The 59,299-nt window shown below is 33.0% G+C and overlaps 3 protein-coding genes across 3 annotated transcripts; 1 reads left to right on the forward strand and 2 right to left on the reverse strand.

Annotated features, from left to right (window-relative positions):
- Window positions 1-7,432: 7,432 nt before the first annotated feature.
- Window positions 7,433-10,723, reverse strand: LOC132721815 (glutaredoxin-related protein 5, mitochondrial-like). The gene is made up of 2 exons (XM_060706186.1): window positions 10,366-10,723; window positions 7,433-9,593 (listed from the first exon to the last, which is right to left on the reverse strand). The coding sequence occupies exons 1-2, from the start codon at window positions 10,628-10,630 to the stop codon at window positions 9,403-9,405; spliced, it is 456 nt and encodes a 151-aa protein (XP_060562169.1). The 5' UTR covers window positions 10,631-10,723; the 3' UTR covers window positions 7,433-9,402.
- On the forward strand, window positions 10,708-39,322 carry LOC132721814 (uncharacterized). Its single transcript, XM_060706185.1, has 22 exons — window positions 10,708-10,927; window positions 12,180-12,262; window positions 13,275-13,429; window positions 13,570-13,700; window positions 14,775-14,910; window positions 16,231-16,373; window positions 17,527-17,645; window positions 18,698-18,863; window positions 19,677-19,861; window positions 20,271-20,387; window positions 21,038-21,109; window positions 21,540-21,590; window positions 22,443-22,507; window positions 23,402-23,548; window positions 24,556-24,760; window positions 26,928-26,974; window positions 27,428-27,656; window positions 28,203-28,338; window positions 29,571-29,677; window positions 30,087-30,211; window positions 30,710-30,826; window positions 31,109-39,322. The coding sequence occupies exons 1-22, from the start codon at window positions 10,849-10,851 to the stop codon at window positions 31,260-31,262; spliced, it is 2,769 nt and encodes a 922-aa protein (XP_060562168.1). The 5' UTR covers window positions 10,708-10,848; the 3' UTR covers window positions 31,263-39,322.
- A 5,474-nt stretch (window positions 39,323-44,796) lies between these two features.
- LOC132721817 (uncharacterized) lies at window positions 44,797-53,668 on the reverse strand. The gene is made up of 7 exons (XM_060706187.1): window positions 53,584-53,668; window positions 53,297-53,392; window positions 51,718-51,850; window positions 50,434-51,278; window positions 48,387-48,677; window positions 46,530-46,768; window positions 44,797-45,804 (listed from the first exon to the last, which is right to left on the reverse strand). The coding sequence occupies exons 2-7, from the start codon at window positions 53,378-53,380 to the stop codon at window positions 45,426-45,428; spliced, it is 1,971 nt and encodes a 656-aa protein (XP_060562170.1). The 5' UTR covers window positions 53,381-53,392; window positions 53,584-53,668; the 3' UTR covers window positions 44,797-45,425.
- Window positions 53,669-59,299: the final 5,631 nt, after the last annotated feature.

A 59,299-nucleotide genomic window follows, 5' to 3' on the forward strand; every position in this document is an offset into this window, starting at 1 on the left:
CAGTATTATTCTACTGTTACATTGTTGAAATATTTTATACTGCACAAAAAAAATGCTTTTTTATTATTTTATTGTTATTATGATATGTATCTTCCTCCACCTGCTTTGTCAGTTGGGAGATGTTTAGGAAGAAATTTTTTTAACCATATTTTCTTATATCTGTTCCTTTTCTGAAAGTTTTTATTATTTTAAATATGCTAGCAGTCATTGTTTTATTTGTTTTAGTGGGAAATCATGAATCTTGGCCTGTTTTTAATGGAGAATAGTTATACAAACATAGCTGCATGTAGTAATAAATGTGCTGCATATGACTTGAAGATACGAACATTATCATATATAATATATTTCACAGTATTTTAATGCAAATTTTTTAACACATTTTGAATACCATGTAAATTCATTGATTACAGTTTTTGTAGAACTGTGATGTAAACATGCCAGCATCTCCATTTAGATGTAACGGGGAATGAAAATTGACCCGCGTCACAACAAAACCAACAAAGTGGGTTTGCTACCAGCATGGATCCAGACCAGCCTGTGCATCCACGCAGTCAGATCAGGATCCCTGCTGTTCGCTATCAGTTTCCCTACTTGTAATAGAGTTGGTAAGCGAACAGCATGGATCCTGATCAGACTGCGCGGAGTCGCAGGCTGGTCTGGATCCATGCTGGTCGCAAACCCACTATGTTGGTTTTGTCATGACCCGGCTCAAATATTGTTTCAATATTTTTGTACCATTTAATGTAGTTCTCAAACAATGACTTCTCTTGAAATTTAACTCCTTTTTTCCAGCTAAATAAATTTAACTCTGCAAAATTATTTAAATATGGAAAGAATTTAAAACATTTTTTAACGCATATTGACCTAAGAGTCGAACAAGAAATTGATTTTCAATTTAATTTTGAGTATATTTATTTCTTCTATATATTTCCATTATAAGTTGATCTGTGTAAGAATCACAAATGTTATGTTTTAGGTATTTGCACACAAGTAGAGCCCATTTAAAAAAGTAATCTGATAAATTATGTTTGGTTAAATGTGATATGGGTCTTGCATACATAGTGCATTATTATTGAAAACTTAAGTTGTATACAATTGTTCAACTATTCTAAATTGAAAATGGGCCAGGTTTCTTATAAGATATCCAGTTGTTCTAGAATGTTTTTATAAGCTTTTTACTTTTTTATTCACAAATGTGCTCTCTAAGTAAGAGAAATTGCTTGTTATCTTTTATTGTGTTCATCTTAAATATGTGTTCACTTTTGTTTTGTGTTTTTTTACCGGTGCTGTAAAATTTTATTTCTTAAAGGAAATAAGAGCTATTGCTACTGTAATGTTGTCATTGCTGTTTATGCTGCTGTCAGAAAACTTAAACTTTGGTCATATTGTTTTATTTGAATTATTCTTTTATAACCTTGACCTTAAATTGACCTTAAAAAAATAAGGTCAAAATTTAAAAATTTTCTTAAATTGTAAAAATTTTTTTATTACAGATTTTATTTATCTTGGACAAAAGAAAAATTTTGAAACTAAAGATTGTTTTTATTCTGAAATGACCTTGACCTTTTAAATTACCTTAAACCCTTTTAAAAAAAATTTAGAATTCTTAAATTGCAATTTTTTTTTAATTTATTTAGGATTTTTCATTTAAAAAAACTTTTTATTAAAAAACTGGAATGTTTTATTAAATTTAATGTACCAAAAACCATCAAAAAATTTAAATATTAATTGTTTCAAGAAGTTAATTTTTAGGGGTTTATTACTGGCAAATTCGTTTTTAAAAGTGTTTTTGCCCCAAGAAAAAAATATGGAAAAAGTTTAGTGTGTCCTGCCTGGTAAAGTGGCTTTGGGTTTTTCTTATAAAATTTTAAAGCATTTTAATTGCCTTATACCTTACAAATTTTCACCAAAAATGAAAAAAAAAAAAAAGAAAAAAGTTAAAAAAACATTCTTAAAACCCTAATTAGTTTTGCTTTTAATATATTGGTTGTAAAATTAAAAAAATGAAGTGTTTAATTTTTTGATTAAAATTATTTTTATTGTCATGTGGAAAACAAAATTCAGTTTTTTAGGAAAAGAAAAATTCAAATTTGTTTTTAAAAGTGAAAAAGATATACTAATAATGTCCATGTTGGGCTTAAAAATTTAATTTTTAAAAATAAATCAATAATTCTAAAAATGTGGTGTTTAATAACCTTTTTTTTAAAAAAAAAATATTTTCAAAAATACAAGATGCCCCCAAAACCCGGCATAAACCAAAAACCCGACGGTTAAATTAAAAAAAGATGGTACATAAAACATGACTGTTTACATGACACCATACATACAGCAAGACTAGATCCATTCTGCATAAAAAGATTCTTGATCCATTTAATTAGACAAGACTTATTTGTATACCAAAACTCATTAATCTACGTTAGATACATTGTCGGATACCCACAGACGAACCATTAACATCAGATTGCATGTTATGTTACATGTTAATCAACCGTGGATATGCGACAATGCGTCCACATAATTTTATAAACATCAATAGAAAAATAAAACTTTAAATATTTAGTATGAAGTATTGTTTTCAGAACAAGATCCTTATGAGCGATTTGACGTAAATTATGTAATTCATTGTGAGAGAAACTAAAATTTTTTACTCGTACAACGGTAGCCAGGTTGTTGAAAGACTTGTACACCATAATTGTTGTGTGGTATTTCACCCCTAAAATTGAATTCTAGCCAATTTAGTTCATTAAAAAAAATCTGGTGTAAGTGAACGTATCTGCCTGTTAAATATTATTTGTGCAGCTGGTATGAGTTTGTGCCCTTTCACACATCAATCACTGGAAGGATGTACGCGTTGTTATATAAAAAAAATACTTCAAGAGTAAGGTAGAATAGATATGTTTGAAGATAATGCCAGGTTAATATATTATCAACATAAATGCCCAATAACTTTTTAACGGTAACATTACTAGGGATGTATTATTTTTTCACCTACTATTGAAGAACCAATTATGCATTTTGTTTTTATTGGGTGCAAGGACATGTTATAGATATATCAATCATTTATGTAAGTTAGTTTATTCTGTAAATTATTTTCTACAATAGTCAACGTACAACGGATTGGTAGAGTCATCTGCATACAATTAAGTCTATATTAAGACAGAGACTTATAATTATACACTATTTAAATGTAGCTCTGCGATAAAGATCATTACAAAGTATAGATATATCATTTATAAAAAAGATAAAAAAAAAATAGTAAGGGCTAATGAATGGATCCATTTTGCATAAGACTGGCCACATCGAATGAAATTGAATGATCATAAGACTTGCTTGATAGAATAAACTACATATAACAAGACTGAATCCACCTTACATAAAACAGAACAAAACTGGATATATATTGCCTATGGACCTATACACATGACAAGAATTCAATCATGTGACTGTTTTACATATAATTATATCCAAATTACTACAGCACAAGGTCACGTGACACTTGTAATATCCAGTAGGTCAAACTTAAGCTTGTGCAACGAACACTCGAAATATTAATTATTACCATATACATTAGTAATATTTAAGTATTATTAGTATTATATACATTAGTAAACATAAGGGTGGGCAAAAATGAGTTATCTCGGGAGGGCACATGAGCCCATCACAGTGACCTTGTGCCTCGGAACTTACAGGTAAGACTCGTTTAATTTTTCCAATTAATTAATGAGCAAAGAAGAGGTATTGGTGTGTGATGTTTTAACTACTGACCTATGCTATCTTAATTTATAACAGTGGACAGATCTCCTGTATTTTGTATGACTGTTGTCGATGCATTGAACTGTTGTCTGGTCTTTAACCTATATGTAGAGAGACTAAGCTTGATTTACTTGTCTTTGCTGACGTACTGGCAAAGTGTATTAGCACGAGATTATCAGGCTTTAATTTTCTGATTGATGTTTGGACGATGATTTCGTGCCGTTATTGCCCAGTTTTATGAGTCGGACGATATTTTCTTTGCACACAAGATCTATATTATCTTTAATACGCTTTCAGGATTCTTCGTAAGATGTTGGTGATTTATGCTTATATATAAAGATTTTCATTAGTTATGATGAGTTTACAAAAATTGGGTTTAATTAGGAATTGTACAATATTATACTTAGATACTTATTGCCTTATGCGCGGTTTTGTAATTTTCCGTTCGTAATATCGAAAGCATTCGTGATATCGTGACTTCGTAACACGAGATCTCAAGACATAATATGTTTGAGTGAATGCTAAAATATTCATTTCCCTTAAGTATCAAAAATATTATCGTGAGATCTACATACTTGATGGGTACTAGATCTAGTTTAAAGAATGAAGTAGGCACATATGCTATTATATAGCGCTTGCTATTTAGTCTACATGTATCTAAACGTTTCAACTTTTTAAATTCTTGTAGAATTATTCATCACGTACATGTATAAGCATTGCCGCCTAAATTTCACAGACTAGAGTAGACAAACTGAAATAAAACAACTTTTTGAAGCGAATTTTATTTCCGCATATCAATTTTAAGATTACTTATGTAAATGTTACCATGGTAATATCATATTTCATAAAATGCATAAATAATACGAACATGTACTGCATAAAACAGGGTCTTTCTATATGAAAGACCCTGCATAAATGATATTTAAATAAAATTTATTCTAAGTAAAAGTTGTTCTTGCACTTCAAATGAAAAAATAATGTCATTCTGCATGCAGCTTTAAATCTTTTCTGTTTTTTTTAGCTTTCTTTATAACATCTCTGTGTCGAGAATTTTAATTTTCAGTTTAAGAACTTTGTTTTTCTTCTCTGAGATATCCTCGGATACGGCTCCTTTTTCTTTCTCGTCAGACGAAACAGTTTCTTCAGATAACACTATTTCATCTAGTTTCTCTTCTGTAACTGCTTGTAAAGTTGTCGATTCGAAACCTGGTTCTGATTTGGAAAATACTGCGTTTGCATTTAGTTTTGGTTTAATATTATCGTCTACTTTTGCCGTCTGCATTTTTGTCGTGTCCAATGGTAGGTGTGCTAAACGTGCAGGTACACGGCGCATCAGTTCATTAGTAAGGCCAATATTGTCATTTATTGTATTCCTAGATATAATACCAATGTTTCTCAGATCTCCGATAATTTCTTCCTGTGCAGTTTTAGTCTTATTACTCTTAAGAAGACCCTTTTCCTCAAGTTCGAGCCTCACTTGCTTCTTATCTTTGCCAAGTTTCCACGGATGTACAGGACCGACCGGTCGTAACTCGCCATCCGCACGCTTATACAACGGATTATCTGGCTTAACACTTTTAAGAAGAGGATTTTCTAGCATCGAAGTCAATGTTGATACACTCTGAACATCGTCGCCGTCTGTTGTAGTGGTAGATTTTGGAGACACTTGTGTGGTCAGCGAAAGAGATTTAGAATGTTTGCACTCGCCTGTATGGTTCACACCTGTGAATACAGCGTCCCATGAACTGCTGTCGTTACTTAACGCTAATCTGTCAGATTTCTCCCGTTTCCTCTCTTTTGTGCTTTTCTCCAGATCGTCGTCTGATACATTATTCAGTTTTTCGTATTTGACGTATTCACCTTTGTCCGCATCATTTACTTTCACCTTGCATTTACTTCCAATAATACCCATTTCTTCAAACTTAACTTTTGACGGTACCAAAATGGAAACAATGACGTCTTGTTTGTACGTTGAACATGTCGTCACTTCCGGACGGTTTGGACGTCAATTGACGTGACACCAAGGAAACGACAAGTTTGGTTAAATAAATGGCGCTAAAATAATATAAAATTTACTGAAAAATCTCCGTAACCCAAAGGAAAGCAATATTTCATATTTAAAATGGGATCTGGTGTTTCGACAGGTAGAGCTCAAAATGCGTGCGTTTTGCCGTGCCTGGGAGAAAAAAGGGCTTGTCCATCACCAGAATTCGTCAACACCACTAAAAGGATGTCTCTATACCCGTACAGAGGTCCAGGCGAAACGCACCACATTTCTTCCTCAGAATTTCCATTTTATAAACCTAAAGTAGTAACTGTGCGGCCGAGACAAACGGATACAGTAAACTTCCAACCAATCAACGTGATGCGAAATGAGGACATCAACAATGTTCATAGCAATCAATTCCTCATGTATAACGAACGATTTCCAGTCTTTGATTCAGACAAAAATAACATTTTTGAGCCAAGGGGACAGAAGCCTTGTACAAGTGTCAACGACCGAAGATGGTCAGCGAGTCTTCAGGCAAAAATAAATATTCCTATCCAAAATGGAAATGTTATAATTCATAAAACCGTAGCCCAGTTGAGAGAGTCGAACCAGAGCTATCCTAACGGTCGAAGTTATTCCTATACTCGGGATGTGCAGCCGGACTTTCGACAGTCTACTGTCAATAACGGGAACAGACCGCCAACTCCGACACAAGACTGGCAACCTACCAGGCATACGTCGGATTATCTTGTAGCATCGTCCTTATTAGCAATGGAGCAACATCGTGGCCGTCGGATAAACTACAGATAAACTATTTCATTTTACGTCTTATATTTTTTCAGTAATAATTATTAGTTTGAAATGTTATAAAAGCAGACAATAAACTGAAATTTAAGTATTTTTGTTGTTTTATCTATCTTTTTTACAACAGGTTAAGATTACGAAGTTGACACCATTTATCTGTTATCCACATGTTTTCTTTTCGCGCCAAAATGGAGTGGGCCACAGGCCCACAGTGCGTAAAAATGACTTGCAGGCGTAAAATTGGCGGGACGTTCATAAAGATAGGACACCAAGTACCTTCTATACATAAAGACTTTAGTTACAAAATTCAATTTTTACTGGAGTATATGCCTTAATTTTTTTGTATGAAAAAAGAGAACTTTTTTACACAATGTTTTTAATCTTGGACAAAAAGTATTGTAAGTCCCAGCTTTAATGCATAAAAATAAAATAAAATTAGTTAATAAAAATACCAAATATTCCAAATAGGTCTGATGGTAAAACCACTATGAAAGTAGTGACCTGTCATGAAAACGATTTTGATTCGTGAAAATGATTAGTTTTACTGGGAGAACTTCACTTATGCCAACTGGTATATTATATATACATTGTAATATCAAATGTGCCAATTTCACATATCATTTGCGCAACGAATGAACTTTAGACCTAAGTAACCTAAGTCTAAGTAACCTAAGTTGACAATTTTCAACTTTTAGTACCATACACTACAATAAAAAATCAATGTAAATGCTTTTTGTGTTTCTGGTTTACTCAAATTTAAATCATCATTTACAGTGATATTAACTTTTCAAATATCACATAAACTAAAATGGTAAATAAAGGAATTATTAACCATAGTGACTGAAATACAAAACTAAAAAAAAAAAACAAAAAAAAAACATGACAGATGTTTTTATGAAACATTTTATTTTGAAATAAAACATTGTTTTACATGAATGATTACTAAAATTAAAAAAATATTTAAAAAAAGAGTAAAAGATTAAACCGTTAGTCAGCATTTAATGTAAACCACCCTTAAAGTGAATTGGTCTCAAATGGGAGGTCTATAATACCATAAATAATTGTGTTGATCAATAGTACATATGAGCAGCGTCACGACAAAACCAACATAGTGCGTTTGCGACCAGCATGGATCCAGACCAGCCTGCGCATCTGCGCAGTCTGATCAGGATCCATGCTGTTCCCTATCAGTTTCTCTACTTGTAATAAGGTTTGTAAGCGAACAGCATTGATCCTGATCAGACTGCGCGCATGCGCAGGCTGGTCTGGATCCATGCTGGTCTCAAACGCATTATGTTGGTTTTGCCATGACCCGGCTCATATATTTAGCATCACACATGACAACAAACGATAGTTAAGTTACATATGAATGTTATTTTAAGCATGAGATGGATGGTCCAATATTACATATCCGATAATATATAGCAGATGATAAAGTGTTCTAGAACAAAATATTATTATTCAATTACTAAATCACTAAAAATTAATTGACATTTTTTTTCCAAGAAACATTTTATTACAGTATCAAAATAATACACTCCTAATTTCCTACTGTTGTTTTAAAACAATATATGAAATACTTGTGGAAAAAGTACCCATTGAAGACAAATCCACTTTAAGTTTTAGTATATATCTGTATATATTCTGCTACATAAACTGCTTGTACATGTACTTTATTAAAGCAGCACACCCACAGATTTACAATTTTACAAAAAATTTTATGCAAAGTAGTTCTAATAAGTTCATGGATCTTGACATTACATTCATCTGTAATAAAAGCCTCTGATAAGTTAAAAGGTTGTCAAATGTACATATCAAGTGGTTTTAGCCACACATTATCCAAAGAAACTACTAATCTATAACTTAAAATATGCTGGAATTCTCTTACTCCATTAGTACTAGGGTGATAAAACTAGTTACAATCAGTCACAACTTGCACAAAACATTAAAAGTTTCAACTTGCATTGTCAGTACATTTATACATTAATGAATATACATATTATATATATTACTTTGCTGCTTTAAGAAATAACCTAGAAAGCATACATTTGTGACCTGTTTTTTATGCACAATTTAACATTACTTTATTTTATTCAAGGCACAAGGCCTTTTCTAGCTTTAGGAATGGGGCCTTATTTCTGGAGCAAAATTGAAAATGCTCTGCAGCCTCTTGCAAATAGTACTTCAGGGTCTTTCAAATAGTTCTATACCCTGCTTTATTCAAACTTGGTATATATATAACTTATATCTAGAAGGGCAAACAATGATAACCTTATTCTATAAAAGACAAAGCATTCACTTCAGGTTTCTGACTTCTTTATTAAAGAAATACTACACTGTATTTGGTAATCAACAATAAATACTTAGTAATTGGAATTCAGAGGAATCATGATAAAATCCTGGTTACATTCATGATTGCAGATACATTGTATCTATCAATTTATTTTCGTCAAACATGGCACACCAATATTTAGATCCACGATTAAATTAATTAGAAAAACATTTAAGATATATGTGAGAGCTAAACCAAAACAACGGATTCTACTGTGATGACTGTCTACTGTTTCAAAACTCATTATAATAGCTTATCAATTTTTGTCACTTATAAATGATTCAAATGTATTTAGTCAATATCAGGTTGTATTCATTATTTTCATACATATATTAAGCATGTTGGGTGAGTCCTTTCAGATATATATTCCACTGTAGACTGATGTTATATTGATGATCATAATGCACACTTAAGATTATGTTACAATTCATCAACTTATCATTTGAACTGTAACAATCACATCTCCACCTCACACAACTTCTTCCCATGCAAGCAAAAATACTTAACAACAATATATTATTCACTATTTATCTTTATCCTCTTGATTCTCTTTTTCTATCTTATCTAAAAGTACAGATCTTATTCCAACTTTTTGTAGTTCATCAATAAGTTCTCCATTTTTATGCATTTCTAACATAACATCACACCCGCCTATAAACTCTCCGCCAATAAAAACTTGTGGAATTGTTGGCCAATTACTGTAATCCTTCACACCTGAAATATTAACAAACAACAATTAATGCTATTTTTTTCTACATCCTCAGAGTGAATATTTTGAATGGAATGGCATTATCGATGCATGGATATCATACTTTTCTTCTACAGCTGAAATATTCTTTTTCAAAAGAATCTAGTTGAACTATTTTGATACCTATGAATGCATTTGTAACAACTAACCCCTAGCAAAAACAGTTAGCTTCTTAAAAATCAAGAATTTTTAAAAAAGAAATATTTTGAAAAAATTGAAGCTTCAACTGCACACCATTTGTGACATTATTTTTCCAAATATACATATAATACAGGGCTGGGCATACATGCATTACAGATAAATCTAGAAAAATTAAATGTTCTACAGGGCCGGCAAAATCTCAGAAAATTGTACTTGTCCATGGACAAGTAACTTACAAAATTTACTTGACCGTACTCAATGTTCACTTGTCCGTATTTATATTTAATATTTACTGCAAATGTCAATAAAGAAGAGCAATATGATCAAGAACTTGTTTTCAATTTTATTAAACATTCTGTGCCATATGTTTAATAATATACTATATTATGATTATAATATAGTTTATATTTTTTAGAGTCACTCATCTTAAAGAACAAGTAGTTTCTAAATCCAATGTGCAGGCAACATTTTTCTATTTTTTGCATAAGATTAAAAAAAATGTATAGGCCTATTTTCAAAATTCCAGTGCCCTTGATGTCACTAGGAAGTTCATAGCTGATGAAATTATATAAATAACTTAAGGAGTATACTGCGCACCTTGTCTTAAACTTTCATCCTCTAACACGTTATAATCTGCAAAGTTTTGCACACCATGGAAGTTGAGTATTTGTACAACAGCATTGCTAAACCCACATCTAGGCTGGTCTGCTGTGCCCTTCATAAAAACAACAACTTTTTTGTCCTTTACCAAACCATCTATATAGTCTTTACTGCCAGTGTCAACGCTATATCTGGCTACAAATGCTTGAAATAACTTCCTATTATTCTGCAAGAAAAGTCTTGACGTAGCAAGACGGTTCATTTTCGAAAATTTGTTATAAAACACTAAACAATTATTTTTTTATTTACAACATGAGTTTCCGGTGGTCCGTGAGAAATTTCATGCGTGACAATCGGTAAGAGTTTCAACTTCCGTAAACATGTCAACTTAAATCCTTCTAAAATTTAATGCGGTATACGCCCATACGTGTTTTCAAAAGAATTGTACACAGTTTTCTATAAAAATTTAACAACTTGGAAATGGCTGAGCAATTAGAAGTAGCTGTCAAGACGGGTAGATCTGATGTGGTGAAAAGTTTTGTGTCCACGTTGCAGGAATGTAGGCTAAGTTTCACTTTTAACGTTTCATTGATCACTTAATTGCTATCATTTTATGTACAACTGCAAATTGCTTTGCCTCTCACCAACATGTCAGTAATAAGTTTTCATTGTCCTTTTCATTGTCCATTTATGCACAAGTTAATTGTAACCAAGGTCCATCCGCCCCAAGGCAGGGTATACATGTCAGATTAAGTATGGCAAATGTGATAATTTTTACCTGTTGTCTGTTTACATACTGCTAGATCAATGTGATAGATTTGTTTTTAGCACAGGGCGCACGTTTTCTCACCCTTTGACATTCGGTGCCCTGCATTGGACCTTACATTAAACTCACATTGCTCTGCAACCCTGAGAAATGTGGTTCAGTTTCAAAATTGCAGAGGAGTAGGTCACTGTTCACTATCTAGGGAGAAGATGTGGAAGCAGCTGGATAGCTTAGTTGGTAGTGCTGCAGAGTGGAATTCCTAGGTCCGAAGTTTGAGTCCTGGTCAGGCTGCACATTTTTCTCACCCTGTCACATTCGGTGTCCAACATCCATGGGAATATGACTGCATATACATGTCCATGTAGCAGAGTTTAACATTGCTCTGTAATCAAGACAAGAGAAATGTAAGGGCAAATTTCAATGAAGTAGGCAGTATTTCATGGCTTATAACTGTTCACTATTTAGGGTAGAAAATGTGCAGCTTGACAAGAACTCGAACCCAGCACCCTCGGAATACCGAAATTCCACAGCACGGGTTACAGAGCAGGGTAATTTAAAGACTGAGCAATAATGCAGGTATGATCCCATTTTGGGCATTAAATATCACAGTGTGAGAAAAATGTGCAACCTGACTTGACTCAAACCGGGGACCATCAAAATACAGCTCAGAGCTATCCAGCTGCTTACACATCACTTTTCTCAAGTAGTGGACTGTTCAGGACAGTTCTAAACTGTAACCTACTCCCCTGCTATATATAAATTTCAACCTTGAATTTTTCAGGATTACAGAGCAATGTGAATTAAAAGTGTTGCAAAAAAATTTCTATCTTATGATTGATTATAAATGAATTACAATTTACATCTGATCTATATTGTCTGTAGAAATTATGTAGATACTGAGATAATAAGTGAAAAATATTTTAGTTGTTACTTTTTATGTAAAATTTTTCATATTGTTATCAATATCAAATGTGAAGTCATACTGCATACCAGTGAAAATAAAATCACTATGTTACGTATAATCAATGTTATTTATTCTTAACAGCTAAAGAACATCCTGAATTGTTGAACCAAGTCTTGAAAGAGCCATGCTATGATGGGGAAACTCTACTCCATCTTTCATCAAAGGTAAGGGCAAGTTCATTTCCATAAAGTTTCCTTTTTTATTCCGTACCAGATTATTTAGAATTTAAACTAAATTGAGCCGCGCGATGACAAAACCAACATAATGGGTTTGCGACCAGCATGGATCCAGACCAGCCTGCCCATCCCCGCAGTTTGATCAGGATCCATGCTGTTCGCTTACAAACTCTATAATAAGTAGAGAAACTGATAGCAAACAGCATGGATCCTGATCAGACTGTTTGGATGCGCAGGCTGGTCTGGATCCATGCTGGTCGCAAACCCATTATGTTGGTTTTGTCATGGCGCGGCTCAAATTCAGTTAAGAATATATCTTACTTCTCATATTTTAAATCAACCAATCAATTGCATTTGATTGGAGTTATTAGATTGCATTTTATTTGAAAGTCCTTATCATTGAGCAAATTCTTAAATTTTGTTGTACAAATGTATAAGAAAAAAGAACAAAGTTATTTAAAACTCTTTAATGTTTTTTATCTTCCTATTTTGAAATGTATTTTTTGTTATCTGATTGCAACACAAATCATGTGAGTACACCGTCATATTTGGTGCTTTAACTGAGGTATACTATAGTATAAATGTATATCATTTAACCACTTCTTTTAGGAAACATTTTCCAATATTTTTTTTTGAAAGCATAGATTTTTGCTTTGATCTGATTTTATTGTGCATTTTAGTTGAGATAGAATCCTCTAAGGCATTTTAGACCCTTATATGTTAGGAAGCTATCCAGCTAGGTCATGGAAGTTTGGTGGTTCCTTTATGGAAGTTTGGTGGTTTCTTTATTCAAGATTGGTGGTTCCTCTCAGGTGCTAGCTTGTGCATGAAAGGGCACCTGATGTCTTACTCCACCAGTAAACTTGGAAAGTCATCATATGACCTTTACATTGTTGGTGTGATTTACAAGCCAACAAAACAAAACACTTGAGCATCAATCAATCAATCAACCAATCAATCAATCAATCAATCAATCAATCAATTGTTTCTTTGTCTACAGGAGGATCAGTTTGACATTGTCAGGTTACTGATATCAGCTGGAGCAGATACAACTGTGTTGAATAAAGATGGAAAATTTGCGTACAGTGTATCAGCCTCGGAGAAAACAAAGTCCGCATACAGGGAATGTCTTCTACAGGCAGCATCTCAATCAAAGTAAGTGCATTTTTGGGGATATTAAAATCAGGAAATACTGAAATAGAACTTGCTATTAGCTTGTCTGTTCCGAAGAAAAAGTCAAGCTATTATGATCGTTGCAACATCATCATCATCGTCAATGTCTTCCTTTATTTCAGCATTGATCAAGTGGAGCAGTTGATTAAAGGCGGAGTCAGTCTGAACTTTACAGATTCAAAAGAGAGTTTAAACTCGCCACTTCACTGGGCAGCTAGCTTCGCTGATGTTAAAACAGTAGAATGTCTCTGTAGTAAGTAAATTGATTTCAAAATTTAATAGTGAAACTATGACTGAGGTCAAGTGCAGTTGATTTTAGCTCTTCACATTATATATAGCTCAACTTTTTTTATCTGTGATGTTTAGCACATGTGCAAGTAAAGTACATCCTCCGCAGAGCAACTCACTTTGAGAGACAAATATTTTGTTCATAGCTGAGGGGTGTTGCTCTAGAAAGGTTAAATTTAATTTGTGAAGTCCTACTTTGGAATGTATTAAGGTAGTCTTACTGTAAAGCTTTCCCGACAAAAAAAATTTAACATTGGCCAATATCGTAATAAATCGGTCATTTCCAGAATGTTATATTTCACAATCTTCGGTATTCAATAAGTTTTAATGGTTTATAACCGGAATTTAGTACAAAGCGATAAAGGATGAGTGATTGTAAACAATCTAATGCCCAAGATTTTTAGTAAATAAAATTCAGGAAAACCATAAAGGTATGATATTGGCCGATGTTTGAGTTTTATTGGCGGGAAAGCATTACAGTAATACTACCTTAAAACTATTGTTGCAGAGAGGTTCTTGCTCTACAGAGGGACGTTCTGCTGAGGTTGCACTATATATATATATATATATATATATTTATATATAATTTTATTAATTTTTTTCCTAAATTAAAATGAATCAGAATTCAGATTAAGATTTTTTTCTTTGAACAGATGAAAGAAATATCATGCAGAGTTTTTGTGTAGATAAAAAGAAGTTGAAAGAAGACAGTAATAGACTTGGTCCTACACCCTCTTCACCCTACCCCCCTACTATTTTAAATTTTTGTAAATGGACTTGCCTTGCTTTGAATTTGCAAATCAGACCTTAGGACAATAACTGGTTAACTCCCATTAAATTTAGAATTATTTAACAGTTACTGCACCATGGTGACAAAAAAAATGTCCGTTGTCAACCTTTACCCAGCTGGAACCGAAAGAGATTGAATTTTGATATTGAAATCTGTTTAATACCTAGTGGATATCCATTGTAAAGCTTCAGTTTGTAAAATATAGTTAATATTAAGATGTTAAATTTTACAAAAAAAAAACCTTTTCAGAGCATGGAGCAGATGTACATGCTGTAAATACAGATGGAGGTTCACCTTTACATGATGCTGTTGTTAGGGGAAACCATGAAATAGTTCATTGTCTCCTCCAGTATGGAGCCGACCCTGCTCTACAGATCAGTCATGGGTAGGCATTGCTATGTATTCAAAGCATCAATATTTATGGGAAAGTTTCAATGAATGAGTACACTTGTGGGATAAGATTGATAAAGGTCATTACCTCTAAGGATGGCAGTACACAATCATAATGTTTATCTGAGAAAGGTAATGTTTACCAAGGCTTGAACAAAGGTAAACATTAACCTCCAAGGCAAATGAAACAGGCAAAGTCATGTACTTTCAATGAAGCGTTAACTTACTTAACCTGTAGATTTTGTCATCTTTTAATATCATATCTTAGGTGAAATGTCATGTCTACATTGTTCTCAATTGTGTTGTGGCTTACAAGTGGACCATTTTAGGTCTTTAGTTTAGGTCTTGGACATTGCCCAAATTTACACGATTCTGAAATATTCAGAGGGGTTTGCGGTAGGTTTTAGTGAAAGGTTTTACAATAATAAGTTTGTAAGAAGAGCTGCAGCCATTTTCACAAAAAAACTTGATAAATTTTTATCGTAAGAGAAATCTTACGATAAATCTCCTTTTCACAAAATATCTTAAGAAAATCTTAAGTGTAAAATCTGTAGTAACTTTGCGATAGGTGTTACCCATTCGTAAGTGTAATTTTTTCTCTCTTACGAGTAATAATATCATGAATCTTTTATCTAAACAGAACAAAAACAAAAAAAAATTTAAGGACAAATATGTATTAAGCAAACAATATGTTATAAACAACACAAATTAAGTAAAAATAAATATATTTCAACATAAACATTTCTGACGTCATGACTTGATGACTTGGTGGAGAGGGTTAATTATAACGAATAGTTTGAATGTGAACTATACTGTTGACAGTATAGATTGAAAACTAATAATTTGTTCAATTTTGCGGGTTCGATTTCATTCCCAGCATGTACTAGTGGCACCTTTTTATTTATTTATACCTTAGCAATAACGTAGCAGACAGTTTATGAATTACTTAGGCCCATATATTATTATTTTCGAATAAGATAGAAAATATATCAGTTTGAATCATTTTTTTCTTCTCATTGTAACTTGATTGTGTTTAATACTTATTTCAAGCTCTTTATTACTTGATTTTAAAACCTGAATCAAATATAGAGCATGCACATCAATACCAAATGAACGTTGCTAGGGATGTTTTTATCGTAAAAATTATCGTAAGTGAAATTTTTATTTTAAGATAAAATTTTAACTTACACGTGGTTTTGTAAAAATGACTTAAGATTTAACTTAGGATTGTCGTAAGATAAATCGTAAGATTTTTTGTGAAAATGTCTGCTCATCTTTAACACATGTTTTTACTGTATTTACTGCTTATTTAAAGGAAATCTGCAGGAAAGACTTGTTTCGAGTTAGCTGAAGGTAAACCTGAAGTTTTGAAAGTTCTCAACAATCCCCCAGCTGTGATACAAGTTGATACTGTACAGTTAGAGACACAGGCAAGCACAGACAGCCTGGTTGTTGGAGGTAGGAAGGGTCTTATTCTATTATAAATGAAAGATTGACTTAGTATTCATTTAGCTTTGAAAGTCCAACGAAACTTGCTGATTGACATGATTGAGTCTCTAAGTCTTTTTAATGACTGTCAAACTTGTTAAATCTATAATGTAGCTGGTTTGTTTAGATGTTTTTTTATTTAAAGGCACAATAAGCCTCAGAAATGAATATTTTTCTACTTTCTCTTTCTGTAGAAAGTACAAACATATGTTTTACTATGTTGTAACAATGGATTAAGAACATGTAAGATGCTAATAACAGATGTAAACAGCAATGACTATGAAATAATTTATGATAAAGAAACCAAAATGTAAACAAAGTAGTTATTTTGACTTCCATTACAGAAGAGGAGTGTGGTCTAGTGTCTAGGTGTGTGCTCTCAACCTGAGATCATGGGTTTTGAACCTCTCGAGGTCACGGACCAATGTTTTCTTCAATGACACATATGGTTGGCTTCCAGGAAGCCGGACTCAAAAGTAGAGGTGAGGGGGGGTGGGGGGTGGGATTGGGATTTATTTTTTTTGTTGACTAGCGGGATTTCTTTATTTTATGCAGATCTTTTTACCTTTTTATTTTTAACAATAAATTCCTGATTCTGCATTTCCTTTTTTATAATATAGTAGTTTTTTCCACTTCTAGTCATTAATCTTTGATATTTTTTTACAGTTTATTTTTTCTATATTTATTAAATTTATTGGTTACTTTTATTATTTTTTTATATTCCCTCAATTGTTTCCGATAGGCATTTGTAATAGAGTTATGTTTTTCTTTTGTCTAGTGAGTGATTCTTTTAATAATTTCTTTTTTTTTTTCTTTTTGTTGATTATTGTTTTTAATCTTCATTTTATGGTTTATATTCTTTCTAATTTCATATTAGATTGTTATTCCATTAAAAATGTGTAACATCTTTTAACATTAACAGAAATATACTTTTTTATCGAGCTTAAAAGGTTTGAAAAAATAGCGTTTTGGAAAATAGAAATATTGGCATTTTTTAGGCTTATGGGCCTTTAAAGTTGATAAGAAATATTTTATTATTTTCCTTACTTTAAACTTTTATTTAAGTATTTTATCTTTTACTATTATTGTAATTAAAAAAAGAAAAATGATATTTTGATTTCAGACCAGAACCATTTGAAACTGTCCTTACCTAATGGTAGTGTACGTGTAGCCAACCATGTGACGTCCCCCACCCCCAGTGATGGTCCAGCTACTCCCCAGCTCATGTCACCAGTGTTCAAGGTCAGTTGACATGAAACACATTTCATACCTTCTCTCAGAATCCAATTTGTTGTTGTTATACTTTTTATTCCTTAATGAATTCTAATGGGTTACATCTTTCTGGTCATGTTTCAAGTATTCCAACTTTGTTAAAGATACCAAACCCTAATTAGCATGTATGCTGGCATCCATATTTGTATTTTCTCAAATAATGACATCAAGATGGTAAACACCATCTCATGTGACAATAATGTACTAAAAATAGATATTACAAAATATGACAAAAGAAGGCAAGGGCTGTTTCGGCATTATTATAATATGTATTGACCAAGATGTCAATATTTTACAATTTACTACAATTTGTTACCCTTAAGGTAGAAATGTTCTGGCATCATAACTGTTTAAGGAAAGCACTAGCTTGATGGATATAGTTTTTGTCAAGATGCTTACATTAATGTTTTCGCACCATAAATGACTTGTAAGTCAAAGTGAGTACAAATTGTATTAAGTCTTTATATTTCTTTAGTTGAACCGCTCCTAAGCTAGATAATGATTGTAAAGTACAAACAAAGTACCAGGTGAATGATGGAAGTAATAAAAAAATAAATTATTATTTCTCACCAAAACAATAAACAGGATTAGGGAAAAAACATTGTTTACAAAAACTATTGTGGGATATATATTCAAAGATAAGTTTTAATATATTGACATAGGATAAATAGATCAAAAACCAACACAATTTATTAAAACATGATTTGCTTTAATTAGCTTCATCAGTTGATAAATAACAAAGGAAATGACGTAAACGTACCAAACAGATGTCTACGTTAATAGACGCCACATTTGGCGCGTAACAGGAACGTTATAATATTATAATAAAATAAATCATCTATTACTGTTTTACACAATGAAATATGTGCATGTGTATATATAGACATAACTTTTTAAATAGCATATATATTATTTCGAAAAGATTAACATGAAGTAACTGGATCAAAAGGTACAAACATTTTCACAGAGAAACTTTATTGAAATATAGCATTTATAGTATTATGATCATATATTGTATTTAGAGGTCACCTGTGTTAGATGTTTCAATGAAGCCTCCACAAGTTGTAACGGAGGAGAAGTTAAGCCGTCTTTGGCCCCAGCCACAGAGTATAGAACAGCAAGAGGGGTATCCCTTTCATATCAGAAAACCTACTTTACCTGTCATGATCAGTGTTGCTACAGGGGCTGGTATGTACAGAAATAATGTTTTATTTACTCTGTCCTTCATTTAAAACAAGAAAGTTTTACTATTTCAACTATTATATTAACTTAAGTGTATCCATAGAAACTCAGTGTTTATTGCATAGAAAATTGATGTAAGGTTTGTAGATTAAAAAAAAAAAATATTTTTTTTTTTATTGTTTTATTGATATTCTGGTAAAAGCTATAGAGCAATAGAAAGATAAAGTTTTAGCCCCAACTGAATTTGCACTGTTTCCCAAGAAAAAAGAAACATTCCAGTTTTTGTCAAAAATGAAATCATTCAGTATATTTAGCTAATAGCAAAACGTCAACCTATTTCCATTCTAACCAGCAATTATATTTACTTTACAAGTTTTTGAAGTAGAAAACTTTCAACCATTATAAGGTTTTGTTTTTTTCTTCAATTTTTAAGAATTGTATATGTCACGGTTCAGAACTGTTCACTATTAAGGGGAGAAGATGTGTAAGCGGCCGGATAGCTCAGTCAGTAGAGCCGCGGAACGGTATTCCGAAGGTCCCGGGTTCGAGTCCTGGTCAGGCTGCACATTTTTCTCACCCTGTGACATATTAAAAAGTATCTTTCACTGTGTTGCTTAGAAATAGCCATAGACAAGAGCTGTCACAAGGTAGCAGTTTTGACTACTCTCATTTCTTGAACGCAAATCAAGCACAATGCAGTAATTTTCAAAATTTAATATTCTTGGAATAATTCAACAAAATATTCCATTCTAGAGTTATTGGCCTTAATCACTGACTTGCAGTTATGAGAATTTATAGGACCCTACTTTTTTCTTGCAGCTTTAAGAGATATTAGAAAAGTTTGGATGTTACAGAAGTCAAAGTTTGAAGATATGAACTTAAAGCTAGCTTTAGAACCTTTCACGCCTCTCAGTGACATGGATGATCCTCATATTGTGTGCTGTGTCAGTCAGAGGCTTTGTCCTGGAACTGGGTCATATAAACTTACTATAATGCAAAATCAGGTGAATATTATTGAATTATAACAGATAAGCATGTTGTAAATACAAATCCAGTGTAAAGTAATCAAATACTTGCGTGTCATTTAATCTATAATAAATATTTATGCTATTTAATCTATTTGTTTGATATTTAACAAAGAAAACTTGAAGGCAAAGAAAGAACACTTTATTTTATGATTTTTATGATTTTATGTTTTTAGAAACAAAATTTTGTCAGGTTTATCTTTATATGGTCATTTGAAGGTGAATTTACCCTGTTTAAGTCATGCCATTAATAAATTAAAGGCTGTTCAGTATCAATATAATAAATTTTTGCAGCCAATAAGATTAGGTTTGGTCATTCTGCATATATGTGCAAGCTGGTCAACAAATTTCCATCTGTGATTGATATGTCATTTGTTGTAATTTACAGATTAAAGTGTTATCCAACAATTGTTCCAGTCTTCACTATGCAATATCCACTCTGGTACAGTTGTTCAGGATGTACAGAGATGAAAAGAAAAATGAAATACAGTTACCACAGCTCAGGGTAGGTTTTGTAGTACATTCATACATGCCATAACGTCCCGGAAGTCTGGGACCATCCCAGAAGTCCGGGACCATTCGAGAAATCAGGTGACTGTCTCAGAGGCATCACGTAGATGATATAAAAAAATTAGTATGTTCCACTGTCTACATTTACCCAGCATCCTCTACTGCCAGCAACAGTCACTTTTGCCAAGAATAGCGGTCAAGGTCACTATTTTGAATTTTGAGTGTGTATATGTTTTTCTTTAAAATCATACAAATGAATTTTTGGGAAGTATTATACCACTTTATTTGGAGAGAAGTGCATGACAGCAAGTCTTTATCAGTGAAATAGCAACCCAGTAAGTGGCTTGCACACAGATTTATTTTGTAAAGTGTTTGGAATTGTGAAATTGTACTCAGGTGCACCATTAAAGAGGAAATAAGGTTGCTAAAAAGATACAAGTTTAATTCAAGCTTCCAAAATGCTATCATTTTTATTTCTTTTTTTTTTTTTAATTTTTGGTATCCTGTTACAGTTTCAAAAAAGTCCTCATTGGCAATATAGTTAAACTATATTTACTCCTTTTGCTCGTGTTAAATAAAAAGGTTCAAAAAGGTTGGTAAGCAAACAGCATGGATCCTGATCATTGGTTGATTATTCTGTTACAGATAGACGATTGGCCAGATTTGCCATATAGAGGTGTACTCTTTGACATATCACAAGGGAGAGTTCCAAATATGGTAAACAATGTGTTTATATCTAGTTAATGACAGCAAGCAAGCTGGAGAATCTAAATTCAGCTATGAAAGATTTGTGGTTCTTATTAGCTGCTATCAAAGTGCTCGAAATTAAGCACATGATGGCAACAATTTAATAAGAAACAAAATTGCAATGCTACAGTGAGTGTTAGGGTCAGTTTGATTTTAAAACCACTGTACTTTTAAGATGATTCTGTTTGTCTTAATCTTTAGGTATTGTACTTTGTTGAAATACCATGATATTAAGGCTTATGATTCTGTTCTATAGGTTTTCTTCATATACCTTATTATAGATTTTAAAGCAAATTCTTTGAACTTGAAAGATGGCATGTTTCCCTAGCTCTGCTAAAAACTGTTATATTTCAGTTTCCCATTTGTTATAACAGTGTTTCATTTCTTTTTTCGTTTTCAGGAAACTTTTAAAGAAACAGTTTTATCATTGTCATCACTTAAAGTTAATCAGGTAGGATGTTTTGGTATTTTTGATCTTCCTCATTCTTGTATCCATGTCCTCTTTCTTTTTTTTTTTTGCATTTGTCCACACATTTAATATGATAGAGAAACCATCAGATGTGTTATCAAGAGGCAACTGTTTTGATCTATGGGCAATGCAAATTTTTCTAAAATTTATGTCAGACATTGAGTCTTATGGTCAATTGTCTTTTGCGACTCATTTAGAATTCATATGAGCCGCATCACGATAAAACCAACATAGTAAGTTTGCGACCAGCATGGATCCAGACCAGCCTGTGCATCCGGGCAGTCTGATCAGTCTGCGCAGATGCGCAGGCTGATCTGGATCCATGCTGGTCGCAAACCCATTATGTTGGTTTTGTCATGACGCGTCTCATATGGGATTAGTATTCAGTCACTTGCTGAGAAGTTGGTATTTACTGGTAAGATATCCAGGAAAGCCAGTTAGGTGGATCAGCTGCCAGGATATGATCAAAAATGTAATAAAACTTGCGTAAAAATCAAACAATCACTATTTTTTTGTTTTTCATCTTCATTTCTTTCAAACACAATTAGTCATGCTTTCTTTACCTCCCTCTTTTCTTATTAGCTTTTCTATTATCTATCTTTTCTTTTCTCATAATTCCTTACAGTCACTCTTTCCTCTTACTTCCTTCTCTCTCACTTTCCTGGCTGTCCATCTCTGGCAAGAATAAGGGTATTATATTGATTTAATCATGAGTCATATGTAATTCAAATTGATAATTCCATTCATAAACAAACAATCAAGGCTAATACAATTGATCAGAATGACAAAATAAATAAATATACAATGTTTTTTGTTGTTTGTTTTATATTCCAGATCTATTTATATACAAGATTTAGAAATTTGGAACAAATTGCCTGGCAAGTCTATTATGGAATGGAGTAAGTCTGTTTATGTAATAGTGACCTTTAAACCACATTTAAATATTTTCTAATTCAGACTTATTAAAGCAACAAGTCTCCAGATTCATTCTGATTTTTAATTAAAATTATGAAAGTGTTTTAAATGGTAAAACAATTGTCAACTGAATAAAGTGATTTAAGATATGAGGCACTATAAATCCAGGTACATGTAATGTACTTTAAATGCTGTTAAAATATGCAAAATAAGTTATTACTCTGACAATAACAGAGTAGAGGTATAGTGGCGCAGAAATACTCAATTTAGTAACATTTCACATTTAGCTTGCAAAACCATTATGGGAGTAGTGTAAAATAATGTTTAGTCCGTCTGACTAGCTCAATCAGATCAGTAATCCAGGTGTCACTGGTACGATCCTCGAGTGAGGCAAAATGTCTCTGTGACAATTAATCCTAGTAATTGAGTATAATGGTCATTTGTCTCTTAACACTTATTCAGAAATCATGTTGGATTATTAGTAGGTCACTTTTTTGGGTTAGTTGTCTAGGAAAGCAGGTTAGGTGAATCAATGGCAAAGAAATGGTCAAAAAATATTATAAAATCAGTGTAAAAAAAAACAGAAAAGAAATCAAATACTATACATACTCCTGACATATTTTTCTGACTCCTAAGTTTGAATTATTTTTAAACTGCTGTTGCACATCTGGAGCTGTGCAGCTTTTACAATGTACATAACATATATTGATGTAAAATTGACTGCTGTTTACCACTGTTTTTATTATATAAACAAGTAACACAAGTAAAAAATAAGACAATAATAAGACACTTGACAAAAAGAAAATGTCAGTCAATTTTGTAGCCAGTTATATATTATTTAAGTTTATTTCAATAAATTTAATACAATATTTTTTCAGAGAGATAACAGAACTGGACGAGTTTTGCCATGATTATGGTATAGAATTGATCCCTGTGTTAGAGGTGGCCCCTACAGTACAGTATGATGACCTTCAACAGATGTACCCTGTCTTCCAAGATTTCCTCACCTGTTTTAGCTTTAATCAGTAAGTCACTGTTGTACGATGTAATACTATATTTGATGTTGCAATATACATTTAAAGATCCTGTAACACAAATTTTTTATGGTTTTATATCATATATATGATGCTCAAATTAAGATTTATCAATTTTGTAAGTTCCAAAAAGCATCATTTTATATAAAGATGTTACCGAATTTAACATTTCATGTAAATGAAGGGAGGTAATTAGAAATTTATTTTCTATAAAGTCTAAGTCAAATTTTTCAATAAGAAATGAATGCATATATTTTAATGATTACATATAATGTGCACAAACATTTGCAGTACATATTTTACATATTCTTCGATGTTTGAAAATTGTTTTATAAGCATAATAATATACAGGATTTTTAATTGTCATTGTTGCTTTTCAGTATAAGTTAAGGAAATAAGGGAAAAGGGATATTTGAGATGGTGTGTACATTATGAGTAATTATTCTGTGATGTTATAAACATGGTAGAAAAAATGTTTATTTTATTATTGATTTAGCAGTTATTTTACTCATTCATTCATTACATCTTACTTTGACTCTAATGTTTACTTTTAATTTGCATAGCGGGCACATGACCTATTTTGAATTTAGATTTAGTATAGGCCACTTTTGCATAGTTGGATATAATTTTTATGTTTTGATAGTTTATATGGATTGTAATTGCAAATTTTTACTATGAATGTTTGCTGCTTTCATAATTTCACACTATAATGATAAGAAAAATAAAACTCATCTCAAAATATTTAATGTCATAATGTATTTTTGCAACAGTAACATTTGAAAAGTTTTGCATCAATCACATGTACAGTGAAACCATTAAACAAAGGCCATTCAGCGGACATACTAGACATGCCCTTTAAAGACAAGTGGTCTTAAATTTTAGGTTACCCTGTTCGATTCAATCAATGAAGGGTTGCTCAAGGGTGGTCTTTATTTACAGGGTAGTCTTTAATTAGAGTTGGTCTTAAGCACAGGTTTGATTGTATATCTGCCTTTCAGGTTTGTAAGTGTAGGTCCGAGACTGAGTAGTTTTCTGTTAGACGTAGATGAGGACAATGAACTGAATGTTACAGACTGTGCGACCATGTTACCTGTACGCTCACATCAGACAATCCAGCTGTGTGGCTACCCTCTACATGACCTCAACCCCAACACACTGTCTCAGCTTCCTCCGCATCTTGTGTTTAATGAATATGGAGTGCAGGTAAGTTTCTTAGATAAGCTGTAGATTGTACAAGCTCTAGTCTTTGTTATAGAGAGGCTAGTATATGAAATCTTAAAGGGACTCCGGACTCCACTGAGGTTTTTGATGGAATGGTATTGAAAATAATTTTTCCAGATTAATTTTCCGTTTGATGTAGGTATAGACCAATAACTTTTGTGCAAATTTTCAGATCATTCAATCACTCTGTTTTTCCAAAATAAATATTCTTCATTGACCTAAAGTGAAAAGCCTTGTTATGGGCTAACAATGGTACAAAAATACAATTTTCAATTTATTTCTGAGTATAAGTCTTTATTAATTTTGCATATTTTTCTATTTTATGTGCCTCAGCTGATTTCGATAAGAAATTAAAATGTTAAGTTTTTAAGCTTTTGAACCTCAGTTGAGTTCCTTTAAATTAAAGAATATCAACTTTCTTGACTTTTGAAAGTGATATGTTTGAATACAGTTAAAGATTGTTCAAAATTCAAATACATTGTATAATAATTATAATCTTGCCTGTTATATTTACATAATATGGAGAGCTTTTTACTGACTTAGACGTTTGCATCAGCACCCTATATATTGTATATTAGGTTTTTTTAGTCCCCTACCGGTTTAACCGGAGGGGACTTTAGGTTTACCCTCCGTCCGTCTGTCTGTCCGTCTGTCTGTCAGTCCGTCCACAAAACTGGATCCCGCGATAACGCAAAAAGTACTGAAAATATTTTTATGAAACTTGATATATGGATAGATGGCAGTATGGAGATTATGCACGTCTTTTTTTTTTCTTCCTATGTTGAAAATTCTGGTTGCTATGGCAACAAATAGTCTGAAAATATGGCAAATTTAACACATAAACTGGATCCAGTGATAACTCAAAAAGTACTGAAAATTTTTTTATGAAACTTGAAATATGGGTATGAAATAAGATTATGCACATCTTTTTTTTTTTTTTCCTATGTTGAAAATTCTGGTTGCTATGGCAACAAATAGCCTGAATTTCAAGATTTCTGATTTAAATTTTTCAGCTTTTTCACTATAAGTTCTTTATTTCTCAAGGTGTTTACTTCAAACTTAAAATATAAGTTTCTGGCCATCAACCACATCATATGTGACAAGGTTTACAACTCTAGCACAAAAATTATCAGTATTACCTCCCTTGAACTTAGAATTTTTATGAAAAAAAATGTTGTCTTTTTTAAATAACTTCATTATTTCCTAATGTATCTACTTCAAACTTCATATATATGTTTCTTATTATCACTCAACATTTTTGAGAAGGTTAAATACTCTAGCAAGACTTTTTCCAGAATTATCTCCCCCTTGAACTTAGATTTTTTTTCGAGAAATTGGTATTTTTCACTCCAACTTCTTCATTCCTTCATAGGATTTACTTTAAAATCCCACATCATAATAATATGACAAGGTTGTATAAACAGAATTTCCTTACTAGGCAGGGAAACTTAACACATTACTGTGATATATGACTTAGAACTCAAAAGATTTAATTCATTCATGTCATTCATCCACTGGTAAAATTGAATGGCCAATGGCCCATCAGAATGCTGCTGGGGTTCTAACCGGTAGGGGACTTATGGATTGCTTGCAATACTATGATAATTGCTTGTTTGTATCAGCACATTATACCCTTCTGAAACTTGAAATACATTGTACTTGTAACTGATTGTCATTGATAAGATTTCATTGGCAAGATTTTATAACTCCCCTATGAATTTTTTTCATAGTTATGGCTCTTTTTCGACTTGAAAGTTTTTTGAGATCTGTTGAAATTCCAATTTATCAAGTAGAGTAGCAACTTAAGCACTTGTTCTAAACTACGACACATGACTGCTTACAAATAGACGAGATTTTAAAAACCTATCAACAAAGGCCATTTCTTCATTTATGAATAAATATAGTCTTTAAAATGAGATTTTTCTGAAGCAAGATTTAATATGTTATTCAAAAGGTGATGCGATACTTTTTAAATTTTAATACTTGTATATATTTAAAATGTAACAAAGAAAAGCACATGTTTATATATTTGCTTACTTACAATTTCATCATTAAAATTGTAATTTTCATTTGCGGTTATTAATGCAATTGTTTGCCAAAAATATCAATCAAGATAACTCTACAGTTTTCAATTTGTGTATGATTTCAGGCCACTCATAATTTTACAGAAATATGCAAGCCATTATCAAAACAAGGGTAAGAAACTTTGTTATATTATACTATGTTTTGCCTTGATATTGATTACTAGATTTGTGGGAACTTTATTTTTGATGTGCCTGTCTTTCTTCACAACCTTATAAGCTAACACAACAAATGAAACTTATAGGACTTCTTTCTTTTCTAAGAGATTTAGTGGGGAGGGGCTCAATGGCTGAGTGATTATGGCTGCTGATTTTGAACTACTGCCAGTACAAATCCCATCAGGGACTTTAGATTCTTGCATCTAGATAGCTAATGGAAATTCAGTGGTTCTACTCAGGTTTCTGCTTGTGCTTGATATAATGAAAACCTGTGACACTCAAGTAAAGAAGTAACATATGTCTGTATTAGTATTATGTATTATATATTGTTGTGTACTAATTTGTTTTGAATGAAAGGAACAAAAACATCAAAATTGATAATTTTATAACTTACATCTATTTTGAACAGGATGAATTACCTTGTATGTCCAGGTACGTCCGCTTGGAATAGTTTGGCAGGTTGTCCCGAGGCTGCTTTAACCAATGTTTATAATGCAGTAAAATGTGCAATATCTGATGGTGCCATGGGAACAATTGTGTGTAACTGGTCTGGCAAGGGGCACATAACTCATCTACCTTTCTGCTGGCCTGGATTCCTGATGGGGGCAGGGCTAAGCTGGAATGCTGATTGTCATTGGGTAAGTTGAAAAAAACAACACCAAAAACTAAAATACCACTGACTGACAGCTTCTGTTTATTTTTAGAACCTTAAGACAAATTACATGTAGGTTGTCATAGAATTAAATTAATTTTATAATTGTTGTGCATTTTTAAACAAGTCATGATCTTTCTTTTTTAAATTTGAAGGTTACTTTTAAATGGTTATTTAATGTAGCATAGCGTCAGTAGTTGTGATAAAAGCCCATCTAAACCCAGTGGACTTTAAAATTTTGGCTTTATTACGCAGTATGGAGAAGTGAAAATGTTAAATTCTGGGGCTTAATGGCCCTGCACTGTAAGTTGGAAACATTCCTCTCTATTAAAGTGCCAAACTAAAACATTGACCTAGCAATGCAAGAACAGACTTGGCTTTATTTCTTCTGTTAACTCTTGCACTGTCAAAGGGTAGTGGGGTAATGGTTTCAGTGGATTGATGCATACATTTTGAAAAAAATATGTGAACACATACTGCAATATTACAAATGTGACCCATTTTGTTCAATATTTTATATGTTTCATTACAGGAATTCTGTTTAGGCAATTTAGAAGAGTTACTAAATCTACATATATTCCGAGCTGAGAAAGGTGTTATAGGTCATGCTATAGTAGAATTAGGAAGAGCTGAAACTTACTTACTTAGATGTGCTAGATGTCAGACAGGTAATCTACTTTTAATAAAATAATAAAGTTTTACAATAATTTTAGGGGTGTCACGTTTAAACGGGTACAGTCTTTTTTTAGCTAAAAAAAGGGTTAGGAAATTCAATAACCGGTAACCGAGGTGACTAGACAGACCTATAAAAATTGTTAAAAAAGGAAAACTTCACTTTTTTCTTTATGATTTGTTTAAACCGTTGATAAGTTTGCTTTAAGAAAAAAGTAAAAAAGGTCACCCGGCGATGGCTCTTGTTTATAACAAGATATAACATGTGTTTGTATTTCAGTTGTACTCAACAACGTATTTTCCTGATCTAATCAAGTATGGTATGACCCTAATGAAAATAATAACTCCATATCCGGACATGTATTGTAATCATTTTGAATACAACAAAATACAAATAAAATTTTATATTTTCTCATAAAGAAACAAAGATAATGTTGAAAATCTAAGGACAGTCAGTTAAACTTATAAAACGGTTATTAGGTCGCCGTTTAAACGGTTAACATTAAATAATTGACACCCCTAACTAATTGAACCCTTCACTTGCTTGATTTGTGAAACAAATTTCGCTATGTTTTGAACTTTGATCAGTCCATTTGACAGGATTTTAATATCAGAATACAAAAAAATGAGTTATCATCAGTATAGATCCTAGTCAGACTGCACCTAAGATTAGGCAGTCCTGGTCCTTTACTGCAGCCAGAGGCTTATAATCACTTTTGGTTGTAGCAGATAAAGGGTGAATTTGAATGTAGTACATATTCAATTTTAATGATAAAAAAGCATGAATTATTGGAAAACAATCATAGGTTAAGGACTTCTTATGCTGTGATTTGGAATAGTTATAGAACTATCGGTACCAATTCTAAAATAATAAATGGGATAGCACTTATGTCAAAAATAGTGTTTTTTTTTTCATATTTAAGAACATGCAGTAACCACTTGACCCTCACCCCTATAGGTTTGAATCCCCCCAGAGATTTTGGAGTCTTTTATGTGAGGAAGCTATCCGGTTAGCTTAAGGAATGCCAGTGGTTCTACTGATGTGCTAGGAGGGGTATCTGAGGTCTTTCTCCACCAGTAAAGCTGGAAAGATGCCATATGGCCTGTACAGTGTTGGTGTGACGTAAAATCCAATGAATAAAAAAAAAAGAACAAATATTCTATAAATATCAGAATAATAGATTTATATGGAATCGTATAAATTTCTAAATGTTTTCTTTTTAACTAGGTGATGATTGTTCAGACTTGCCATCAGACAATGGTTCCATGTTATATCAGTTTCTAATCCAACCAGACAACTCGCCTATAGAAAATCTCACACCAGAAATACTTCAGGTAATGTCAACATGGTGGTGGTGGTTTTGTTAGTTTTCAGTCCGGAACATGGCAGTAAGCCACATTGAATTTACCAGAGCACAGTTCAGCCAATGCATCGTTCTTTGGCAAGCTTTGAAGCAGTTTACCAATACTAGTTGCCTTCACTTTCGCAAGGAACTGATAACTTCTTTACATGCAAGAGCAGAGGTACAGTGCAAATGGCCATAGAAAGGATTTCATGATCAATCACAACAAAAGTGACCTGCACTGTCTGGGAATCGAACCAGAATCACCCTATTCACAGTATAACGCTCTAGCCATTGAGCTAACCAAATGGTGCGTAATATCTATATGTGTTATACATGTTTATTTATAGTCTCCTCCATGTATATTTAGTATATTGTTTTATGTAATTTTGTTTCAACAGAGGGTGACCCGTCATGTAAGAAAGTGCCAAAATGAGTTGAAGGCAGCAGAGTTGAAGTGTACACAAGGATCTAGTATTGTGACAGAATTACAACTTACTTGTGATCTAATGCTGTTATCTGTGAAGTGAGTACTGATAATTATATGTCTTACTGTGATTTGGAAGAAGAAACTAGGAAGTAGAAAATAAAGTAAACTTTTGTAGTAGAAAAAAAGAGTAAATTATGAAGTAGAAAATAGGGTAAAATATTAAAGTGACATGCCTATCCAAGGGTATATATAGTGAGTGAAAAGGTGAAAGTTGAAATAGGTTTACATTTTGCCTTAAATCCTTTCAATTTTATAATCTACTTCCATGAATGATAAATTACTCACGTGACCAAAGGAAATTTCTGTATATATCCATCTGAATTTACCTGTCATGTTCAATTGATAAAAAAGAGTGAGGTAGGTGAGGGGCAGTTGTTTTGAAGTCTGCCACCTTAACCCCTCGGCTACTGAGGTTCCTTCATCCTACAGGTGTGTTTGCCTTATAAAGTATAATATGTTAATAAAGATAATTCTATGAAAGTAATTTTCAAGCTCAGATGAGACGTTGAACTTGTCTTCTTGTTTCTGTTACAGAATTGGTAGAGCTCTGGTTGTATCTGGTAGAAATCCAAGTTCCCAGGCTGGTTGTAGTGTGGTTAATCTCGGTATAAGTAATTTACCACCTACTGTAAAAACAGATCTGGCTAACAGGTATCAACTTGCAATGTTTTCATTTAGCTGTCGCCTTTTTCTACATTTTTATCAAGAGACTTTAACAATAAACTTTCCTTTAACGATTATCATGTGTACCCTAATACATAATGTCAGGATTTTGTGATTTGATCATTTTTGGACAGAATTATACCCTATTGTGTTTTTAGCATTCATAATATGACAGAAAACCCTGGTTTTGTGAACAATTCATGAGATTTGTTTCTTATTTTATAAGTACATGTAAAATCATATATAAATATTAAGATCTTGTTTTTTCAGACTTCTAGAGTTACTTGAAATGTACGAATCTCTATGGAAACAAAGATATCTGGAACATGGACTTAACTTTTCTGTAGCAACTTTAAAGAATATTTTAAAACAATTTATACCAGACACTAAAACTCAGGGAGGTACAGACAGTGAAAGTTCTTAATGATGAAATATATAGCAATTTAATTTTTGAGAAAGATTTATGTATTTTATCGTTAAAGATACACACTTATTATGGATTGTATCGTGGGAATTTTGTGGATTTTATACCACAGTTGTGGGAATGCATGTTTTGAAGTTGTGTGGATTTTATTGTGGAAGTTGTGTGGATTTTACTGTGAAAATGATAAAGATATTATTATGGAAGTTGTGTGACATTTACTTGTGTAGAAGTTATTTCAGTTTTGGATACACCTCACAAGCATTTGAATCTCTTGCTATAGACCAAAAAATCAACAAAAAGTGTGAAGTTCTGCTGATATATAGAACAGTTAGAGTTCTGCTCATGTTACAGGACTTTGTGAAGCCCAGCTAATGTGGAGAGCATTTTCAGAATAAACTCCAATAGAACTAAGGTTGTTTAAATGGGTTAGAATATAATATTAAAGCAGAACTACATGTACAAAATAAACATGAATTCAAAAAGGTTGTTAAATTCAATTTTATTGTTATTTAGATATCTCATTTTGTAAAACACTTGTTTTATGTGGGTTTTTCCTTTTTAGCTCACCTGTCACAAAGTGACAGGGTGAGCTTTTGTGATCGCTTTTCGTCCGGCGTCCGTCCGTCGTTCGTCCGTCCGTAAACTTTTTACTTTAAATGACATCTCCTCATAAACCACTAAGCCAATTTCATCCAAACTTCACAGGAATGTTCCTTTGGTGGTCACCTTTAAAAATTGTTCAAAGAATTTAATTCCATGCAGAACTCTGGTTGCCATGGCAACCGAAAGAAAAAACTTTAAATATCTTCTTTTAAAAAACCATAAGAGCTAGAGCTAAGATATTTGGCATGAAACATCTTCTAGTGAGTGTCTACCAAGTTTGTTCAAATAAAAGCCCTGGGGTCAAAATTGGCCCCACCCTGGGGGGTCATTGATTTTCCCTATATGCATATAGTAAAAACTTAAAAAATCTTCTTTTAAAGAACCCAAAGAGCTAGAGCTAAGATATTTAGCATGAAACATGTTCTAATGGGTGTCTACCAAGTTTGTTGAAATAAAAGCCCTGGGGTCAAAATTGGCCCCGCCCCGGGGGGTCATTGATTTTTTCCTATATGCATATAGTAAAAACTTAAAAATTCTTCTTTTAAAGAACTCAAAGAGCTATGGCTAAGATATTGAGCATCAAACATGTTCTAATAGGTGTCTACCAAGTTTGTTCAAATAAAAGCCCTGGGGTCAAAATTGGCACCGCCCCGGGGTTCATTGATTTTCCTTATATGTGTATAGCAAAAACTTAAAAAATCTTCTTTAAAAAAACCCAAATAGCTAGAGTTAAGATATTAAGCATGAAACATCTTTTAGTGAGTGTCTACAAAGTTTGTTCAAATAAAAGACCTGGGGTCAAAATTGGCCCCGCCCCGGGGGTCATTGAATTTCTTTATATGTGTATAGCAAAAACTTAAAATCTTCTTTGAAAAAACCCAAATAGCTAGAGTTTAGATATTAAGCATGAAACATCTTCTAGTAAGTGTCTACAAAGTTTGTTCAAATAAAAGCCCTGGGGTCAAAACTGGCCCGGCCCCAGGGGTGTCATTGTTTTTAACTATATGTGTATAGTAAAAACTTAAAAAAAATCTTCTTTTAAAAAGCCCAATGAGCTAGAGCTTAGATGTTTAGCATGAAACATCTTCTTATGGGTGTCTACCAAGTTTGTTCAAATAAAAGCCCTGGGGTCAAAACTGGCCCGGCCCCAGGGGTGTCATTGTTTTTAACTATATGTGTATAGTAAAAACTTAAAAAAAATCTTCTTTTAAAAAGCCCAATGAGCTAGAGCTTAGATGTTTAGCATGAAACATCTTCTTATGGGTGTCTACCAAGTTTGTGCAAATAAAAGCCCTTGGGTTAAATTGGCCCTGCAACGTTGGGGTGGGGGGTTGGAGGTTGGGGGGCCTATATACAGGTGAGCGACCTCAGGGCCATCATGGCCCTCTTGTTAATGGATGTTATATGTTTTAAGTCATATCAGTCAGTAAAATTTATGGTATAAAATAGTCATACCGTAAAACACTGGTGAATTGAATTCCAGGATAGTGAAATCTATACAATTTATATGATCAGGCTCATAAGAAATTTTAAGTTTTATACTATGGAATAAAGAACTTGTGAATGACCGTCATATCTTATATATTGATAATATACTATGCACATTTCAACCAAATCATTATATAATTATAACACCTTTATCATTTATGCCATTATCCCATTATTCCTGTATATTACCATATATAGAATAGAATCTACATAAAATAGAGGGTTAATTCACAGTTTTTATTGCATTAACATCTGCAGAAGCAATTTGGAGAAGTTGGAATATTTTAAGATTGGTGGTTCCACATGGATGAATAGCTCATGTCTGAAATGAGCCGCGCCATGACAAAACCAACGTAATGGGTTTGCGACCAGCATGGATCCAGACCACCCTGCGCAGTCTGATCAGGATCCATGCTGTTCGCTCTCAGTTTCTCTACTTGTTATAGGGTTTGTAAGTGAACAGCATGGATCCTGATCAGACTGCACGGATGCGCAGGTTGGTCTGGATCCATGCTGGCCGCAAATCCATTATGTTGGTTTTGTCATGACGCAGCTCAAGTAATGAAAGGATTGGAACCTCTAGGGGTTTTCTTTCACCATGTAAGCTTATTTTACAGGCTTGTTATTTAAGATTTTGTTTGAATTCAACATTTTTTTATCTTTTTTTTCTGTGATAAATATTAAATGCAGTTATTGTTTTTAAGAGATATTTTTTAACTGATTCTGCTGATTTTGTTTGATTTTTTTCCTGCTTTTGTTATTCTATAAAATTCAAATTGGTGCATTTTGAGGTTGAAATAAGGCTATGGCTTTCCTTATTTATGTGTTAAAAAGTAAAATTTTGTAGTGTTTCATTATCAAGATGATTCAATTTTGGTGTAATATATTTTTCAACAACATGAGATTATGAATATTTCTGTAATTGCTAGCCCCTTACCACCCTAAATATTTTAAATGGACTCATCCGTCTTTTCAGTCTGTACTAAACCATCATTTTTAGGGAAAAGTCCAAAATATGTACTGACTGAACAGCAAACAGTGCAGACCATGATAAGGCGGCATGGAAAGTACAGGCAGATTTTGGTCTGTACTGGACATATGGGTAGATTCAGTTGCTGCCAGCTAAAGGTTCATGTATCTGTGTGAAAATAAAAATAAAACTTTCAATTATGTTGAAATATAGATCATTAAATTTTTGGGTTTATTTTGCTTTGTCATATAAACTGTATAGATTTGCAAAAATATAACACTATATGCATTGTATTTTCACATTCTGTTTTAGAATATTTTAAAGGGTCGTACATGGCTGAGTGGTGAAGGATGTTGACTTCAAACCACTTACCCACTTCTGTGGGTTATCGAATCCCACAAGCACTTTGGATTCTTTCATGTGAGGAAGCTATCCAACTAGCTTACAGAACGTCAGTAGTTCTACTCAGGTGCTCGCTTGTGCCCGATATAATTCACAAAGGGTCAACTCATGAGGTCTTTCTCCAGCAGTAAAGCTGGAAAGTCCCCATATGACCTCTAATGTTTTTAACATTTCTCAGTAACTGCAAGAAGATGCAAAAAGTTGACACAAATATTATTGTTTGTTTCTTCTATAAATGATTTGAACTGTTGCAGTAGTTAGCCATTTTATACTAAATCAAAAATGTTAAAAGTTTTATTTTCTTATTTAGAAAGCCTAGAAAGTCATTTAACCAGAATCTGTTTTTGTGTTTATATAAAATATGGTTTATAGACATGTACATGTAGTAGAAAGTGACCTTATATTGTTTAATGAAAATGCAATGTACATGTTGATTGTTATTGAATGAATTGCCTATTTATTGTACATGATTTCTTTTTTTTGTCATTGCTGAACAACTTTTAGTAGATTATTGTATTACCAAACAAATATAGTGGTATATGATGTAGGAAAGTGGTATTAGGCATACTTATACTTCAAGTACTAGTACTTGATTGGGTGACAATTTAGATATGCAACATAATTTATATCACCAAAATAAGTGTTGTGGGTATTGCTTGTATTATTTATTGAAGGTTTTTATAAGCTTATATAACCAAACCTTAGTATTAGAGTAGCATTTATAAAGACCTTTAACCATTTTTATATGGCCTAGTAAAAAGGTTGAAAGCAAATATGACCAAAGCCATTAGCTGATGGTTATATAGCAATCAAAAATTAAACCAGGTCATATAACCTGTCAGTAGTCTGTATAATGAAATAATTACACTACATAGTTACTTTCTTCCATTGAAATAAAGATTATTCGAAATCAAAAATTTTCAGCAGCGATTTATTTAAAAAGTGTTAAAGTCACAATTATCCAATAAAAATTGAGGTAAGAAAGTTACAGTATTATAAATATTTATAAACTGGTTATAAAAGTTGAGTATAGAGTTATATATATAGATGTTACTATATTTAGAGTATATATGAAAGCACTGGCATACAAACATAATTGTGTATAATAATAATGTTACTGAATTTCTTAAGTTTTGTTTGTTAAATGTTTAATTTTTTTTAGCTCACCTGACCACGAAGTGGTCATGGTGAGGTATAGTGATGGGGCTATGTCCAGCGTCCGTCGTCGTGCGTTGTGCGTCGTGCGTCTGTCGTCGTCAACAATTGGGTTGTTAACAGTCTAGCAGTCACAGTTTTGATTGGATCATCATCAAACTTTGTCAGAATGTTTGTCTCAATGAAATACAGATCGAGTTCGAAGATGGGTTATCTCGGGTCAAAAACTAGGTCACAGGAGCTAAAAATAGAAAAAGCTTGTTAACACTCTAGAGGCTGCAGTTTTCATCCAAATATTCTGGAAATTTGTCAGGAAGGTTGTTTTGATGATATCTAGGTCAAGTTCGAAGATGGGTCATCTCTGGTCAAAAACTAGGTCACAGGAGCTAAAAATAGAAAAAGCTTGTTAACACTCTAACAATTGGGTTGTTAACAGTCTAGCAGTCACAGTTTTGATTGGATCATCATCAAACTTTGTCAGAATGTTTGTCTCGATGAAATACAGATCGAGTTCGAAGATGGGTTATCTAGGGTCAAAAACTAGGTCACAGGAGCTAAAAATAGAAATAGCTTGTTAACACTCTAGAGGCTGCAGTTTTCATTCAAATATTCTGGAAATTTGTTAGGAAGGTTGTTTTGATGATATCTAGGTCAAGTTCGAAGATGGGTCATCTCTGGTCAAAAACTAGGTCACAGGAGCTAAAAATAGAAAAAGCTTGTTAACACTCTAATAATTGGGTTGTTAACAGTCTAGCAGTCACAGTTTTGATTGGATCATCATCAAACTTTGTCAGTATGTTTGTCTCAATGAAATACAGATCGAGTTCGAAGATGGTTTATCTCGGGTCAAAAACTAGGTCACAGGAGCTAAAAATAGAAAAAGCTTGTTAACACTCTAGAGGCTGCAGTTTTCATCCAAATATTCTGGAAATTTGTCAGGAAGGTTGTTTTAATGATATCTAGGTCAAGTTCGAAGATTGGTTATCTCCGGTCAAAAACTAGGTCACAGGAGCTAAAAATAGAAAAAGCTTGTTAACACTCTAGTGGCTGCAGTTTTCATCCAAATATTTTGGAAATTTGTCAGGAAGGTTTTTTTGATGATATCTTGGTAAAGTTGGAAGATGGGTCATCTCCGGTCAAAAACTAGGTCACAGGAGCTAAAAATAGAAAAAGCTTGTTAACACTCTAGTGGCCGCAGTTTTCATCCACATATTCTGGAAATATGTCAGGAAAGTTGTTTTGATGGTTTCTAGGTCAAGTTCAAAGATGGGTCATCTCCGGTCAAAAACTAGGTCACAGGAGCTAAAAATAGAAAAAGCTCGTTAACACTCTATAGGCTGCAGTTTTCATCTAAATATTCTGGAAATTTGTCAGGAAGGTTGTTTAGATGATATCTAGGTCAGGTTTGAAGATGGATCATGTCTGGTCAAAAACTAGGTCACAGGAGCTAAAAATAGAAAAAGCTTGTTAACACTCTAGTGGCTGCAGTTTTCATCCAAATATTCTGGAAATTTGTCAGGAAGGTTGCTTTGATAATATCTAGGTCAAGTTCAAAGATGGGTCATCTCCGGTCAAAAACTAGGTCACAGGAGCTAAAAATAGAAAAAGTTTGTTAACACTCTAATGGCTGCAGTTTTCATCCAAATATTCTTGAAATTTGTCAGGAAGGTTGTTTTGATGATATCTAGGTCAAGTTGGAAGATGGATAATGTCCGGTCAAAAACTAGGTCACAGGAGCTAAAAATAGAAAAAGCTTGTTAATACTCTAGTGGCTGCAGTTTTCATCCAAATATTTTAAAAATTTGTCAGGAAGGTTGTTTTGATGATATCTAGGTCAAGTTTGAAGATGGGTTATCACCGGTCAAAAACTAGGTCACAGGAGCTAAAAATAGAAAAAGCTTGTTAACACTCTAGTGGCTGCAGTTTTGATTAAAATATTCTGGAAATTTGTCAGGAAGGTTGTTTTAATGATTTCTAGGTCAAGTTCGAAGATGGGTCATGTCTGGTCAAAAACTAGGTCACAGGAGCTAAAAATAGAAAAAGCTTGTTAACACTCTAATGGTTGCAGTTTTCATCCAAACATTCTGGAAATTTGTCAGAAAGGTTGTTTTGATGATTTCCAGGTCAAGTTCGAAGATGGGTCATCTCCGGTCAAAAACTAGGTCACAGGAGCTAAAAATAGAAAAAGCTTGTTAACACTCTAATGGCTGCAGTTTTCATCTAAATATTCTGGAAATTTGTCAAGAAGGTTGTTTTGATGATATCTAAGTCAAGTTGGAAGATGGGTCATCTCCGGTCAAAAACTAGGTCACAGGAGCTAAAAATAGAAAAGCTTGTTAACACATTAGGGGCTGCAGTTTTCATCCAAATATTCTTGAAATTTGTCAGGAAGGTTGTTTTGATGATGTCTAGGTCAAGTTCGAAGATGGGTTATCTCCGGTCAAAAACTAGGTCACAGGAGCTAAACATAGAAAAAGCTTGTTAACACTCTAGTGGCTGCAGTATTGATTCAAATATTCTGGAAATTTGTCAGGAAGGTTGTTTTGATGATTCTAGGTCAAGTTCGAAGATGGGTCATCTCAGGTCAAAAACTAGGTCACAGGAGTTTAAAATAGAAAAAGCTTGTTTACACTCTAGTGGCTGCAGTTTTTATTCAAATATTCTGGAAATTTGTCAAGAATGTTGTTTTGATGTTTTCTGGGTCAAGTGCTAAGATTGGTCATGTCCGGTCAAAAACTAGGTCACAGGAGCTAAAAATAGAAAAATCTTTTTAACACTCTAGTGGCTGCAGTTTTTATCCAAATTTCCTGGAAATTGGTCAGGAAGGTTGTTTTGATGATTTCTAGGTCAAGTTTGAATATGGGTCGTGTCCAGTCAAAAATTAGGTCACATTGCCCAAATATGGAAAAATCTTTATAACACACTAGAGGTCACATGTTTGACTCAGTCGCATCAAACTTGGTCATGATGCTTGTTTAAGACATTGCTTGGATGCGGTTGTGTCAGGTGAGCGATCCAGGGCCATCATGGCCCTCTTGTTTAGATAAAAAGAAGAAAGTATATAAAAGTCCTGGTTTACAAAATGTATTTACAAATATATCTTTGTTCAATATGTAATTTTTACAATACCTATTACCAGTAATATGTTATTTGTATGGTTACAAACAAGTTTTTATGTACAGGGTTGTTAATGAACAGGGTGTAATCTTTGAAACTTATTTTGTAGTCAGTATTTGGTCATATTCTCTAATGAAAGAGAGTGGGTTTTTCCCCCCAATTCTTGAAGGAAACAATTCCAATTGATAAAGTTGTGCCAAAGTTGTTGTGTAATGATTCAGCTGTTTTCATCTATAGATAAGAATTTTTTTTTCTACTGATCTGTGCGGCCATCTGACGAAAGTAAATTCCTAATGTCGATTACAGTAACTTTTACCCTGCTAAAGCAGAAGTAATTAGTCTTTGCCACCAGTATAGAGCCAGGCCAGCCTGCACATCCGTGCAAATTCTCACCTTGATATACCTAAAATTGATAATGGACTGTTCCAAAATGGAAATGTCCATTTAAGAGATTCAGCAGGTAAAGGGTTAACCCAGTAATCTGCCCTGAACTTTGTAATGGATTTTCCTGGCTTTGATTTTGGAACAGTCCATTCAAAGGTTATAGGATTAAAATATCAAAATACAAAAAATGAAGCCATTTATAGTACCAGCCTGGTCAGACTTCATGTACATTTAGGTTGGCCTGGCTCTATACTGGAGACAAAGGCTGATAACTTTTTTGGTCCCAGCAGGCCATGGATACATCGGAAATTCTCAGTGCAAAGGGTAAAGGTCATATTTGCTAAATACTGAAGAAACAAACCTCAATTTATGTATGGATCCTATGATCTAAGCATAGATTCTAGTGGACATCTTATAAGAGGGGCCAACAGAATAAGAATAAAACCTTGAACTTATAATAGGTTTGAAAAAGAAAAAAATTAAATTTACTGATGGTAGTTGTTATACTTGTTATAGCCATGTTTCTGTGATATTTGATCAAAAATTATTTTATTAAAACAGCTTACATTATGGGTATAATTGTAGCATGAAATATCACCACTCCTGTACTTTAAGTCCACTTTTCATTTAAGGCCACAAATACTTACAATAGCTTAGATTCAAGACAAAAATGTTCAATTATTGTGTAATTATAATATTATACTTGTACATGTATGAATAAGGCATAGTAATCTACATTGAAATACATGTACTGATCATTTCACTTTGTCTGTAAAGATGGTAGTTATATACATGTACATCTTTAAATGCATAATATTTTTCATCTTGATTTTACATACAGATCACAATTGCAAGTTATTACAGTGATACATAAAAATTCACATCAAACTATATTGATTAAGTTGATATAAACCTAAATTGTACTCAAATTGTATGTGGGATCATTAGATCTTAAATTGAGGGATCAACCAAAAATAAAAAAATATGGAAAGAAATAGTTTTTGTTTTATTTAAACCATCCCTTTTGTGCACTGCTAGGTATTACATATTCTGCTTTTAGAAAAAAAAGTTGTTCATCAAAATACTTGGAAAACAGCGTTTTATTCAATGGATTGTGTACCTGCATGTATTTAGGTAGTCAAAATATTTTGACATGCCAAATCTAGATTCGGACATAATTTTGTTCTGGGTCAGAATATTGCTTCAACTTGTTATGCTATAATTATATGAATATGTAGCTGCCATAATCATGGATCTGTCTAAGGCTTTTGACTGTCTTCCTGTGACCTGATGTACGTGTTGTACTAAGTATTTGCTATAATACAGTAAAAATTAAGACCATCAATGGGACTGAACGAAAGTGGTCTTAATTACGAGGTGGTCTTAATTGTGAATATTCTTATCATTGCTTAAATACTTTATGACCATGGTCTATTTTAGTCATTTAACAATATGTATCTTAAACTGTAAATACGATATAAAAGTGTGTTATAATAAATAATCTGATAAGAGGAAAATATATTCCTGAAGAAATTTATGGAACAGAATTAGTGCATTTATTCCATCTTGCTTTATGATATCGGGACTTACATTATGCTTGCTTCTATACTTCTTTATGACAATGGAAACCTGCGTTTTGCTGAATTCAATCATGCCTTATGATTACTGAATGCACTTTCATGTAATTGCAACCTTATGTGTTCCTTACTAAACCATCAAACTCACATATTTTAAAATGCTATATGTTTAATTGCATCTTTTATTAAGGACAACGTATCATGTTTGGTGTTTAAGATAACATTCTTTGCTTGTTCTTGATATAACTATATGTAACATGGTAAGTTTCTTTCAGTATCTTTAATTTTGTTTTAAACCTGCCACTTATATAGTCGACATTATGTCACGATGAATTATTAATTTTGATCAATAATTGGCGAATTTGATGTGTCTTAGGATTCATATGCTTCAATATATTCACTGATTACAAATATAATGCAATACATGATCATTGCGCATCGACAACGAAGATGACAACGATTGCGATATTATAGTCGCATGTGACAGTACGCACTAAGCAGTTGGCAGTAAGCATAATGCGGGTTGCAATAATTTGTGTTCATATTATGACAGCAGGTGTCGCTTTGTCGGTACATCCCGGTATTTTCCGGATGATCCCGTATTTTGGCACATAGAGTAAAACAAAGTTACGTCCCCTTTATACAGGGGCGTATACAGAACAGTGTTAGTTGGGGACTGACATGTAAAGGGAAAATTTACTGAAAAACAAGAGAACACGATGCGACAGACGAAAAGTGCATGTTTTTGAAGATTCCGCCAGCATGTGGAAAAAATGTTATAGATGTCTCTAATAACTCATCCTACAAGTGGCAACTCACCTCTTATACAATTGTTTACATTTTTTTGAGCGTGTGTGATAGTCGTATGACTATGCTCAAACTTACGGTGGCACAAAGGTGACATGTGTGTGTTTTTATTTATCTCGTGCGCACGAGATACGGTGTCGTGGCCACGGGTTACTAAGTCGTGGCCACGAGATAGTTAAGTCGTGGGAACGAGCGAGTTACTAAGTCGTGGCCACGAGATAATTAAGTCGTGGGAACGAGATGACTAAGTCGTGGCCACGAGTTACTAAGTCGTGGCCACGAGATAAATAAGTCGTTGGAACAAGTTACTATGTCGTGGCAACGAGAAAGTTTAGTCGTGGCCACGAGAAAGTTTAGTCGTGCGAACGAGATAAATAACCAATCAAATTACACTATTTATATGAATTTTCCTAACAAGGATGCCCCTACTTCTCCTGTCCGTAAAAGTGCCATTTATACAAGTTATTGATTGGTCAAAGATTGAGCGTCATCGTGACCCTGATTTCTGACCAAATTGACCAAAAATTATTAGGTGTCATCTATTGATCTTTTTAGGTTATATAAACTACGGCTTATTCTTTCTAAATCATTCATCAGACAAGGAATTTACATGAAGTGTCATGTTTATCTGACCCGTGACCTCAAACATCCTTATAGGATATCTACTGTCCATGGGCAATGTCCCTACCTAATAAAATAAACCAGGACTAAGTCCCTCTCAAGTTATGGTATAAACAATGTTAACAGGCCGTTGTACGTACAAAATGACCAATTCTATCATAGAATTATCCCAACAAAGGGCTATAACTTAGTCAAATTAATGTCAAGTATCAAGTCATGTATCAAGTTCAAAGTGAACACTTCAGTATTTTCAAAGATTAATGTTGCACGTAAATCTTTAAACAGAAATTTTCTAAGTTTAAAAAATCATGGTGTAATCTGATTTAATTATCTCGTCTGCACGACTTAGTTATCTCGTTCCCACGACTTAAACGACTTAGTAGCTCGTGGCCGTGACATAGTATCTCGTGGCTACGATATAGTATCTCGTTCCCACGACTTAACTATCTCGTGGCCAAGTATAAGTAACTCGTGGCCACGACTTAGTACAGTACAAACTTGATTTTTTTTCTGTAAAATAAAATAAATATAATTTGGCTTCACACAAATATTGTGCTTTAAATCCTTTACACTGTAAGTGGGCAGTATGAATATACATATATAGTGTATATATATATGGAAGTTTCTTTTAAAGACAGGCACAACTTTACTTGACCCGTAATAAGGAAAGCAGATTCCTATACATTATGTGTATGTGTTTTTATTTAAATAAAACATATTTAGTGAGAATTTTATAGATTTCAATAAATTTCTGTAATAAAAATATGTTACTGAAAGATGTGCATAGTATATCATTAAGCACAAATGTATGTGAATGTGGTGGTGTGTGCGGGATGTCTGATCTATAATCAGACACACATATGCCCAACATTTGAGCCGCGTCACGACAAAACCAACATAATGGGTTTGCGACCAGCATTGATCCAGACCAGCCTGCGCGTCCGCGCAGTCTGATCAGGATCCATGCTGTTCGCTTTCCAACTCTTTTACAAGTAGAGAAACTGATAGCGAACAGCATGGATCCTGATCAGACCGCGCGGACGCGCAGGCTGGTCTGGATCCATGCTGGTCGCAAACCCATTATGTTGGTTTTGTCATGACGCGGCTCAATTGTAATTGACTATGCACATGTTACAAAAATAAACAACTTCCTTCTTTCCTTATTATACATGTATATTTTAATGTGTTACATACCTATTCGCCACTATTAGTGACTCTGAGACATTTATTAAGTTAAAAGGCCAATAATGTTTGCTTTTTAATGTCCAAGTCATTAGATAAAGACCTTCGCAGTACCTAGGCAGGTGCTTAACAACTGGATGACAGCATTTATAATATGTTTTGGTAAGGGAGTACACTAAGAAGACTATTGCATGAAACTGACACGTATATATTCCATCCCAGCTCATGAACGTATATTTGGCCTTAATCCGCCACTGTACTTATAACTGCCCCATACGAGCATATTTTTTCTATTAGACTGTATACATATATAAAATTATATTGCATAATCCTTTGCTACTTGTATTTATATTCTTTCAACTGCAATTTATGTATTAAGCGCTTAGTACGTATTTATATATACATGTACGCAGTATCTATACGGAAAATTCCGATGATAGGCGAATCGTGGAAAAATTCCGTTGATATCGATAACAGAGTTCTCGCCCCTTAACAGTTCACAAATCGCCAGATATAGTTTATCACAATGTAAGATGATCAAACATAATCCACAAAGGCTCAGACACCGAGCTTTATTAAGCATAAACACTGAATAATGGATATATGCAAAAGCTAATAGTAATATCGCCATGCGAGCTATAAATCAAATAAGTCACATTTTAACAAAATCCATCAGGGAACAAAAAATAGTCAATTTTAAATGACTTCTACATAAAAGTAATACAAAAAAAAAACTAAAACTTAAATGGTTTGTATAGAACATGAAGAAAGGTAGCTTATACATAAAGGTATATGACGTTAACATTTTAGTATTCCAAATGGTTTGTTCCAGTTTAATAGTTATCACTCAATGAAAGAATTGGTCACTACGAAATGTTTGAATGAAATAATGATAAATGGAATCCGGCATAATGCAAAGTTTAAATATCATAAAGCAAGATGGAATTAAGCATAATGCAAAGTTTAAATATCATAAAGCAAGATGGAATTAAGCATAATGCAAAGTTTAAATATCATAAAGCAAGATGGAATTAAGCATAATGCAAGTTCTAATGTCATGTAGCAAGATAGAATTAAGCATAATGCAAGTTCCAATGTCATCAAGCAAGATGGAATCAAGCATAATGCAAGTTCCAATGTCAACAAGCAAGATGGAATCAAGCATAATGCAAGTTCCAATGTCAACAAGCAAGATGGAATAAATGCATTAATTCTGTTCCATAGAAATTTTACATTAAAATCTCTTTGGTCTTATTTTAATCTAATTATATGATGTACATTATTCACCTAAAAATAAGAAATTAAATCTTCACAAAATAAATGTACTGAAAGCAACTTAGATTTACTTTCTCACCTTTTGCATACAATAACCCAATAATTACCCATTTTTCACACCTTGGGATATAAAGTGTCATACCTAAGAGCATTCCAACAAATTTAAGATCTAAGTAGGTATCATGGACTTTAATATCAATGGTCTCAATAGTGGGGTCAAATAAAAAATAAAACAAGGAATTGGAACTGAATCTGGTGGTCTTAAAAGTGGATAAGCGGGTGGTCTTAATTCTGAATCATGTAACCAATGACATAAAGAGCAGAAAATTCTGTTCTTTTTAAAAAAATGGTCTTAATAGTGGGGTGGTATTACATTCGGGGTGGTCTTAAGTAGGGATTCTACTGTATAAAGCCTAATTTGATTCCAGCACAAAGGCAATGCAACTGACCTAATGTAATTTTTTAAACTTGCAAACACAACACTACTAGATCTAATAAATCTGTTCTTTTCTGTCACATTTTTCTCTTTTTCATGTATTAACATACAAATAACCTAATTGCATTTCTTATGTATATTTTTTTTCATTTCTTCAGATTTTCTAAGACAAAAATACACCCTTCGGTCTCTCCTAATTTGACATTATGTGTAGCTTTCAATAACAAAGATAACTGAGCCATAGACTGCAACATTTCAAAGTCAATGTTACTATTTTTAGAACATTTGGCATTGACTTCCTGTCTGTTGATTTCAGTCACTTCCTCTTTGCATTGAGAACTACTTTTACAGTCAATGTTTTTGACTTCATCTTCACAGGTTTGTTTATCATTTCCTTCAGAACTTGTAACAGTTTTAGGTGACAAGGTATTTTGATTTGTCAAAGTTTTGGAACACAATGTGGTGACAAACTGTTCATTATCAGAACTTGTAAGTAGAACTATTTTCTGTTTAGGTTTCACAACCCTGAAATAGAGAAAAGAAAATACTTTAATGATGTATTTTAGTTAAATGTAGCATTTTCAAAAGATTTCATGCACTGCTTCCATTTTCAATTGGAACATTTTGATGTCTATTCTTAAGTCAAAAAGTTGCGATTGATCTGTTATCAGAATACCCAGGAAATTATCATTGAGTTACATTAAAAATGGCAGCGCCAAAGTAGAAATGACACTGAAAATTTAGAATTCTATATACTTTTTAATTGCTTTTTATTTGATTTCCTTTCAAATATACATGCATAGTTTACAGTCGTGCAAGCCAAAGCAAGGACCCACTTTGCGGACCCAGTCTTTGACTTTCTCATATAAACATATTGGAATTTTGTACATACAACAAATTTTCTAAATAGCCATTTTCTAAATTAAATGTCAATCATTCAAAGAAAATTCCTTATAAATTTAATTTTGAAGAAAATATTTACTGAAGAAAATATTTACTTATGTACCTTACCTTACTTAAAATTTAAATAACAGGGTTCAGGAATTTTTTTCTGTCTAAAAAGTCCCTTTGCAATGACTGCCATGACTTTATTTGTTTCATTCTTAAATCCTACTTTGAGCCTAATTTAAATGACTAACAAAAGTGTCACATTTAGAATTTAAAATTGCAATAATGAGATACAATTATTAAGATTTCCTAGTTCATAAACCACAAGGGTATTAAATAAAAATTTTGAAACTTCAACTTGCCTAACTAGTTCTGACAACATCTCGTAATAAAATGTATGTAAATTTCCGGTCACAATGTGGTTTTGACCAAAAGGTGCATCTGTAACAACACCATCCACACTGCTGTCAGGGAGGGGTATATGTTTGGTATCTCCATGAACCAGGGATATACAACTGTTTCTCTGGTTACAATATACCGTATTTTCTGCAGCAAGTCTTAACTGAGAAATATCATTGTCCATTCCAATATAAACAGCAGTCTGTAATGGTAAGAGAATAAATAAAGGTACTTTACTTCATGTGTACGTCTATGTTAATTTGACAGGTTTGTATAAGCAAACAAATATTTCAGTTCCATCTTGTAGTAGTCCAAGTTGATACAAAACACATAAATATTATCTCCATAGTGAAAACAATTATAAAATTATCCAATTTCAGCTCAAATCCAATCATAACTTACATAACTAATGGTTAATTGTATACACACATTGCAGACTTGTGAAACTTAACATAACATGCACTCGAGCCAAATATGGGTCCAATATTTAGTAGCTTTAATTGGGCCAAAATCATGTGGTCCTTTGCCAAAGGTTTAAAAATTATGTGGAGAACATAAAATATACAATCCTAGCAAAGCAAAGTGTAGAATTCTCAAGAGCCATACTGTATTCCTAGAAATGTTCATGGATACAATATTTCGCGTTTTTCACAACGTCGGCATTTTCGCGGAGACAAACTTTTGGGGATTTGTAGTTAACTCGAATTCCGCGAATATTTAGTCTCTACGGCCTAAATTACAGTTTTTGGAGGCTACGGTATAAACCTACATGTATTTTATGTCCAAAACATAAAAAATAATATCAAAATAAAATTTTTCCCGGTCTCCACTCTGGTATATGCGCATGCAGTATAGCCTATTTTCCAGTTATGAATGTCACATTAATGATTCAGCAATTCATGCAATTCATGATTGACCTTAACACTATATTAACTAGAACGAGTGTATTACTAAAAAGTAGCTGGAAATTTACCGGTTTATTTTTCGGTCCAGACGTCTGGATTTATATAACGGTAATGTTGTGCTACTTTAACAGTATTCGACTGTACATCGCTCTCATTATAATTTATCATTGATGCACTTGATCGCTTTTGTATTTTTAACAAAGGATTACACCCACTTCAAGCAAATAAAATCCAAGTCATTCAATGTATGCAAACTGTAAATGCTTTTGAATACGCCGTGACTAGCGAATAACGTCAATAAACATGATAATTACAAATAATTGACATTTTTTCTTTCAGGGTCTTTTTGTTATTTGCATTATTGGTATTGTAATTTTGTCATTGCATATTAAACCCCGTATGTATCCGCTGATAAGATTATAATAAAAATTCTGCATGTTTATGTTTATATTTGGTTGAAGCTAGAAATGTTCGCGGATTTGTTATAACTGACATATTCTTGGCTATAAAGATTCGCGGAATCATGCCTACCGCAAAAAGCGCTAACTTAAAACGCGCGAAATCTTTTCTAGGAATACAGTATTTAGGGGACAGTATCCTACATGTGGCCATTATGAAAGATGTAAAATAAAAGAAAAAAAAATCATTGTAATGTCCTGGAAACCTCCATATATGCATGTTTCTGAGCAATACAGTGTGTCTTACACTAAATTGCTAGGTATCATATTTGGCCAGTACCAAATATTTGACTCACTAGATTACTTGGGCCATTGTCGGTTGATTAACATGTAACATAACATGATAAATGTTAAAGTTCGGCCATGGGCATCAAGCGATGTACTTGGGCCAATATTCAACAAATTGGCTAGAATCAAATGTATTACAAATATGTGATTAACAAGAAAATATACAAACCTTGCACACATGTAAAGCCTCAATAAGAATGGTAGCAGAGCCGCACATAGGGTCCAATACCACATTACTGGGGCCAATATCCAACAACCTGGCCATTATCCAAGCAATGGGAGTCCTCAAACCACAATGCTTTATGTACGATCTTTTAGAAAGTGGAATGTTTGTAAGTGGAACTCCTACAGTTATGGTTTCATCACCCAGGTGAATGTTTATTTCATATTTTGGATGTCTCAAGTCAATTTTCCATCCTAGACGTTTACTTATTAAAACTCCCATTTGTTGTGATGTTCTCTAAAATGATAAACGTTTTAAAGACTTATTCATATATCTTTAGGGCTAAATAAAATAAATTTGCATATAAAGACAATAGATTAAGTTATAGTTAAGTCATAGTTTAAAGTAAATGTTGGTATAAATACAATGCTTCTTTTACATTTCTGTCACATTTCTCATATGAAATGAAGTAAGTCCCTTACATGTCTATATGCCAATACTGTTTAATTTAAGACCAACAAAATTCAAATTATATTACTATAAATAGTTTCTGGATAAAATAACAAGAAACATGTCCAACTGGTAGGAAAAAAACTTTGATGTAATAGAATGCTGTAAAATATACTGATGGATAGGAGTTACAAGAGATGTATAAGAGACAACAAATATTTTAAAAAATGTAAAAAAAATAAAAAAATACATTAATTGCATAAGCTACAATAAAAAAGAGAAAGAGTATATTCAAGTTTTTTTTCTATAAACACAGGATACATAGAGGATATTTGTTTGTTTTGCATGTAAGATTGAAATATAATTTCACTGAGTGAACACCAGATGCAATATTTTCACGAGTGGCGTAGCCACGAGTGAAAATATAATAGCTGGTGTCCACGAATGAAATATATTTCAATCTTATATGTAAAACAAATAAATTTTCTTTTTATTTCATGCGTTTTAAGTAATTTTAAGTAATTTTTACTGATTTTGCCGCGTAACGTCGCGCATTCTCCTTCGTGACGTCATCACATCATGACGTCACATCAACAAATTTGAAATATAGTTCTGTTAAATTTCTCTAATTTTGTTACATTTTTAGCATAATGTATGGTGACATCGACTTTCTTTTCCGAAAAAAGCAAAATTTACGCATGACGGCATTTATTTTTGCCTGTTATTCCATTCAGTTTTGATTTTCTTTTCATCCGCATTCAGATATAGTCCGGCTACAGTGAAAATTATATTTTATAAATTTCACTAGTGGTTTATCAGAATATAATCATCTGATATATTACAATAAAACACTGGAAAGCATGAAATAAATTTTCATTTTAGTGATATGAAATTAAATATTTCATGAGTGAAATATGAAAATTTTTCATAACACAAGATGAAAGTAAATCCTGTATTTTTTTCTTTCATCAATATGAGACAATATTTCATTTATATAGAGGATATTTGTTTGTTTTGCATGTAAGATTGAAATATAATTTCACTGAGTGAACACCAGATGCAATATTTTCACGAGTGGCGTAGCCACGAGTGAAAATATAATAGCTGGTGTTCACGAATGAAATATATTTCAATCTTATATGTAAAACAAATAAATTTTCTTTTTATTTCATGCTTTTTAAGTGATTTTAAGTATTTTTCACTGATTTTGCCGCGTAACGTCGCGCATTCTCCTTTGTGACGTCATCACATCATGACGTCACATCATCAATTTTGAAATATAGTTCTGTTAAATTTCTCTAATTTTGTTACATTTTTAACATGATGTATGATGACATCGACTTTCTTTTCCTAATGAATCACAATTTACGTATGACGGCATTTATTTCTGCCTGTTATTCCATTTAGTTATGATTTTCTTTTCATCCGCATTCGGATATAGTCCGGCTACAGTGAAAATTATATTTTATAAATTTCACTAGTGGTTTATCAGAATATAATCATCTGATATATTTCAATAAAACACTGGAAAGCATGAAATAAAAGTATATAATATTTTTTAAATTATACTTGGAAGTAAAAATATTTTGTATAAAAATCATACCTGTACATTGAGCTGTTTTCTAGCATATCCTGAAAATCTACAAGAAACTCTAAATGTTTCTTTAAAGCAGTGTTCTTCCATTTTTCTTCTCTTTATTGAATGTGGATGTTTATTGGTCACAGAAATGTCCTTGGTTGCTATAATGCTAGGGCTGAGTGTCTGCTTCTTGACACTGGTGCCAGTTTCTGACATCTTAGTGTCATTTTGTAACAGTGGTACAGCTGCAGTGATTCCGGTTTCTGACATTTTGGTTTCATTATGTAACAGTGGTACATTTCTACTGATGCCAGTTTCTGGCACACTTCTGTCATTATCAGAATGTACCACAGCATTATTGGTGCCAGTTTCTGACAACTTTTCTCTTATGTCATAGCCTGGTGTATCAAGTTCTGACATTTTTCTTTTATTGCCAGTTTTTAAAATACCTGTATCAAGACTGTTCTCTAAAATTTTGACAATGTCTGTTTTGGGAACATCAAATCTCTGGTTTTCAGCATTTGTGTCATTACTTATTTCAACTCCTTTTTCTGTCACCTTGTCAGTTTCTGACATCACCTTGTCAGTGTCTGACACTAAATGATCCTTTTCCAGAGCAAATCCTGGCTTAAAATTTCTTGCTTCAGATTGTTCTGCTTTATTACCATTGTCAGTATTTGATGCAAAACATTCAACATTCTGTTGTTTATTGGTTACATGGATGCCTGTATCATACCTGATATCAGATACAGGATTCTGGTTGGAAGGTAGATTACATGTTGAGAGATGTTTCAATGTGGAAAGACATTGCTCCCAAATATCTTTATCGTTCAGTCTTGTATGCAATAATGTCAACAAACCTCGCCTGTCTAAAAAATGAAACAGAAATCAAGTCAACAGGCCAAGGTTGTCTTATGATGAAAAATAATAGATATTGAATAGACAAAGATCTTGGATGCACACTTTGTCTACTTAAAAGCTGAAAATTAGAAGTACAAGTAAAATATGCAGAATCATGTACAAAAAACTTTGTAAACAAACACCCACCCCCTCCACACATATCATTGGGGGATAGCATGGAAAATGAGACAAGGCTACATGTATCTACAGTCTGTACTGAAAAAGAAAGTAAATATAGTGGTCTTATTTTGGCACCAAAATTGCCAATGATATATCTAACTCTCTGTTTAGAACATTTAACAATTGGCCCCAACCTGCGTGCAAATAATTTAAGATTTCAAGTGTCTGCTTTTCCTGCAGCCTGGGTCACTGGGTTGCAATTGAATTGTGTCTAAGGTTAGAACGTACCTAATTTTGAAAAGTTTTCATGGAGGACCTGAACAAAAACCCTCTCTACTGTTCTCAATGACATCAATTTTAGCTTTACATCCAATCCACAGTTGTTCACAGTGAAATACAATTTTCCATCAGTAGAAATTACCTGAAATGTAAATCATGCAAATCTGAAATTAATTAAAAATTTAAAAAAAAATATCTGGATCTGGGTTAACTTGAATGTACCAAGAATCAATCAGTTCTGAAATTATTTGAAATATATTACAGTTTACATTAAAACACTCGACATTATATAAGACAGATTTTCCAAAGAGAACTAGGTTTATTATGTAAAAAGGCAGTTATTTTACTATATGTATTTACTGTACGGCTGTTTTGTGTTGCTAGGTGACAGGTGTTGTTTTCATGCCAAAATAATAGCCTGGGATAAGCTTATACATGCCTAACCCATTGAATAAGGGCACTTTGCTGTCATTAGAAAATGTTACAGGGGATATGCAGCTTTCAAATTATTATTCTTATTATTATTATTATCATTTGAATGTTTTGTAGAGATTTCTGAATAAGTTTGATTTGTAGTAGTTATAAAAAAATCTTTGAAAATAACGTATTTTTTTTCACAGACAAAAGCGTTAATTAATTGACCTCAGAATGTCACACACACAAAATCTTATTTAATATTGTAAGTACAAATGTTGTCCAAGCAGAAAGTCGGTGGGCTAAAATGACTTGAAAAGGCTAAATAAACTGATTTTCACAAATTTGATGTAGTACTTGCACTCAAACATCGCGTTCTTTAAATTAAACGTAAAAAAGGAATAATTCGCAAGGCTTTGCTGAGCTATTTCTGCATTGTAAGATGCACAATCTTTGCTGATAGAAAGGTTATAATACTAAGTCATACCAGACATAAAATACACATTATTCAGTTATGTGTTGCAACCCACATTTGATCAAAATAATTAGACTACTTGTTAACAAAACACAATTGTTCTATTTACCAAGGACTGGCTTTTGTATAGAGGTATGACTGTACTTGTATACTGCGCAATATCTTTGGGTAAATGGCAAGTATGGCTTATGTCACGGCTTATATAAAACCATAAAAGACAGGCATTAATCAAATATCTTTTGTAACATATGCCTATGTAAAAACCATCCGGACATTGCAACAGTCCGCACAGAGATATTATTTAAGTTAATTTATACATGTAATAGAAAGAGCATCGAAACACGAGGCTATCTGATTTATACGAGGGGGCGTAGCCCCCGAGTATAAATCAGATTGCCAAGTGTTTTGATGTTATCATAGTCAAACATAAAAACACGTTCCCTGTTGTCACAATATGAAACCCCGGAGAAAAGTAACCAATGCCTGTAATTAAGCTTGCCTTTGCCTTGGGAGAAGTGAATTGATTACAGGTATATATAAGCCATTTCCAACAGCCCTGCAGTTGTGTTAAACCTTTAGCAATCATGTGGTAATCGTAAGGTCCGAAGTTCAAGTCCCAGTCAGTGCTTTTTTTGGCATTGGTCTGTGATTTTTCAGGTTAACAATAACAATATACTAGGATAGTACATGTAGGCCTACCTCTACATCCTGACCAAATTGTTGACTTATTTCTTCTCTAACAAAATTTTCAGTCCCTCTTCCTGCTGTACAATAAAACTGCATCCTTTCTTATGTCTGAAAATTTGAAAAAAGTTCGGCAACATTAGTTCATAATTATGTTGACAGAAAATAGAGAGCTCAATAGAATCATAGATGATAAGTATATGTATGATGAACTAAGCTAAAATACAACAACAAAAAGCTGACGAATGTCACTTGGTAACTGATCAGTGATCTATGCCAAAAAGTATCAATTTCATTTTCACCAATAATGTGCCGTAAATGGCGTATGTAAATATAAGGGAAGTAACTCTGTAGTCTCTTTAGAAATCCCGGGATCGCATATAGAAAAGCCGGGACCCGGGATCGTATTAAACATATAGTAATCCCGGGAATTGACCACCTACTCTCGGTGTATTATTATCATTATCATTATTATTATTATTATTATTATTATTATTATTATTATTATTATTATTATTATTATCATTTGAATGTTTTGTAGAGATTTCTGAATAAGTTTGATTTGTAGTAGTAGTTATAAAAAAAATCTTTGAAAATAACGTATTTTTTTCACAGACAAAAGCGTTAATTAATTGACCTCAGAATGTCACACACACAAAATCTTATTTAATATTGTAAGTACATGTAATGGCAATGGAAGTCGTTGTATATTGGGCATCAAGAGTGAATAAGAAAAAGTAAACACAAGTTGCCAATCAATTCAGCCAGAAAAGCCGGGATCGTATTAAAAATATAGGGATCCCGGAAATTGACCAGTCTAAGAAGATGTTTCTTCAGATAAGCCGGGATCGTATTAAAACATATAGGGATCCCGGGAATTGACCAGTTCAAGAATATAGTTTTCAGAAAAGTCGGGATCGTATTAAAAATAATATGGATCCCGGAAATTGACCAGTCTAAGAAGATGTTTCTTCAGATAAGCCGGGATCGTATTAAAACATATAGGGATCCCGGGACTTGACCAATTCAAGAATATAGTCTTTGATTTTTCCAATTTATTATAAGTATTCAGTGTGATTTTAAGTTTGTTAATAAATAGCTCTAAATATATTTATATCCTCAGTTAAATTAATTTAACGTTCATTACATACAATAAAAAATAAAAAGTTAACGTTTAATGGCCTTTCATTACGACAATAATCAACACAAATATAGTTTATTAGTTTCCCCTCTATATCTAATACGATCCCGGATCCCGGGCGTATTCTTGAACTGGTCAATTCCCGGGATCCCTATATGTTTTAATACGATCCCGGCTTATCTGAAAAAACATCTTAGAATGGTCAATTTCCGGAATCCCTATATTTTTTAATACGATCCCGGCTTTTCTGGCTGAATTGATTGACAACTTGTGTTTACTTTTTCTTATTCACTCTTGATGCCCAATATACAACGGAAATACACCCTCTTTAGACTCTATACGCCTATACTGAGCTGTGGTCTACATCTCCAAAAATCAATGTAAAAAATAAATGTTATACATTACGTATATAAATCATTAAATGTAAATAGCTTCCAAATGACACTTCGTTGCTAATGATATTATAAATCTTTGTGTACAACGGATGACATTGAATTTGTAGTTCTGAGCTTAATTAATGAGATTGCCGAACGATGAATGTAGAAATGCCAACGCAGCTAAAAAAACAAAACAAACACGCGATAAATCTGTCTGGATTTAATTCTGTATTAACAACCGTGATTTTTCGTCCCTTAATGTTCGTTTTTCAGTTTCTATTTGAAACTACGGTAGCTGCTACGTCTCCCCAGATTTGCTGAAGGTCTGAACAAATAACTTGTTTGATCATTACCTCATCCTGTTTTTATTGTGCGAATCGACCCCAAAATGAAAAGCGTTTTTCACTCAAATCGGACGAAGAATTGCATTAACTATCGATTTGAGTAGTTTAGTTCTGAATATATTTGTTTACTATCCTTTGCAGATTTTTCCACTTTAAGTTCTATGATCTGTGTAAAATTGTCAAATTTTATGTATTTTAATAGCCTTATTGATGTACCTGGAGAGGACATAAGATAACGTTACGTATTTTTTCGGATAGAACCTGCTATAGGCAGATATATAAATTAACATTTTTTTCCTTCCCTTTACCATAACATTGCTGCACATCATTATATAAGGCTGTCAATTATGCAAATGGCCGTTTCTTATTTGGTATGCAACATTTTGACATGTAGGTAATCAAATAGCCATTTCATATAAATCGCATTAAACAACAACCGTTTTACACAGTATTCGCAGAGACATAGATAACATCTATGTCTCTGGTATTCGACATTTCATTGTGTTGCCAGATACTTGTATAGTCGGGTATTTTTGTAAAATTAAATCTAATTAAAGGACAGACCAATATCGACATATTTATAAATTTAATGTTGTCCAAGCAGAAAGTCGGTGGGCTAAAATGACTTGAAAAGGCTAAATAAACTGATTTTCACGAATTCGATGTAGTACTTGCAGTCAAACATCGCGTTCTTTAAATTAAACGTAAAAAAGGAATAATTTGCAAGGCTTTGCTGAGCTATTTCTGCATTGTAAGATGCACAATCTTTGCTGATAGAAAGGTTATAATACTAAGTCATACCAGACATAAAATACACATTATTCAGTTATGTGTTGCAACCCACATTTGATCAAAATAATTAGACTACTTGTTAACAAAACACAATTGTTCTATTTACCAAGGACCGGCTTTTGTAGAGAGGTATGACTGTACTTTTATACTGCGCAATATCTTTGGATAAATGGCAAGTATGGCTTATGTCACGGCTCATATAAAACCATAAAAGACAGGCATTAATCAAATATCTTTTGTAACATATGCCTATGTAAAAACCATCCGGACATTGCAACAGTCCGCACAGAGATATTAGTTAATTTATACATATTATATAATATTGTAACAAGACCCGCATGTTCCCTATTGAACATAGGCGGACCGATCTGAACGTTGTTTACCGGCTATTTAACACCAGTTTGGAGTTTTGGTGTATAGGAATTGACCACTCAGGCCTAGGCCTGAGTGGTTATTTTTTTTCGCATCAAATGTACGTTCGTATTATGTCTGGATACGCCCTCGTGATATAATTCTTCGCAACTGAACTCTAAACAGTGATTTTATTTAGTGATAAAATCACTGTTTGGGATATATATTATTTCTTAAGTAATATCACTTAAATGCAACATAATAGTCATCAATGATTTTTTTGATGGATGACGACTTCCCAGATGCGCTTCCATTCATTTTTTTTTCAGACAGATAAGCTCTTGTGGAAGAACCACACATAGGTCTACGTGCAGACATTCCAAAAGTTTTAAAACAATTAATAAATAACTTTGTCTTGCAAAATGTTTATCAAAACATTTTAATGTTACTCGTTAGTTTCGAACTGCTTTTGATATAATTGTTGTTCTTTCGTTGATGTCCACCAGATGGTATAAATTAAGTGGTATAACGAATATATGTATTTGACATCCAAAGGAAAATAAAGTTTATTTCGGTGAAATTATGATTTAACATATGTCTAACAATCACAATCAATATAAAATACCTATTGATATACAATTATTACCAAATCAGAATTAATGTCATCAGGTATACATTTTGTATTTTCGGTGTCTACAATCATAAATTACCTACTGTTTTCTTATATATCTATAAATTTAATTAATTTAGGTGGACTTTAAATTCGATATATTGAAAGGATCTGGGTCAACAACTGCCAGCATTAGATTACATTTTCTTTACATCGAAATACCGTATCTGTTCTGTGTATTCTTACTATTGTGTTCGAGTCCTTATCCGAAGTTTGACGGAAAGGTCCAAGAAGATGCAACAGGTCCAGGATACTAGTATATTTATCTGTTTACTACACTTTATATATTATATAGCGTCTTAATCAATGTCCAAGATAACATAAGCGCCAAAATCGAAAAATACAAAAATTTCAGGTATACCGCACTATGCTGGCTAAATTTCGGTTAAATCCAACATCGACATGGATTCTTCATTTTTCATTCGCCCTGAAGCCACTTTATTTATCTAAAATGATGCCAATTTTCTTAATAGCGTTTTATCATTTAGCAATTTTAATTTCTAATTACAACTCTTGTTTGGGAAGTTATAAAATATTGGTTGTTGTTTGATATTAAACTATCGTTCATTTGTCATCCAGACAGTGAAAACTCTATCAGTACAGTACAGTGCGGAATATTTGACGGATATTTAAAGAAACCATTGAAAAGTAGTCAGAACTGTTACTGAGAATCTCCAACTTTTGTCCTAGTTTCAACATTTCTCGGCATTTTATAAGTTTTAAAACTGCATATTTCAAATGCACAAAGCCAGAAAAGTCCAATTTACGCTAGTCTGATAAAAATGGTGATAATCTGAAATAAGGCTGACATTAATAACGGACATTTCCTGTGTCTTTGTGCTTTGGACTTGAGTCCAAAGACTTCACTTTGCTCTATAGCTATTCCAGGTGTACAACTACTCCTTTGTAAATGGTTGCAGCAGTGTTGTAAGGCAAGGTGCTGAGATCCCTTGTTGCAGATTGAATTTAAAAAAAGCAATAGCTGTTGCAATTGTTAGAGAAAGACGTTGATCATATCAAATGGAATGTTTTATTTATTCTGTTTATCAAGCGCCTTGTGGCAGAAGGTGAGCTTTCAAGTCGGACCGCTTGCTTCTCAACTACCTTTCTGGAAGACTTGTAAAACGATTTTCATGGGTAAATGCAGGATACATTTTGATCTAGCTGGGGATTCGTGCAAAAAAGCACGCGACTGTTTGCGTTACTGAGCAAGAATAGTTTGTCTTGAGTTTACTGGCATTTTAAATAGTTATAAGAGAACGAATACTTGAAATTAACAGTTATATATCTTTGGTTACTTTTCCATAATATTCCTTAAGTTGTTTCGCACTATATTACTAGACTATATTATTATTCCTTTGTTATTTATCTTGATGCCATCAACTGATGAAGCTTTTAAGCGAATCATGTTTTGATAAATTGTGTCTGTTTTTGATATATTTATTCTATTCACTATATAAGGAACATTTATAAATACAGCATGTTTGTTCGTGTTGGTCTCGCCACATGAAGTCCTCGTTTTCTGGATTTTTAGTGGCAACAGAGACTTGTTAATATTGCACATTGTCCTTATACAACAATATTAAATCATGTTGGTCATTATATGTTACACCCGTCAGGGGGCTTGGGGGAGGCGGACAAAGAGTGATCACAGCAGCTTAAGACGAATTCTGAATTATTCCGGCCCGTCGAGGAGGGCCCGCAACATCTTCATAATGAACTTCTTAATGTTTATGGTGTCAAAGCATGTGTCATACATCGCAGGTTCATCAGTTGTTTGGCTGTTGCAGTAATTATTCTGCTATAAGATCGGACAAACGTGTAGGTCGTTAACTCATTAATGGTGTATATATTTGTTACAAAATATGTATTAAGAATATAAGCTGGAACCTTTGCCACGTCGGCCTTATGAGACATTTTATTTCTTTGGCAAGCACATTGTGTCATACGTTACTGTTATATCGGCTGACAGGGTGTTGCAGCAGGTTGTTTTTGCATTTAGTTCAGCTGAACTGGTAGGTGTATTTCTACAAACGAATACTTAAAATTAAACAAAACATTATCACATTATCACTTTACATGCAATCAGAACGCGGACTGGTGCTTATTGTATGCTATGCTGGCCTACTGAGATTTTATTTCTAGGGGCATACGAACGCTGCCTTTCAGCTGTTCCAACAGGTATTTTGTATTTTAATCGGATAATTTTTTAAAGACAATTACAGAGGTTTACTACCTTAGCTAACACAAGGTTAGCTTTTTAAAAAGCTAATAACGGCTTGCTTTGTCATTTCTATTTCATTGGGTGTGTTAAAATTCTCTCTCAGTTTTTTAACAACCTGG

This window comes from Ruditapes philippinarum, unplaced genomic scaffold, assembly GCF_026571515.1.
Source record: "Ruditapes philippinarum isolate M1 unplaced genomic scaffold, ASM2657151v2 ctg8214_1_1_1_1, whole genome shotgun sequence".
Lineage (NCBI taxonomy): Eukaryota > Metazoa > Mollusca > Bivalvia > Venerida > Veneridae > Ruditapes > Ruditapes philippinarum.

Coding starts and splice junctions, on each gene's coding strand:
- LOC132721815 (XM_060706186.1), bottom strand. CDS start 10,630: ATGAACCGTCTTGCTACGTCAAGACTTTTCTTGCAGAATAATAGGAAG. Junction 9,594..10,365: donor GGATGAAAGTTTAAGACAAG/GTGCGCAGTATA, acceptor TTAATATTTCAG/GTGTGAAGGATTACAGTAAT.
- LOC132721814 (XM_060706185.1), top strand. CDS start 10,849: ATGGCTGAGCAATTAGAAGTAGCTGTCAAGACGGGTAGATCTGATGTG. Junction 20,388..21,037: donor TACAGTTACCACAGCTCAGG/GTAGGTTTTGTA, acceptor ATTCTGTTACAG/ATAGACGATTGGCCAGATTT. Junction 26,975..27,427: donor AAGCCATTATCAAAACAAGG/GTAAGAAACTTT, acceptor TATTTTGAACAG/GATGAATTACCTTGTATGTC.
- LOC132721817 (XM_060706187.1), bottom strand. CDS start 53,380: ATGCAGTTTTATTGTACAGCAGGAAGAGGGACTGAAAATTTTGTTAGA. Junction 51,851..53,296: donor AATTTGGTCAGGATGTAGAG/GTAGGCCTACAT, acceptor TTTACATTTCAG/GTAATTTCTACTGATGGAAA. Junction 48,678..50,433: donor GAAAACAGCTCAATGTACAG/GTATGATTTTTA, acceptor TTATCATTTTAG/AGAACATCACAACAAATGGG.